Genomic DNA, 72,089 nt, shown 5'->3' with positions numbered 1-72,089 from the left:
GAGAGAGAGAGAGAGAGAGAGAGAGAGAGAGAGAGAGAGAGAGAGAGAGACCCTTTTGGAACTCAAGGGCATTGCCCCTTTATTGAGGATACACTCTTATGATGGATAAATGACATGATACATGGATCAAACCCAAGACAAGTTACTCCTTGGATTGCTTGCTAATTGAGTATGCATCATGTATACTTTGAGCCATTATTATAGCAGAGAATGAATAGAGAATGCATCATGCACATGGTGAGCCATCTATATCCATTTGTAGTAGAGGATGAGTTTTCTTTTTCTAGATATATCATATGAGCTATAGTTTTGTAAAATGCTTCTTTGGATGGATGTTCATGGGGTTATCCTGTAGGCCCAAGGCCACCATGCCCAAAACTGAGCAAGCACAAAGAGTAGGAGGCAAGGCAGGGGGTGCATAGGCCTTGGGCATGGCCCAAATGCGCTCCCTTGTGGCAGGCTTTTTTTTGGCCTCCCAAGCCCTATGCACCCCTGCCACAAGGGAGCGCATTTGGGCCTTCCATAGATCTATGGAAGGCCCAAATGCACTCCCTTGTGGCAGGCTTTTTTTGGGCCTCCCAAGGCCTATGCATCCCTTGCCTTGACTTCTATCTGTGCCAACTTGCTTTGGCATGGTTGACATGGTCCTACAGGATGTTCAAACTTCACTCAACCATGCAATAATAGCTATCTCATACCATGGCGCTTTGCAAGGTCCCCTTTGATTTTCAGGATAGTGCCCCATAGTGTGTATGCTCTAGTTCTCGTCTCTAAAGAAAAAGGGGATTCTTTTCTTGGTTGTACAAGACACTTTTTAGTCTCACAAAGGCCTACTAGTGAAAGAGAGCTGAAGCAAATAGCCATAACATGCACAAAAAGGAGAGATACAGAGAGAGATAATTGATTCTTAAATAATCTACCCATAAAGGAGCCAATATTCTATTAATACAAAACACTACTCTATAAGTTTATGCAAAAAATAATTGATCATACATGGCTAGCTAGCTGAAAGCAAAGAGATATGTGTGTGTGTGTGTGTGTGTGTGTGTGTGTGTGTGTGTGAGAGAGAGAGAGAGAGAGAGAGAGAGAGAGAGAGAGAGAGATAATAAAGGTTTTCTAAACCCATCCCATGCCTCTTTTCCATCCAATGCGTGAATAGGCACCCTTGCCTCCTCTCCTAAACTAACCAACTAGCCCCTACCTTTGAAGCATTGGTTGATATAGTTTTGCAGCCTCAGAAATGCTACCATGATGCAATTACATGGCCCATCTTGATGCAGGCTTATGAGTGATGGGTAATCCTCCCCACTAGCATAATTCTCAACATTGGTTCAACACTTTCTATATTAGTTATGAACCCCTAGTATTCACCAATAATTTATCGTATTCATGTGACACACTTGCATAAGCATCAAACCCCTCAGTAAGAATCAAATCTTCAAAGAAATTTTTACATGGAAACTAATTTGCAAGATCAAAGATTTCATATATTAAAGCCATAGCACTTGTTGTTACAAAACCATGTCCATTGCAGACCACCTCAAACATGATTTTATGAGATTACAAAGTAAAAGCTATGTGGATAGCTTTGGGCATTATGGATACATGATCGGCATGTATAGAGTACAGATCTAAATTCTTCAAATGTTGCCTCAAATACACTCAGGTTTGAAACCAGTGCCCTTGTGTAAATTAACATCGCCATTGCTTGACATACTTGACCTTCTTATGCTTGGGATCCATCTCTGTCTCATGGCTATGGAGTTTCCACCTGTGGTCCAGGGGCACCCTTCTGTGTCCTTCCAACTAGAAATTTTGTGATGTGACTCCACCTTACATGAAAAATAAATATTCCATTCCATAGCTTGCAAGAAGTTGGGTATGCTAGAGTCTTTTCCATAGCTTGTAGAAGTTGGGTATTAGTGTTGTGGGATGCAATAGAGGCAAAGGTGGATGTGCAGACAACTACATTAGTTTGTAATCAGGGTGGGCTTGGTTGATAGGGTAAGTTGAGTGGGAGGGAATGGTTAGGGTCAAGGCCGGGAGGGGATGTTGACATTGAAATGGAAGATTTAGGAGGTAGATGAAGAGGTAGCTGCTGTAGATCTTGGCTTACGGTAGACTTGGTATTTTTGAGGGAGGACAGTGAACAATGGAAGAGGGTACAAGGATAGAAAGAAGAGAGGAGAGACGAATGTGACAGTGAGAGGAAGTGTTTAGCAGCTAGATGAAGAGGCAAATCCAAGAGTGTGTGAGAATGAGAGGGAGGCTTTAGCAGGTAGATGGAGAGGGAGATGCAAAATTCTGTAAGAGTGAGAAGGAGGATTTAGCATTTAGATGAAGAGAGAGATGCAGCAGGTCCTAGCTATGGTGGGCATGGCTACTTTGAGGAAGGGGAGTGAGAGAGACAAAGAGGAGACATGGAGAGAGAGAAAGGGATTTTGGAGGAAAAAAATGATTGTTTGATATTAGAATAGGTTTGGGGTCACTTTTTGGGGGGAAATGACTACTTTTGAAAATTTCAATAAATTTCAAATTTTTAGGGTTTATTTTTGGCCGATTTTTTAGAAAAAAATGAAAGATGGGGTTCTCTTTTTGTACAAGGCTCCCTCTCCCTCTTTATGACACCCCCTTTTCTCTAGGAGATGTTGAAAAGCTAGAGAGAGAAGGTAGCCTCCTAGTCACTACTTACCCCACCTTTTCTAGGCTTGAAGGCTAGAAAATGACCTACCAAAATAGCCCCCATCATTTCCTTTGTCTCCCTTAATCACAACATACTTCCTTAAAATTAGAGATTCTTACAAGGCCCATGGAGAGTCCATATTTTTCTAATGTCTCTTTTATAAAAATATAGAGACTATTTTTTCTTCTTTTTCTAACACTTTTGTCTTCTTCTGATGGCGGGCTGTTGTAGTGATTCTCGCATGCGCCTATGGGACGCGATAGAGAGGCAGTCAAGGCCGGTAGGGGTAGAGGACAAGATGACACAACACATGGCTTGTTTATGTGTGTATGTGAATCACTAATAAAGCGAGCTCTTTGATGGGGTCATAAGGCCGTTACTCAAGGTTTTTTTCAATGAAAATTGTTAGCACTAAAGACAAACAAGCTGCAAGGGGGGCATCTGTGTGTGGGGGGCTACACCAAGCTAGGCAGGAGGGCCCGTGCAGGGTGTATTTTCCAGCAAGGCCATGAACCAAATGTGGCATGTGGAGATCCGACAATTGTGGGTTCGCATCAAAATCGACAGCCAAGGAGGGGGGGGGGGGGAACATATGAGATGTTGTTCTAGGTTGGTGCTGGTGTGAGAGAGAGAACTGGGTCAATGCGAATGCATGCCAAAATGTAGTGGCGGCCAGTGGGTGGGTGGAGTTTGTGTCCCTGAAAAGGCTGAATGTGTGGGTTTATTGATTCATTGGGTTCCTTTTTTTTTGTCAAATCAGTGCGCAATGCGTTCATCAGTGTGTGTGTGTGGAGTGTAGCACTAGCTGCGAGCAACACCAATCTTGTGGGCAGAATCCAGATCACAGTTGACATTTTTGGAAAATAACAAGTGTGTATGTTATGGGAATTAGTGTGTGTGTGATTGGGAGGGCCATGCAAGGCAGCCTTGAAGAATGGGTGTTTTGTTTATTGTGGGCATCACCAACAAGCAATGATTTTTTAAATATATATTTTTTAAAATTCTATTAAGGTCTTATTACCATGGTCAACAAGAGAAAAACATGAAGTATGTATTTATGATATGTGCCTTCAAAGAGCTGTAAATGGCACAATACCAATGCTTGCTAGCATCATGAACGGACATACTTGTTTAGCAATCAATGATGTTCATGGAATTATAATAAAAGTTGAAGCATCAAACATTACCGACTTTCATTGATAAAAAATTGCTTACTTGTGTATTTGAAATTAGAATTGCATGGTTGATGCTTTCAATGATGTACCCAGACATCCCATAATTTGACTTGAATTAGATTAATTTTAAAATCTAGCCCATAATTTAACTTGAGTTCAATTAATTTTAAACTCTAGCCCATCTTGGTTTCTCATGCCATACCATCATGATGATTTTCAATAGTGCACGTGCATGGTGTAAGATTTTGCAAGAGATATTTCTCAATATATCAATCTAATCAAATAACCTTCATACAAATGTGCTCACTTAATCAAGGATACCAATCAAACCATGTATATTTGAAAATTGATCAATTATTATGCACATTATCTCTCAAACCTCATTCATATTGCATCAATTTGATGCATCTTCTTGAACACATGCATTGGAAATCCAAGTGTGTGTTCAAAATTGAATCAATTTACAATTAGATGCTGGAAGATGCACACATGCTTAATGAGTACACAAATCTCCTCATTAACCCAAATCCAGTTTGTAATCCATTGATCATTTTTTCAATATCAAATCATTCAAATCCAATTGGATTTGTTATTTGGTTTTTGGGGCTACACACACTTGATTTTGCCATTGGAATATGAACATATCATTGAAATTCTTACCATTTCCAATCAAATAGACATAAAAGACAATGGTATTACACAAAAACATCACCAATTGCATATTGATTGAGTCATCAATCAATATGCATATTGATTGAGTCATCAAAAATGCACACACCAATCTTTTGTTGGTCTACTAATCATCACAATTGGTGACCGAGACCAATCATTCATCCCCAATTTGGATATCAAATTGCATTGAGTAGGCACACACACCCAAATTTAGGCCAAAATTATATGCAAAACTCCATCAATTCCTCATTTCATAGCTCAAATTTCAAGCTTGGTTAAGCATAAAGATATGCTTGCATGATCAATTTCTCAAAAATTATCCTAATGAAACCTAATCAAGCAATGCACACACTCCATAATTAAGCATAAAAATTCAATTTTGGCTCAATTGGAAGTGCAAATAAGATTACTCCTAATGATTGCACACACTATTGACGCACATTACACAATCAAGAAGAATTTGGGTGTCCCAATTGACCATCAATTATTGAAAATCAAGTTGTCTTGAATGGGCACACACAGCTCACATTTTTGCCCAATTTTTTGGCAATTAGACTAGTCCCATGATTGGACTAGCTTAGAATTCACATTATTTTCATGATTTCACACTCACATATCATCAATTCCATCAATTTATATGCATTCACACTCTCAAGATTAGGTGCACACACACTTGAATTTTATGAAAGTTTTTTTCCCTCTTTGGTGCATTATACACACAATGATTTATATGCACACACATGGATTCTTGTTGCAAATCAAGCTTAATTTGACACACACATCATTCATTAGTCAAATTTGACCATCAATTTCATTCCAAAACAATCAAATTAGGCTCTCAATATATATGTTAACTATTTTCACACCTAATTTTAGCAATAAAATAGCAACACATTGAAATCAAATTAATCACCCAAAAATTGAATGGAGTAGGCCAATGCACTTACAAGTGATTGCATCCAAGCTAACCCTTGCTCCACATGGAGATTCCACCTTGCATACACATGTGTGTGCATCTCCAATTTAGCCCAAACATTGACCATTGTAGGCCAAAAATCAACCACTCAAATCAATAGATTAGGCATGGATTAGCACAAAGAAACCTAATGAAAGTGTTGACTCCACCTCTCATAAGGGTATTGAACATACATTGAAAATCAATGTTAGCGGTTAGTTTATCAAAGTTAGTCAAAAAAGAGTAAAAGTGAGCGTGGAATTAGTAGAACTAACATAGAAATGAAGTGAAGTTAGTAATGGTTAGTAAGAAGCTAGGAAAACTGGAGGTGGAATTGGGGTTGATTAGCCATGAATCACTAACTCTAATCACACCATAATCATCAATCAAGCATCACATACCCACATTAAGCCCACCAAAGTCCAACTTGCCATAGACTTAATCTCAAAGCACTCTCTTGACAAGCACACACTAATTGCATTGGTGTTGTCCTCTCCAATCACCACATACCAATCAAGGTACTTAATCAAAAGCTACATACACAAGGGTGAATGGTGCTTGAATCTCATTACCCATACACACATGAGCAAAAAATAGGACACATATTCTAATCACAAGATTAAGAACCCACTTAATCATCCTAACTAGAGATTTTAAATATCACAAATTGAGTACTCATAGAATGATAGGAGTGGTCAGTAAGCAAGAAGTCATCACCACACACTTAAATCTAGAATAATAAGAAGGCGAAACTACTTCATGACATAATGGAATATAGAAGAATTAAAACTAATGAAGAAAGTAGAGATTAATTCAATCAAGAATTTCTTCTCTAACTACAAGGGTGAAAGCATGTTAACCTGTCATGCTTTTTCATGTCCCAGACAATGCTAACTAGCACAATTTTGGCATATGCTAACTAGTACAATAACTTGAGCTACATCTCCAAGATCTATGACATATGATATATCAGTAGAAAGCACTTGAAACAAGGAATTCAAATGTACAACCTCTGAAATTTTTTGATATTATTTGTAAAAAATTTACCGGACGCCAAACTTTTCGAAGATGTGCTAACTTGAAACTGCTAACTAGCACAAAAAGCGCGACAGGTTAACATGCTTTCACCCACAAAGGACTAGCACTAGCCTTTTAAGCATGGGCATTAAGCTCAAGGTTAAGCCATCCAAGGCCACTCAAGAGAGAGGTCTCAAGAATGACTACTGAAGAATAAAGCCTCTTTGTGTAAAAGGATTTTTTATAAAGGCATGCACCAAAAGCCTTCCTACTATGGGACTAAGTTGAGCCCTCTAGCATATACAATTTGGAACTCCCAATGAGCCCAAGACCTTATACAATGTGAATAGGAAATATTGTGCACATCCATAGTACATCCCTAGCTTGGTGCATAATTGGTGTAGCGTGTGTTAGCCTGTACTAACAATCAAAAAAACATCCAGACAGTCATGCCAACAATTGAAATGAATAGGAATGACTCCATCTCATAACCATTCTTTATAATTAGTCCACAACCAGCAACATTGGCTGCAAGAGGAAGCTATGTCCCAAACGAGAGAGAGAGAGAGAGAGAGAGAGAGAGAGATAGATACTTATCATGTAATCAGCTACCTCCTGATTCAACACCTACGCATTCTCATACATCAAGAAAGTGCTCATTGCCAGAATCCCTTTGAGTGCATCTACTCCCAACAAGCAAGGGTTTCCTCCCTTGAATCATAGGTATCAAAAAAACATGTAGATTATCATGCCAACAACCAAAATGAGAAAAAATGACTCCATCTCATAACCATTCTCCATAATTAGTCCACAACCAATGGCATTGGCTGCAAGAGCCCTTCGTCTCACAACTCATTAACCGTAACCTGTATGCATGCAATCTTGCAAAGTATCTTTAAAGGATGTACATAACTAATTCTGGCCTTGCATGTTTTATGTAGACCATATAGCATGCTAGGATTATGGTGACACTTTGCTTCATAAAGCTCTTACATGTCTTATACTGAATGATGGGCCTCCTCAAATTCATTAGCTGGACAATACATCTATCAAGTTGCAACATGATCGTATTGCCTTAAGGGGGAGTGTTGAGATGTCAAGCTCTATAGCATGAGCTGGCATCGACTACGGGTCTTGGCCTCTTACGACATTTACTCACTGGCGCGTTAGGTGACCGACACAGAGGATCTCTGCCAGGGATTCTACAGCTGGACTACACTTATAGTGCCATCCTAGTATGCTTCTAGCGAGTTTACACTTAGTGACCGCATGTACACATGTGCTACTTTTCAGTTTTAGCACTTAGTCATTTTGTACTCTCTTTTCTGTGAGAAGAATAAGAAGCTTTCCATCTCTGTGTGCTTTGTGCTTGTCTTGTGTAGCTCTCTTGCATCCTCATTATTTACATGGTATCAGAGCCTGGTGCAGGCAAGAGAGGCTAAGAGAGCAAGAGCATCACAATCCCTTCGTTCGCAATCCACGACCAGATGCCGAGTTTTTCGTACAAGTTTCTGAACAGGTGTCCAAAGTGCAATACAGAGAGATTTATTGTACAAGTACAGTGTTTGTATGTACGCTTGATTGTGGACACTCATTGAGAGTAGAAAGTGTTACAGGTACCATGATAGCAGGTTCAACAGATTTGCAGGTTTTTGCAGATTGCAGCTATTTTGTCTTAGTGCTTCAAGATGTCTGATGGTTTCAGTCAGATTGTTACCTGAGAAGCTTGAAAAAAATAACTACCCTACATGGAAGTTCAGAATAAGAAATTTCCTAAAAGGAAAAGGCTATTGGGACTATGTAGAAGGAGACAATGAAAAGGAACCAGAGATTCCTGAGGCAAATGCTACAGTAGAACAAAGGAAAGCTTTGAGGAACTGGCAACAAGGCCAGAGAAAAGTGATGTATTGGCTTTCTATGAGCATCACAGATGGCATGATGGGCTATCTATAGGATACTGAAACCCCCGCCATTGCATGGAAAAACTTAGGCAGAGTGTTCGAGGTGAACACCAACGCCAGGAAGCTTCAACTAAAGTCGGAGCTAAATCAGGTTAAGAGGAACAACCTCTCCATCAATGATTATGCCTTGAAGATCAAGAGTATCATTGAGGCTCTTGGATCTATTAAAGTCTCACTAGAAGACAATGACATTGTCTGTGCATGCTTGGATGGTCTAGGAGATGAGTATGTACATTTCAAGTCTTCCATGAATACAAGAGACGACATCCCCGTGTTCCAAGATTTGATTTCTATGCTTATTCTTGAGCAGAAGAACCTTGACACATCTTCTTCTCATGGTAGAAATAATTCTGAAGAGGACTTCTATTCTAACTTCAACAGAGGTAGAGGTAGAGGTTGTGGTTGAGGCCCAAGGGGTTGCAGGGGCCGATTTCAAGAAGGTCAATCAAATCAAAACAATAAAGGTGGAAGGGGAAACCAATCTCAAGGCAGGGGGAGTCAAAGAGGTCGTGGTGCAGGATCAAGCAGGCAGCAACATACTGCAGATAGCAGAGAATGTTGGACTTGTGGTGAAAGAGGTCACATGTCACGTGATTGTCCAAAGGGAAAAGCGAGTGGAAAGAGAGAACAGGGCAACTATGCATCTACTAGCAGAGATGCAGATGAAAGAAAAAACGAGCGCATGTTTGTTATGCAACATGTAATGAATACAATGACTACAGAGAATTCCACCCAAGATGATGTTTGGTATGTGGATTTAGGTGCCTCTAATCACATGACGTCTCGTGGAGAGTGGTTTAGAGATATGCGCAAACCAGATGTGTCAGGCTATGTGCAGACAGGAGATGACACAGCTCACCCCATTGCTCATGTAGGGGACATACCTCTAAATACGAAGAGTGGGAAATCAAAGTACTTAGCAGATGTACTTCATGTCCCAAACATTACAAAGAATCTTGTTTCTGTTGGACAAATGGTTGAGCAGGGTTTGCAAGTTCTCTTCAATCCAAATGGCTATTATGTAGAAGATTTCCAGAATGGTTGTAAGCTGATCACAGAGGGCAAATGTGTGGGCAGAATATTTACGCTGAATGTAGACATGCTTGAGGTAAAAACTGCATTATTTGCACAGGGCACAAGTGTTGTGGCTGATGTTGACATTTGGCACAAACGCATTGGCCATGTCAATGAGCAGAGATTGCGCAGCATGCAATCAAAAGAGATTGTAAAAGGTTTGCCCAAATTCAAGGTGGATGGTATGCATAAAGTGTGTGCAGCATGCCAGTTTGGAAAACAGTCAAAGGGCTCATTTCCACATGAGCGCAATGTATGTAAAAAGCCACTTGAGGTGGTGCACATAGATGTTTGGGGTCCAACCGATACTGCAAGTATACATGGTTGCAGGTATTATGTCTCTTTCATTGATGACCATACAAGGAAAGTATGGGTCTACTTCATGCGTAACAAAAGTGAAGTGTTTGGTCACTTTCAAGACTTCAAAGTCATTATTGAGAAGGAGACAGATATGCAAATCAAGACATTGAGGTGAGATGGAGGGGGAGAGTACTTCTGCAATGATTTTTTAGATTTTTTGCGAATGCATGGTATACGCAGGCAGTTTACATGCAGATATACTCCACAGCAGAATGGGGTCGCAGAAAGGAAAAACAAGCACATTGCAGAGGTTGCACGTGCATTGATGAATGAGAAAAACATGCCTCATCATTTCTGGGCTGAAGCTATAAATACAGCTGTGTACATTATGAACAGGACACCTATAGCTGCGGTGCATGATGTAACGCCTGAGGAAAATTTTACCGGTACAAAGCCTGATTTGTCACACTTGAAAGTGTTTGGCTGCATAGCTTACGTACATGTACCAGATGAGTTGCATAGGAAATTGGATCCTAAAGCAGAGAAATGTATTCTTATGGGATATTCCCTTGAACAAAAGGGGTACAGGTGCTACAATCCTACTACACGAGAATTATGAGTGAGCGGAGATGTAGTCTTTGATGAGATGAGCAGCTGGTACAGTAATGCACATGAAACTATTGGGGCTGATGTAAAAGAGGATGTGGTTGTATAGAATGTGAGGCCACAGTCACAGGTTTTGAGTGGACCACAAGAGTTCTCTTCTCGTGGATCTGTTGAGAAGCCATGGAATGGTAGACTACGTACGCAGGTTACTCCACCAGCAGGTACAGGGAATGTATCACGAAAAGGAAAGGAAAAGGTTGATGAACCTCCCTTTATGGCTGATGCATCATCAGGTTTTTCACATGTAGACATGGATTCAGATGGTTCTGAACAAAGTCTTGATGAGGAATTTGGAATTCCGGCTGTAAGGACACCTAGTTTAAGGAAAGTACAAGAAGATGCTAGAGGGAAAAGGAGTGACCCAGGACCGCGCAGATCTAACAGAGTCAGAAATCTAGTTCAGAAATTGACTTATGATAGGTATCTAGTGCATCACCAAGCCTACATGGCTAAGGTGATACAGGATGTGGAGCCCACATGTTTTGAGGATGCAATTGGAAATGTGCATTGGGATGATGCAATGAATGAAGAGATGGCTGCATTGGAAGCAAACAACACATGGGAGTTGGTGCCATTGCCAAGTGGCAAGAAAGCTATTGGCTATAAATGGGTGTATAAAACCAAGCATAAGGCTGATGGTAACATTGAGCGTCACAAGGCAAGTCTGGTTGCAAAGGGTTATGCACAGACACATGGCATAGACTATGAGGAGACCTTTGCTCCAGTGGCAAAGATGAAAAATGTGAGAGTTGTCATGGTAGTGGCTGCATCTAGAGGATGGATTATGCATCAAATGGATGTAAAGAATGCCTTATTGAATGGTGAGTTGCAAGAGGAAGTGTATATGGATCAGCCACCTGGTTATGTCGATCCAGGTTACCCAGATTATGTATGCAGGCTTCTCAAAGCTTTGTATGGTTTGAAGCAGGGCTCTAGAGCATGGTATGACAGGATTGCCACGTATCTTGTCAGTATTGGTTTTAGGAGAGCTCATGCTGATCATTCACTCTATGTACGTGAGAGTGATGTGGGAATTGTGGTCATTACCATATATGTAGATGACCTCATTATTGTGGGTGATAATGCTATGGAGATTGACCATGTGAAGGGTCTTCTCAAACAGGAGTTTGAAATGAAAGATTTGGGCGAGTTGCGCTACTTTCTTGGCATTGAGGTGATCAGGACTCCAGAGGGTGTATGGCTGTCACAAAGACACTATGCTTTGGACATGTTGTCAAAGTATGGTATGGCTGATTGTAAGCCAATTTATATTCCCTTGGATGTGAATGCAAAGCTGAGTGCAGAGGAGTGTCAATTTTTTGAAAGCTTTTCATTTGGAGCTTTCTCACATAGTTTAGGTCTTCCTAAGTTGCATGCTCAAACTAGAGTGTTCACTTACATGTTTCTAAGTTTTATCTATCTTTGTAAGTTTAATACATGTACAATCCCTTCAGAACAAGAGCATTAGTGTATAAAAAAAAAGTACAACCCAACAAGAACTTCTATGTATGTCATTCTTGTAGAGAAACCTACAAGGCTACAACCAAAATAGTACTCTTTTTGCACATGTCAAAGTTAAATACTCAAAACAATTTTGCACATGCTACAAGCACTACCATCATTTCAAATAAAGATTCTCCAAAAGCAATAATATTTAGGGTCCCAAATAGAACAAGGCAAAAAGCATGCCATCGAGGAGATTGTTTTACTGGGAAATTCCAAAATGGAGCGTCACAAAGTGTACGATCTCCCACCAAAATGTCAAAACAAATTGTGCAAACTACTGGGCATTTCTATCTTCTCTACTTCTTTGAAGGCGTATACCGTCGGGGCTGATTCAAGATGAAAGTGAGATCTCTTTCACGTAGTGTTGGTTGATGTATAATCATATGTTGCTTACCATCCAACCCAAGAATCTGTGTGTAGACAAAGTATAAATTCTTACAAGCTATGTAAGATTTTTTTGCTTTCTCTCGTCCTTGAAAATCAGGGCATGTACAATAGGGCTCCATAGCCACATGCACATCATATACATCTTGCGTTAATATCTTGAACACGGCATGACGATAAGGCACCATAATTATCTCTTGTACAAAACAAGCTTCCATACATGCTCCTATTTCCATGCGCTTATTTGCCTCCTTAGAGACACCGGACCTCCATTTTTTACTGCGCTTGCTAGAGCTTCCCATTGTCTCCCCTTTCTTGAAAACCTTTGGAGAAGGAGCTCTAATAAAAAAACCTGCCCCTAGCAAACCAGCATACTCCTCCTTTGATACACTTGTTCCACTCTCTACTAGCCAAGTTGTTGGCCTTTCCGGTGGTGACAATACTTGTTTGGCCACAACTTCAGTGTGCTGCACATCATGGCCACAAAACCACATCCATTGGTGTTGCCTCTAGTCTTTGTAAGTTCTCTCTCCCCAAAAGCATGGGGCCACAAGTCCTGGAGACCTAGTTTGCATGACATTCTCACATCTTCTCCCTTCAAGCACACCAAAGCACTTACGAGAGACATTTTGAGGCATTCGTGTGATTGCCCAATGACCCCTTGTCACAGCAATCTCAAAATCACATATAGCATATTCACTAATAGAGGGTGCGGTGTCATCTCTTATGTCATTATCTGCATGAATCTCCTCATCTGTGGAATCTGCATTCACATCAAATTTATGTCCCTCTTTCTTCATGTCCGTATCAAACAAAATCTTTCGTGGTCGTCCGTGCTCTTTTCGTTGTCTAGACTCCATCACATAACCAGCTTATGAGAAGCTGTTTCTGCAAACCCTCTTGCCTTCTTTCTTTGCACGGTTTCCCTATCTCCATGCAATAAAGGTTGCCCATAAAATGGTGTGCCTGCAACTGCTCCTTGGAGAGCATGTGCCAGTGCAAGTGGGCTGAGAGTTTTCTCTTTATTTCTTGATCTCTCTAGATACGTTTGCATATCCGAACCAAGCCCTATGTATCTACCAGTCACATAGCCGTGTTGCTTTGTGCATTGAATGTAAGCATTGATGACATGAGTGACACATGCATCATACAAGGAAATTTTTTTGCTACCCCCTTCACCAGCAAGCCAAGATGCATGAATGGTCTCTGACAAATTGGTACTAGGAATTTGAGCTTTTTCCCAAGGACTCATAGATATCTGCATTCCACCAACACAAAACTTTGAATCAGTGAAACAAAAAATAGAGAAGGTCAAAGTTAGGCTCATCATTGTATCATACTTCATTGTGTAGGCTACCCCAATGAGATATCCTTGTCTCCCACCACTTGAACCATTTCTCCAGTGACTTGATATTCTCACTTGCAACATTATTTGACCACCATCTTCTAATTGCTTCTGCTTGCTTCATTGCCAGACCCATTGTCCTTGATTTGCGCCACGTCTCACACATGCCTTTGTGGATACTAAACTTTTCTTTGGCTATATATTTTTTAGTATGTTTCTGTAGACTTTTCTCCCAATGGAAGAGACAGGACCTTTCCCTTCCAATCATGATGTTATTTGGCCCTCCATTGTAAATTGTACGCACGGCAGCTCAATTTGCTCCAGCCTCATCAGCCATAAAGCCTGCAAAGTCTGTTGATGGATAACCTTCTTGAGCCAAAACATCATTAAGAGATCTCCAAAACAAGACTTGTGTTTCTGTATCCTCCTCTTTGGTGTCACAAACCGCTATAACCATCAATACCTTCAAACTAAAGAAAATAACAAATCAGAGCCACAACAAGTATGCAAATGATGCAATGACAAAATGCTGCAAACCATTAAAAAATTACCTTGCATCATAGACAGAGCATGACATAGTTGCCCATCCATCTATTATGTGTGTGTGATCAAAATGCACCCAAGAAGCACTCAAATCTCCATTTTCTCCTCGACGCATGCGATTGACAAGGTCTATACTAGACCTTGGACCTTTTGTTGACATCTTAAAGATGTAGCACTTATCATTTGGGCCACCTTGTCCAGGGAAATGACTCCCATGAAAGTAAGGAAAGTGACATTTTTTCTTCAAAACCATGATGTGGTCAAACCCATCCCCAACAATCGAGTATTGTTGTCTTTTCTCAGTAGCTACCATTACCTTAAATCTATACAAAACAAGTCAAAAATTGAAATAACCTTATTGCACTGAAAAATCTAAATGTCAAATGTTTTACCTTTGATTCTGAACCAGTGGGATCATTTCTTCCAATATATTTGAGAGCTCTGACTCCCCCATTTTTAGTTCATCTGAACCAACAATAGCGTCAACCAATAATTGTCTGGAGACAATCATCTGAACTCTTCTTGGTCCACTGCTTCTATCCACCTTCAAGACACTTCCAACCATCTTCCGTATTCTCTCTATTGTGGCTCTTGACGTACCTGCTTGAACTTCTTGCAAGTGATGACCTATGTGAATCATCATTCTTGTAAGCTTTGGATATGAGGGGAAAATGTAGTACACTTTACAAGAACAAGGACTCTCACAGAAAACAACCTTTTTGCAATAATGACAAGTGATACGTAGGTTTTCATCTTCACATAGAAGCCCTTTGCTTACTTGCTTATCCAAGTAACCATCAAAGAAGGATACATTGAACTTGGTGTTGTTCAAATAATACGGGCAAAGAACTCTATGACAAACTAATGAGCCCAAGAAATAACTAAGCCTAACAGTACAATTTATGGACATGTTAGTTTTATGCGGCCTAGTCCAAAGATGATCAATCCCTTCCATCCTCTTACAACCTTCTTTAACGCGGGGTAGCTCAAAGGAAATGTCACCATCATAAACTTGTGGAAGTTCAGTCACCTGTTTGATTTGCTTACTATTGTTTATCAGATGTTGTAGTCTGAAACATGTTTTGCTACCTAAAATCCAAGGGATAATGGAGTTTTTTGTCAAATCATGCACGTCATCATCACTGGGGTCCAGTCTTTGTTTTTTATGAACAGGCTTTGTTTCCTCTTGCATTGGTGGATTGTTTATCTCAAAACAATCTTCTTTTGCACATGGACTGTTGTTGATGCTTGTTATGCCTGGCTTAGCACCAAAATCACTCTCGCCACTATCTGTAATATAGAGCATATCACTAGAATGTTCAATATCCCACTCTGAAGGGGTTTCGATATACATTTTTTCCAACCCGATGTAAACTATTGCTTTCAAACAGGTAAATTTGTAGGTTGGAGGAAGAAGACACTGAAGATAATATTTGCTAAGCAAGAGTTTGTTGTGTCGAAGCTCTACTTCTCTAGTGTGAGTCTCTTTTCCAAGTGTCCAAGAGATAGTTACTCTGTCCATCTCCATAGCAAGACAAAGGAAGCAGCTGCTTGTCTAGACCTAATACAAATTTCTTACCAAAATATAAAACATAATGTTAAAAGAGAATGCATATATTTTTACTAATGTAATATTCTTCACAGAATCAGTGACTGCCGCGTCATAAATGACGATGGCTACAATCATAATTTAATATTCTCTCATGGTTGATTTTTAAATCATACCGACGGCTACAATCATAATTTAATATCCTCTCTCCAATCATAACGTTAGGTAAAAATCATATATTTACGAGGTAAAAGAGACTCGCAATCATTAGACATGCAGATCATTCCACAAAATACACCTATTTTCAAGAATATAAACACAAAAACCAAGAGGTTTTTTTTGGATAAGTTTCGTAGGTATTACGAAAAAAATCCACTAAATTTCACAAAAACCAAGGTTTTTTTGACCAAATTTGATAATAAAATTAATGAGAAATTACCAAAATACCTCTCTAATTTATGGAATATCCAAAAATATCCTTCAAATTTTTCATAATTCTCAAAATACCCCTGTTTGTGAGAGTAAATTTATCCAAAGATTAAAAAAATTGTAGCTTTTCATAAGAAGACTGATTGTACAAAACTAAAATTCAAGCTGGTTATTTACGCTTTGGAGATGAATTGAGTCATTATGTTTAGACATAATTCTTTTTTTTGGGAGGTGAGCACTAAAAATCGGATCTCGATTGTCAAAAATTAATAAAGATAGAAAATCGTGAGCAAGCGTATTTTGGGAAATTTTGAAATTTGAGAGGTATTTTTGGAATTTGCACAAATTAGAAGGGTATTTTGGTAATTTTTTCTCAAATTAAGAAGATCCTCAAGTTTTAAAACCCTAAAATTATTAATAACCCTTAACTTTACAAAGCTTCTTATCTGTGGAAAAAATGGCAAAGCAGAGCAACGAGCAGACCAAGTACATCCCATTTTTACTCTCTTCCTCCATCTCTCCCTCCACGCCTTCTCCCCACTCATTGAGCACGCTATCCATCTACGCGCGCGCAGACGGATAGCGTGCTCAATGAGTGGGGAGAAGGCGTGGAGGGAGAGATGGAGGAAGAGAGGTAAGAAGCATTTTGACTGTGTTCTGCCCAAGCTCTGCTTGGTTTGTGAAACTTCACCCTCTTCGGTGCGAGCTCGCTGTGCGTCTGCGCGTGCGCGGACAGATAGCGTGCTTGTACACCTGCGTCGTCATCATCAGACCTGCATCGTACGTGCATCGGACCTGCATCTGGGTCGTCATCATCAGACCTGCATCATCAGACTCTGCATCGTCTGCGTCGTCATCGTCAGACCCTGCGTCGTCGTCGTCGGGCCCATAGCCAGAGGTTCAGTATCATGCAGGAGAACGCTGCTGCAGTTTACGCGAGCTCAAGTGAACGTTGTAGGTTCCGTTTATCGTTTCCATTCGCTGCACTGTTCTGGCTTTGAAGACGGCAGATGCTGGAGATTCCCTGGCGTGGCGTGGCGTGCCTTGTACATGGTGAACTGGTTTTAGAATACCTAGGTGCAGGTGGGAGTAGTTTGGGATGTATCATCCGCCAAGCACCGTCCGCAGGTGGGAGTAGCTTTTAGACACCACTGAAATGCACCATAGTTTGCGATGGGGCAAAGTTGAGGCTATAGGTCTTCGGATCAGGAAAACATTATCTGCACATGTGGCCGCCTTGCACCCAAAAAAACACAGCAAACATAATGAATTCAGATCCCAGACCTCATAGAAGCTCATGATGTTGAGGTAAGCCACAATGTGTGAATTATTGTGATAATTTGTTCAAAACTTCTTGTGCTGGTTTCCTTTCAAGCGAGCTTAATCCTTCAATAATGAGCACAAGTTATGCTATAAGTTGGCTTTGTCTCCATCCATTCTGGTCATTCATGGCTTATCTCTTGCTTACTATCAAGTGAAGGTCGCCATGCAAGACTTGTAGCTACTCGTGTGACCGATCCTTTGGCTTAGCATTTGCCACAACCTCCACTCCGCCTCCCACATATTGTCCTTATTGCCCCGACAGACCAACTGCAAAAAGCTGCTCCCAATGTGGATGGTTGCACTTACGAACTCTATGAAGGAGATAACTTTCCAATTTGCATAACTCACAAAGTTTCCAACATGCAATTAATTATTCACGAGAGCACAGAGGTAAGTGTTTTGACAATAAGCGCTACACACATGTAGCAAGCCATTTCTTTTGATGTAGATGTGCTACACAATTGAGTATTGCACATGCAGACACATTCATGGATGGTCTCTCTTGTTTCTTTGAGCTTGTGTTGCCTCTTAGCGTTGTAATCAGTAGTGCCGAATTTACGAGGGATAAAAGATCCACTAGTGTGTACCATGTACCATCGGACTTATCACCGCATGTGCCAGTGCGCCCTCCACTCTCAACAGCGAGTAGCTACTTCACCAGGCCAGCAGCAACACCATCTTGTTGCACTTTCAAACCTAAATATATTTACAACCTTGATGCCTCCTCCTTACCCTTTGGAATATTGCAAAGGAAAACCAAAAAGAACCTCCCACCCGGCCTACCCACTACACCAACTTATGGTTGGGATTCTAACTTGCACTTTATGTTCTAATAATCCAAACCCATTTAGCCTAAAGTTAAGTCCTATTATGAAGCTATTTATAACTTCCATATACACTCGGCCCTTAGAAATACAGTAACTTTTAATAGTAATCCATCTCAAGAACCACATAGTACCATGCAAGCTCCACTCTCTACCACCCTGCTGCTCTCTAATTTTCTTGGATTTCCGCAATCTAGGTATATATTTGTCATCAAAAAACTCAAATTTCTCTCAACTTTGGCCGTCCATTTGTCACCTGTAAGCTTTGAGCGTTGGTTATAGGACGTATGCCCCCTCTACTTTGCTTAAAATAAAAATGTCAAGGAAAATTTACTCTGGAAGTGCAATGCCGTTTGAGCACAAGCTTTGATTAAGGGTTCAAATCATGCCATTGCCATGGCCAATGTATGCTTAATCATTAAGCCACAGGAGCACTCCAAGCCACTTAATCCATATTTAAGAGGTGATTAACAAAGTCGTTCCATTACTCAAAATCATGGCATGCTTAGTTGCAAGTTATTGGAGGCCAAAACAAATTAGTGTCTTTTGATGTTTCTCAAGGTATGTATATGAGTATACGGTACCTCAAGTCCACTTCAAAATCTTAATGGAGAATTGTTCCACTGAGAAAATTTTGGTGCTAGTTATTGGTTTTGACAGGTTTTGACGTGCAATTTTTATGACTTGAAAACATCTTGAAGGATCATTTTTATCAGGTATTTATCTTATGTTCATTTTTTAGCAGAAGGTCAAGCTTTTCTTCTTCTTCTTTGTCCTTTGGTATTTATATATTTGTTATGGTTTTTTTGCACTTGCAGTATTTTAAGAGAGAGTTAGTAATTGTAAACAAAGTTTTGATTATGTTATTTATTTTCTTTATAGAGATTTAATATATTTACCATGGCTCCTAAACGCTCCATGAGAAAACGAGAAGCGAAATTTTCAGGGGGTATGACTCTACGGTCCGGGACTGTTCAAGGAAGGCAAGTTACACTTGAGGATGGTTCCTCAAGGATTCTACCAATGAGTCCGCCAAAAAAGTCTCTGAAAAGCAGAAATAAATGTGTGTATGTTGATGATGAAGCGTGGTCCTTGGACAGGTCTATAGATGGAGCTTCTAACAGCATTGCTATCACTCCAAATACTGTCGGTCCATCTTTTGCTCCCACTCCACAAACTACTCACACAAAGAACAATAACCAGGATGGAGAAGATGACTTTTCAAAGCATGACAGGGTTTTTGGGGAGAATGTGTCTCTAGGGTTGATGAATGAAGTCATAAGTCAATTTCATATCAAAAGAAAGTCAGAACCTCCTTTTGTTCCCTTATGTAGATTAATAGCTACAGATGCTGTTCGATGTGCAATTTCGGATGCACCTTGGTTGACATCCACGTTTGATAGGGTTGGCTATGTCTCTTCAATGGGTTCTTTTATTGTTTCACTTAAAGGACGACATGGAGAAACAAAACATTTGACAGAGGACACGATTGAGAAGTGGGATCCAATATGGCAAAGACTCAATGTAGAATTTGAAAAGAATCTTGTGGGTGATTGGGTAGATCTTCGAGGCAAACTGTTTTTTGTGTGGGATGGTAACCACAGGTTAAAAACTTGGATGCGACGAATTGAAGAAGGCAAGTGCTTCTTTTCTCTTGTGTTTGAGTTTGAATATACATTGTTGCACTTGAAATTTTATTTTGGATGATGTTTCTTTTGTAGAGCACTCTGAGGATGAAAAATATCATGTGCAAGTTCGTTGTGAATTTATTGAGATAGATAAAAAGAAGGAAGCAGATTTGATTTTGAGTCTTGATACAACAAACGAGTAAGAATTATATGGATTATTGTTGTTCAATTCTCTGGTTGTAATGTGATTTTTCATTTGATTATCCTTCAACTCTTGCTTTTAGAATCTCGCGGGCTACAGCTCCACCCAACTTGGCACATGAAGTATTTATGTTTCAGAAGTTTGGTATAGCAAATAAGTCGAGCATAATGGAATATCTCACTCTTGAGTAGAGATCTTGGATGGAGGTTGAGCTTAAATTGGAGGCAAGACATAACCAAGGGATTGTGCCATGGTACTCAACGCCATGCATTTTGATTGCTCAGCTTGTTTGGAAGGTATGTCATGATGCTCAACTTGTTTGGGATAATAAATACATTTCTTTAAAAAAATTAAATTGCAAGTACTTTGAGAATGAGTATGTCTTCAACTACTTTACTTTGAAGGTGCCTTAGTTGAAGGTTACAAGATATGCATGACTCCATGTTTTCAAATAAGCCTTTAATTTTCATGTGGGAAGTCTATTCAAATTATGGATTGGGTTACGATTTGTATAATGCCCTAAATTCCCACGTGGGAAGCCTTTGCAGAGGTGGCAAGTTATGTATGGAATTTTGGCTTGAAATATGCTTTGAATTCCCATGTGGGAAGCCTTTGCAGAGGTAGCAAGTTATGGATGGCATTTTGGCTTGAAATATGCCTTGAATTCCCATGTGGGAAGCCTTTGCAGAGGTGGCCAATTATGGGTGAATTTTGGCTTGAAATATGCCTTGAATTCCCATGTGGGAAGCCTTTGCAGAGGTGGCAAGTTATGGGTGAATTTTGGCTTGAAATATGCCTTGAATTCCCATGTGGGAAGCCTTTGCAAAGGTGGCAAGTTATGGGTGAATTTTGGCTTGAAATATTCCTTGATTTCTCATGTGGGAAGCCTTTGCATAGGTGGCAAGTTATGGATGAATTTTGACTTGAAATATGCCTTGAATTCCCATGTGGGAAGCTTTTGCGGCGGTGGCAAGATATGGAGGGAGTGATGGTTTGAAATATACCTTGAATTCTTGCATGGGAAGCTTATGTGCAGTCATGGATTTGTTTGTGTTGTGTTGCTAATGGCTCATGAAAACATTGCCAAATAATTGTTTTGCTTTGAAGGGGAGATGGGAGTCCTTTTTGGCTGATGAAAAGAGAAGGCTTAGAACTTTAGGTCTTCTTGGGGAGGATTTAAAAAAGAAGATGAATGAAGCTTTAAAGAAGGAAGAAGAAAAAATGAGGGTTAGCGGATATAAGTACCTTTCTATTGCAAATCCTGCACATGGTGAAGAGTTTTTTACTATGCTATTTGACAAGGATTGGCATGACAAAACAATGGTAGGGATCACTGGTGATAAATTATACAGCTTGTGCGCCGCAAAGATCACAATAGAGAGGTATGTTTTATTTCATCTTAAACTTTGATTTATTATTTTTATGTGCAATGTTATTAGTAACATTAATTTTTGGATCAATGATTGTAATTCAATAGACGCAAAGAACTTCTTCACATGATGATTTTGACCAAAGTTAAGGACTCCAAAGGAGACCATTTTGCAGACTATAAGAAACTTAGAGCTTACATGAGGCATGAGACCTATTGGCAGGGAATGTTTGGTGAAGCTACAATTATTATTGCTAAGTTTGAGGTGGAGGGTCCTTTTTTGCCAAAAAAATTTGAGGCCTTCTTTAAGGCATCTAGGAAGACACATGTTTCATTGGCTTATACTCATGTTATGGCAAACATGAAGAGTGCTTCAGATTATGTCTCCTTACCCGAAGTGATGCATGCAAGCAAACATCTTGTGTATAGGTATTGGATTTCTTGAATACTAATTTCGTTTCATGATGATGTATTTTATTGTCTCATTTTTATATTGAATTTTCATTTAGATGGCTATTGAATTGTATGCGGCTAAAGATGATAGAGTCTATGCCGGAGGATGTACAAGAATGGTTAGATAAAGAGGACGAGAATACTATGTTCTCGTCAACACTCTTGGAAAAGGGTATTACACCTTGGGAGTGCTCTCACTGTCCATGGTGGTTGGAGTATCCCCTAGGTGTTATCCCAACGAGCAAGCAAGAGATTCATGCTCATAAGTGAACTACAATCTCTTGTATGAAGTACTATATTTTAGTTAAAATAGAATTTCGTTGATCTTTTTTTTTGTGAACTTTTGTATGGAAAGGTTTTTTGGAAGAGAGTCCCATCTCTAATGACGGTGTAATCTCACCCCAAGCTACATACATTGAGCCATCCACCAAGCCACCCTTACGTGCAGGAAAAGGTAAAAAAAGTATAGAAAAAACCCCCCAATGTGTGCGTGTAGATGTTGATGTTGAGGAGGAGAGCTTTCCAACTTCTCTTCTACCAAAACGATCCACCTTAGCATCAAAGTCTTGCTTCTCCGAGACTATTATGAGTCGTTCTCTAAATGAGCGGATGCCAAAAAAACGTACCACAGGTAGACGTTCTTTGCTTGTTTATTTGCTTTTTATTACTCTAATTAATTATTACTTGCGTTAACCATTGACATGTCCTATGGTTTTCTAAGCATTCTTTGAGATTCTAAGCAATTGAAAATTGCATTTTCATGTTTAGGAGAGGAGTTTATTACATGTGTGGATGCTTTGTTATTGGATGTGGAAGCAATTGATGACCTAGCATGGCATAGGTAAGACTTACATATTTCTCTAAAACGTTATATTACCATAATGTACTCTTATCATAATCATTTGTTTTGTGTTAGTATTGAAATGTGGTTCAAGAAAACACCAATCTATGATGGGCATGAGTATGCATTGAAGGGGAAAAACTCCCAATATGTGGCAAGATTGATCTTTGAAGACTTCCCTATGTCCATGTTAGTTGATGGTATTCACAATCACACTATAGGTGAACTTTTTTTATGTCATTTGGGAGGCTTCGTGCTCGTTATAGAATTCATATATGTTATGATGTAATTTTTCATTTTAACTTGCTTGTGTAGGTAATGTAAAAGTTGTTCCTGAGTGGAACCACTTTTCCACTGCCTTGGCAACTGGTGTCATGGAGATTGCTGATGTTCACTTGGCAGACAAGGGTTTCTTGGTGACTTTGTCTCTTGCACAACATTTGCGAGATCTTGTCATGCAAGCTAATAGATTTAGTTTGCAGCTCCATCGCTCGTGGACTTTGATGTGTGATGGGGGATATTTACACCCAGAGACTGGTGAGCAGGTGAGGTTGCCTTCTCTATCTAAAGCTTGCGTATGAATTTAGAGTTCTTCTTATTAAGTGATTTGTTCTCTCCTTTCACAGGTGATGGATCTCACTCTTGGTCTATTTTATCGTAAGAATGCTCAAAGCATTACACCTCATTATGATAGAAAGGCTGGGGAGGATGTTTCTCCTGAGTTCTTTCCGGCCTCAAGAAGCTACCTCACAGAGTCTCCTCCTCGTTCATGTAATGATTATACAAGTTTAGCTGGAGATTTGATTCGAGGGGGAGCAGAGTGTACTGAGACTTTTTACAGGTAACTTTCTAGCCATGAACTCTTGTGAATCAGGACACACATCTTGATAGTTCTATGCAATCTCTTGTCGTTAAACTTTGATTATTATGTTTAACACAGTTGGCTGCTAGAAACATTCACATATGAGGACGACCATGTTATGGACATCTTTGCCGGGTGTGGTGGTTTGGGGCTTGCTTGCACAAAGGAGATACGTCACTGTCTAATGTTAGAGGGTGATTTCTTTGTCTTCTCTGAGTGTTTAGAGAAGAAAGTTTGTGGTCCTCCTCCTGAGGAGGAAAACTAGTAGATTAGCTACTTCCATTGGTGGACAATTATTTTTGTGGGTTGACTCTATGTATTGTTTGAGATAGTATTTTTTTGATGCAACAACGAGCAACATATGGAGATTGTGGGTTTTTCCCTTGTCCCCACAAGGGTTTTTTCATCCACAATCATGGTGCCTTGACTTGAAAATCGAGGCTCAATCTATATGTTGTTCAATTATGGGAAAAATGTTGTGTTTCTCATGTCATTATCTTGTTCTTGTTGTTCTTATTGGGGTTAGGGTAATGCAAGCAAATGCCTACTCAATAATCATCATGTGTATGTGTGTGTGTGTGGGGGGGGGGGGGGGGGGGTGGGGGGGGGTCTCTCTTATTCTCTCTAATTGCTTATAGCATGAACAAGATAAAGACTCATTACTAGAGTAGACTTCAATTTTCCTCATACCAAAAATTCAAATATTTCACTTTGTTCTCTCTCTCTCTCTCTCTCTCTCTCATATTCTCTCTAATTGCTTGTAGAGAAAACAAGTTAGAGACTTGTTGCCAGGGTAGACTTCAACTTATCTCATGCAAGAAATTTAAATATTTCACTTTGCTCTCTCTCTCTCTCTCTCTCTCTCTACTTGACTTATAATGCGAACAAGATAAAGACTCGTTGTGCTAGAGTAGACTTTAACTTACCTCATACCAAAAATTCAAATATTTTACTTTGTACTAAAATTCTTGTGGATCATAAACATAGACTTTGTGACGATCTTTCTTATAAATACTATGTATATGACATTGTAGTATCAATATATTGACATTGATATGGTTATTTTTTTAAAAATCAAATCTATGTTGTATTACGATGGCCCTTAATTGTGTCACAAACATGTAGAGCACAAATTTTTTACTATGCACTTTATCGACCTAGTTCAAAAGCTATATACCTTAGTATGTGCAAAAGGTTACATCTGATTTTTCTACCCACAAAAAGCTCTAACTTTGTAGAGAAATCTCTAAATGAAAAGCTCCTATATTTAATATCCCCAGTGCAGAGAAGGGTGATGTTGTTGAGGATGTCAAGATGTACAGGAAGATTGTGGGTAGTCTAATCTACTTGACTATCATGAGACAAGACTTGAGCTACACAATAGGCTTGGAGAGTCAGTTCATGCAGATTCCAAGGAAGCCACATTTGGATGGAGTACGATGCACACTTCGGTATGTGCAAGGGACTCTTGACTACGCATTGTTCTACGCAGCAGATGTGCCATTAGAATTGTATGGGTATATAGATGCAGATTGGGCAGGTAGCATTGTTGATAGGAGATCTACGAGTGGCTTCATGTTATCTTTTGGGAGTGTTGTTGTTACTTGGAGCAGCAAAAAGTAGCCTACGGTTGCTTTATCGAGCACAGAGGCCGAGTACAGAGGTGCAACAGTTGCGGCATGTGAGGTAGCTTGGCTACGCACATTACTTGAGGACTTGGGAGTACAAGTGGACCACCAAATTTTCATCCATTGTGACAACCTCAGCAGCATGCAGTTGTCTAGGAACCCAGTGTTCCATGCCAGGACCAAGCACATAGAGGTCCATTACCACTATGTTCGAGAGCGAGTGTTGGCGGGCGACATCGACTTGGTCTACGTCAGCACAGAGGAGTAGATATCGGATATCTTTACCAAGGCCCTCGGAGCTGAGAAGCTTCGACGTTTCCAAACTATGCTTGGACTCTGTGACATGCAGAGCTCGAGGAGGAGTGTTGAGATTTTGAGCTCTACAGCATGAGTTGGCATCCAGTACGGGTCTTGGCCGCTTACGACATTTACTCACTGGCGCGTTAGGTGACCAACACGAAGAATCTCTTTCAGTGATTCTACAGCTGGACTACACTTATAGTGCCAGCCTAGTACGCTTCTAGTGAGTTCACACTTAGTGACCGCATGTACATATGTGCTACTTTTCAGTTTTAGCACTTAGTCATTTTGTACTCTCTTTTTTGTGAGAAGAAGAAGAAGCTTTCCATCTCTGTGTGCTTTGTGCTTGTCTTGTGTAGCTCTCTTGCATCCTCATTATTTACATGATACACCAAGCTGTATGAGGGCCTTGTGAACTTTCTTAAAGGCTCTTGTATGTAAGGTGTATCTGGTTTTCAAGAACTTCTTAGTATCTAGGATTACTACAACAAAATGCTTAGCAAGTTCACTACACTAACAAGATCCTAAAATCTAGGACATGATGGCCTAGCACGTATATAATGGAAATGTTAGAAAGGTGTATCTGGATTGCAAGCACTCGTTAGTATTCAGGATTACTACAACACAATGCTTAGCAAGTTCACTAACAAGATCCTAAAATCTAGGACATGATGATCTAGCACATATATAATGGAAATCTTAGCAACCCATCAGCAAACCCAGTAAAACTTACAGTTCCAAAGAAAATACAAGACAATGCACAAAAACAAAGGGACATGTCACAATCACAAAGAAAGCGTCATATGCAAGTTAAGAGAGACTATCTACAAGTTAAGATGTGATTTCTAAATTAACAATAGAGCTTTAGAACAAGTATAATACCTTAATTAGCCTTCGCTCGACACTGGGAAAGAAAAAAAAGTTGCCTTTTCCCATTGGTTGCAAATAAAGGTTTTGGTGAACCACTCCTAAAAAGAAACCTAGGTGTAGTGTAATCCCACCTACACAACTCCAGGTCTACTTCTAAATTTTGAATTTGAAGGCAAAAAAGACTACATTATTTATAGAATTTTAGTGTAAAAACCTTCAAATACATCCAATTTACCTTGATTTTTTTCTAGTTGTAGGTTTTCTAAGTTTTAGTTTTTTTCGAGCACTATGGTCAACAAACACTGCTTAAAGAAGATGAAATAGTGGGTGAATAATGGCAGAATTACTGTTGACAAGAAAATAGAGACTTGCAAGCGTGACCTCCAACAACAGGTTGGACTTGGCAGGTCACTCAATAGTCATCAATAGTAGAAAGTGCAGCAATAGGTCAAGAACGATATAATGATGGAGTTGGAATGAAATCAAACGCCCTCCTTTAAGGATACTTCCCCCCGTTGGTTTTGTTGTAGTGGTGACGACACTAATGGAAGAGCCTTTATGAGATCCAACTAGGGTGATTGAGCAGGTCATGGGTAGCGAATTTGAGCATCGAGCGATCTCGTGCGAGCGTGTCACTGCTCAGAGCTCCAAGAGAAGAGCCTTCTTACTACTCAACACTACTTGAAAAAAAGTGAGGTTTAGTGTAATTCGAGGTGAGTCCCACCCAAAAAATTCTAAAAAGAAAATTACCAAAATACCCCTCTAATTTGTGGAAATTCCCAAAACACCCCTCAAATTTCAAAATTCCTAGTATACCCCCAATATTTTTTCATAAATTTCCAAAATGTCCTTCAAATTTTCCAAAATTCCACAAAATACCCTTGGTTGTGAGATTAAATGTCTCCAAAGATTTATTTATTTTTAGCTTTTCATAAGAAGACCAATTGTCTATCAATACAAGATGCTAAAACTAGAATTTGTCATAAATTCTCAAAATGCCCTTCAAACTTTCCAAAACTCCCAAAATACCCTTAGTTGTGAGATTAAATTTCTCCAAAGATACAAAAATTTGTAGCTTTTCATAAGAAGACTGATTGTCTATCAATACAAGATGCTAAAACTAGAATTTGAGTTGGTTATGTAGGCTTTAGAGATGAATTGCTTTCATTATTTTTAGACAAAATTACCTTTTTTACGAGGTAATTTGCTACAAATTACATGCTAAGCACTCTTAAATGTATCTCAATTGTTAAAAAGAAATAAAGATTAGAAAATCTTGAACAATCTAATCAAAATAGTACAAAGGTTTTTTTAAAATTTTTAAAAAATGAGGGGTATTTTGGTAATTTTCCCAATTTTAATTTTGAATGTGAGAAAATCTACAAAATTTAGAGGAATTTCAAACCTCATGGGCAGCATGAAAATAATACAAAACCTACAAAATCTGAAGCCGTCACCATGGACAAAGTTCAAACCTTAACACTAGGTTGATAACCTAACAGGACATAAAAGTGTCCTTTCACGGTTTTGAAAAAAACCTCCAAAACCATAGTAGATCCACTCATTTTGTAAAATCCTTTCATGAGGTTATAGTTCAAGGCCTACTACACATGGAAAAAATAAGAGAATTGTAAAATTTCTCATCTTTTGGTCACACCAAGCCTCCAAAGTTGATGGACCAGTACATTTTCATCAAAACAGTCATTTCTTACGTTTTTTTGTATAAAAATAAGATTAGAGATTTTTGTAGGACTTGAGATAAATTCCCTTGTTAGCTTCAATGGGTTGGTGATCAGAACATATGATTGCTTCTCACTCACTATTTTTTATTTTGCCAAAAGAAATAGGTACAAAAAAGTTGAATTTTTACCATTCTGCAAACCTATCATCAATGTTTCTATAGCCACGCTGAATACAAATAATATATGCATGTTTTCTTAGTTCCCTATTGTCCTTTAGGTTCATAAGGAGCCATGGAGCATGTCAAAAGAATAATACATCTCTTACCAAGGGGAATCTTGGGGACAAAGATGAAGTGCTAAATACAGCAAACATGAAAGAACTGGGTTCAACATTATGAGTTGTAGAATCCCATAGAAACTATTGAATATCTAGACAAATTTGATCCTTATGAATAGATATGGTTACTACCTACAAAATGCATATAGTTGTCACAAGAAACTAGCAATATTGAAAAAGATATACTTGATATACTAGAATGTTTTGTTTTCTTCTATAATAGAAAAAACCAACCATCGTTGTGTACTATGCAAAATAGGGTATTAGGTGCCCAAAAACTCAAGGAATATTAGCTTTATGTTACAATATGGGACATAAGAAATCAAAACTACATTTGGATATCATGAAAGCCACCAAAAAACTAATAGAAGAGCTAAAATTGGCTAAAAAACAGGATTTGACAATTTTTGTAATTTGGTCATAACTTACAACTTTAACATTTATTTCTCCCTAGACACTACAAGAGGCTCTTCATATTAGCGACGCTCAAAAAAAAAATTCCCGGTGTCGCTATGAGCGTCGCAAATTTCTTTGTAAATTTGCGACGCTCATAGCGACGCCGGCTGGGTTAAAAAAATAACCGAGCGCGCCCAAAAACTCAGATCTGAGATCTGAGTTTTTCGGCGCCCTCAAGCAAGGAGCAGGTAACGCTCTCCCTCACTCTCTCTCTCTCTCTCTCTCTCTCTCTTTTTCTTCTCCACACACACACACACACACACACGAGGAGAGGAAGGAGAGCCAGGTATGCTCCTTCCCTCTCCTCATTCTCATGTTCCCTTCCCCTCTTTCTCTCTCCCTCTCTCTCTCTCTCACACACACACACATACACACACACACATAGTGTTTTTGAGAGAGAGACAGAGAGAGAGAGAGAGAGAGAGAGAGAGAGAGAGAGTACAAACAAAAACAAAAACGCACACACACATACATAAACAAAGAATGCACACACACATTGAGAGAGAAAAAGAGAGAGAGAGCATGCATAAACAAAAAACGCACGCATTGAGAGAGGAAAAGAGAGAGAGAACATGCATAAATAAAAAACGCACACATTGAGAGAGGAAAAGAGAGAGAAAACATGCATACGATCCAAAAAAACGCACACACATTGAGAGAGAAAGAGAGAGAAACTAATTTAACGTCGTAGGAAACTAATTAAAATTAAAAGACCTAAAGATCTAGCCGACGAGGAGTTGAACTCAAGACCTATTATTCAAGAGGGAAATGGCATAATCAATCTATCATACTTGGCATGGGTGATAGAAAGGTTATACCATTTATCTCTTTTTATTGGCACACACATCCACACACGCGCACACACACAAGAAGAAGAGAGTTATAACGTCGTAGGAAACTATCTTAAAAGACGTTAAAGATTAGGTTATATGTAGACTTACATTAAATTAGATTTAGGTTTATTTTTAACTAGATTTATGTTTATTTAAGCTAGATTTAGATTTACGTTATATTAGATTAGATTTAGGTCTCCATAGACTACGATGCCTGCATGAAGCGGGTGAAGAAATCCCTCAATGGAATATAGGGTATTGCTGCCTTCACTCATGGTGGGCTCCGTCGATCCAAAAGTACTGGTGAAATGTCTTCAGAAGATAGGGAAGAAGGTGGATCTTCAAGGCGGCAAGAGTCACTACATCCCCGACACAATGACCATCTAGACAACCTCTAGTCATTAGACTTATGTTAAATTAGATTTAGCTTTATTTTTAGTTAGATTTACGTTTATTTAGATTTACGCTTATTTACGTTAGATCAAGTCCACGCAAGAATTACTTATGGTTTAGGGTTTAGAGTTAGACGAACAGTGAAAAGATCTACTGTGAAAAGATGTTAAGATGAAGTGAAGTGCTACAGCTAGAGAAGAGGCAAAGGGGTTTTGTCCACTACATGCAGTATCATGTAGATGTGGGTGTGTAGATTTCTTGTACCCACAAATATAGGTATTGACCAATAAAGACGAGATTATAACCCGATGGTTCTGATCTCCGTGCACCTCTAGACCGAGGTGTGCGGGGATTGGACATGACTAGAGAATGTGAGGTAAAGAGAGAGAGAGAGAGAGAGAGAGAGAGAGAGAGAGAGAGAGAGAGAGAGAGAGAGAGAGAGAGATAAGACGAAGAATGCCAATAGAATATTAAATTTGTTGTCCAGGTTATAAGTTTTTTATCCTCATTATGAGTAGCGACGAGGATGTGGGACCGTCCAACCGAAACACCTATCTCTCAACGAGGGTCTTATGTCCTTGTAATCAATGCAAGCATGTTGTGCGACGGACAAGACGTGTTTCTTTGCAGCACGTTCGCGAATTTGGCGAGTTCGATCCATCTATTATAGATCGAGTTGTTGCCAATTATAACTCGTCGGACTCTGACGCTGGCCAACAAGCAGCAATCTTGCAACCCAATAGACGTGTTCGCATGCGCTTTGGTCAAGAAGCATATGTGAGGCCACAAGATGTAGCCTCTGACAGCTCGGGGGATGATCATGCAGAGCACATTCCCAACGAGGCAATGTTTGAGCCCGAGATTGATGAAATGATCGAGACGATCATGGATTCAGAAAGGCTTATCTATGATGATATGAAAAGTGAAGCCGATACGCCATTGTATAATGGAGCACGTATGTCTAGATTGAAAGCACTCCTGGTTCTTCTCAACATGCAGGCAAAGTTTGGATGGAGTGACACTAGCGTCACGGCGCTTTTCAGGTGATCTATTACAATTAGTTTACTTTAATAGAACTCTAAATGTATAATGATCTGATAGATTTTTACACGACTGTATCATATTTTTATGTTGTGTAGATTGATGAAAGAGCACATACTACCAGCTGACAATGTGATGCCAGATTCCCGAGATGAAGCAAGAAAGATTTTGCGAAACTTGGGGATGGATTACAATTCTATCCATGCTTGTCCTAATGACTGCATTCTTTTCAGAGGGGAATACATAGACATGGAGAAGTGTCCGAAATGTGATTTTGAAAGATATCGAGTAGATCTCCACGTGACAAAAATTCCACAAAAGGTTTTGCGACATTTCCCTCTGCTTCCTCGCATCAAGCATTTCTTCGAATGTAAGTCCATGGACGCCCTAGCATCATGGCATGAGGAGAATAAATCTTCGGATGGTGTGCTACGAATTCCTGCAGATTGCGTAGCGTGGAAACATATAGATGGAACATGGTCGGATTTTGCCAGGGAAGCTCGAAATTTGCGCTTAGGCCTGGCTATGGATGGCGTAAATCCATTTGGTCAAAGATCAACATCTTACAGTGTATGGCCCGTTGTCATCGTCAACTACAACATTCCCCCGTGGTTGACTACGAAGAAGGGGCACCTATGGCTAAGCTTGATTGTGCCAAGGCGATATAAAGTGGGGAATATGGATGTGTATCTTCGTCCACTATTGGAAGAGCTACAACAATTGTGGATTGGCATAGAGGTGGTGGATATGAGCCGACACACAGGACGACGGAATGCTTTGATCAGAGGCATTCTAATGTGGACCATGCATGACTATCCCGGGCTAACAGAATTCTCAGGTGATCTATTGACACTCCTCACTCAGACACTGTAAATCTTGTTTTTTCCCATAGTTGATCTATTATCATGTGTATACATGCAGGGCTTCAAACAAGCGGATACAGAGCATGTGTCACATGTGGACCTAGACTGAATGCACGTAGGGCACCCTCACTGAAGAAGCAAATCTACGAAGGTCATCAAGCGTATCTTCCAGAGAATCATGTGTTACGCGACGGCTTTTTGGGAAGAGAGCCACCAAGGATGTCTGCACAAGCATGGTTAGAGCAGAAGGAGATGTGCGATGACGGATTGCCTCCAGGGATGAAGAGACTATCTCTATGGTACGAGTTACCATACTGGCCCGGACTCATGATCAATCACTTGCTCGATCCAATGCACATATTCAAGAATGTGGGTAATCTACTATGGGACCATCTGACCGGCAAGAAAGATACTTTGGGAGCCAGAGTTGACCTTAGAAATGTGGATCGTATGGAGCAATATTGGCCGCAAACAGCGTCTGATGGATCGATAAAACTCCCTAAAGCACCATGGATTTTCACAGGAGCCCAAGAACGCAAAGTAAAAGAGACCATTCGATCTTTGCGGACCCCCACTGGCGTAATGCACTCGCTCCGAACGTGTTTTACTAAAGAAGGAAAGCTTACCGGTTTGAAGTCACACGATTGGCATAAAATGTGTCAGGTACGTTCATAGTGGACTTTAATATCATTGCATAAAATGTGGACTTTAATATCATTGCTGCACATACTTTACAGTTTATTTTACCGGTTGCCATTGAGGGATGTTTGTCTCTCGACATCCGTAACACAATCTACAAACTTGCAAAGCTGGTGCAATGGATCTCACAAAAGGAGATCAACGTAGACTCCATACCATTCGCCAAACTAAATGCTGCGGAGCTTGTGTGCATGTTTGAGAAACATTTTCCTACTACAATGCTAACCATTCAGGTGCATCTTCTTGTTCACATAGTTGATGAGGTGGAAATAGCTGGCACAGTTCATTCCAGATGGATGTTCTTCTTAGAGCGTTTCATGAAAACGCTTAAGGGATATGTGCGTCAAAAGGCACATCCGGAGGGTAGCATGGCAGAAGGTTGGTTGGTATCAGAGTCCCTAGTGTACATTGGAGAGTGGCTAGACGGATTTGATAAATCCCGGGACACGCTATGGCGAACCATAGATGATGAGCGCATATCTGGGATTGTCATGTGCAATCTCGGTGTTGAGAAGAAGATGACGGAAGATCTAGAGGCTAAAATCAACCGATTTTGCATGCTTCACAATCCAGTGATGCAAAAGTGGATTTCACAATATGAGGATGCAAAGCAAGAGCAACAAAGGGCACGAATCGAGTGGAGATGGGGAAGACGACCACCGATGCACTATCCAGCGGTTCTGGAGAGCCTACCAACCTTCATGAGCTTAAGATGGTTGCACAACCAATTGAAAAGCGCACAACAATGCGGTGACAAGTGACTGAAGAAGAGTGGGAGTACTCTCGGGGTTGCGCGACCAAGGTAAGTTTGCAATGTACGACTAGCAAGTGACTTTATTTATAAACGTTTGAACGGCCACTCATAATCTTTGTTCGTTGTAGTATAAGTCATACACAGCAGCATGGTGTAAAGGTCGACATTTTAGGGTGGAATGAATCGACAAAAAGCGTTTTACTCAAGATTGTGGAATCATGGAAAAATTTGAACAGTCTAGTCGACAACGTTCCTCTGATGCAGATCCTGTGGTGGCGGAACTCACTTACTTCGGCACGCTGCAAGAGATTTTGAGGATCGATTACAGAGGATTTTTTGTTGACTTGTTCGACGTGCAATGGTTCAAGATAATCATGGAGGGTCGCAACGCTACTGTGCGTAGAGGAGAGTCTGGTTTTCTTGAGGTGGATTCTACTAAGAAATGGACTGACCTAAGAGACACTTTCGTACTACCCGAGCATTGTGAACAAGTAAGTATGTAAATAGTTAACATCCCCCTTTTACAAGTTATGTGCTTGAAAGCTCTCATGTAAGTTATGTGGCTCTGGCAGGTAATATTTCATCCTACAAAGTCTACATCAAACTGGTTGTACGTCATAGAGGTAGCCCCTCGTAGTGCAAGGACGTATGAAGGCTACCATGTGCCAATCACAACGGCATCAATGGAGGAGATCAGAGAAGATGCTCAATCAAAAGCCGCTGCGGTGGTGCCAGACGAGCATCAAGATGCTACTACTCTATATGGGGTGCATGTAGAGGAGCTACAAAATGAAACAGAGGATATGTGTTTAAACGGAGGCTCTATATAGATATAGGAAGTTATGCTGAGTTATGCGAGGATGAGAGAGAGATCTATGAAAGCCACAAATATTGTATTTGAACAATTTTGCTCCGTGTTGTAAAAGCTCTGGCTCTCTAAGTACCTTCCATGGTGTATAACGCTCTTTTCTACTCGCGCTCACATCTTTTGATTGAAAATTCTGAGTTTTCGACTTGCCTCTTCTATCACTCAATTCATTGCGTCATTGTATTTATATGCGTCATTACGTCATTGTATTTAATGGTCTTTGCGTCATTGTCTACCTTATTCATTCAATATTAAGTTTAAATATTCGTGTGTTTAATGCAGGTATGGATGATGAGGAGTTTCTTTCTTCTTTGTCACCGCAGCAAAGACAGTGGTACGTGGAGCGTCATCGCTCTGGCGCATCATCGCGCGTTCCTACTCCATCCGCATCTCCCTCTCTTTCGGAGCATTCGGCGCGCTCCGAAGCTTCGGCGTCGACGAGACGAGCTTCACACTCGTCTAGACACCGACGCTCTAGTGGTGGCGGTGGCGGTTGTTGTGGGGATTCTGCCACCGATGCATCCACACCGCCTCGTGTTCGACGAGGCTCTTTACCCTCCCCTTCTTTGCCCGCCCCCACACCAGCCACAGCATCGCCATCTACACCAGGTTTTGCACGGCTGACTGTTCCTAGAAGCTACACACCTCTACCTACTCCGCCAGGAGCCACCCCACTCGACACTCCTCGCTTCGGGGCCCAGACGCCGGTGGAGACACCTGACGTCCGTACCCCCATCGACACGCTGCTAGAGACCCCTGCCGGGACACCCAGGTTCACGCGTCACCGGCCAGAGGGCTTGCCTTACTCTGTCGACATCAGCGGCGGCATCATCATGGATGATGACGGCAAGAAGGTGATCTTGCGCATGCGTGGTCTTTGCTCTCAGCTGTTTAGACACTACATACTAAAAAAATGGAGTGAAGTACCAAGTGATTTAAAAAATAGAGTCATCAGCATACTTCATGATGAGTTTCCCGTTCCAACACGGGATCAGCGCTTCAATGAAGACCTGATGAAGATTCGAATGCGCGAATACTGCAAACACAAGCGTTCCGAAGTGCAAAAAGCAATCAAGAATGGGTGGAACAGGCCAGATTGGCTGGCCAAAGAAGATTGGAAGAATGCGAAGAAAGCAGCGTGCGAGAATCCCGACAAGTGGAAGCAACAAAAGGATGCAGCCAGAGCGCGAGTAATGGCAGGGAGCTCGCACCACTTGGGGAGCGGTGGATGGGCATCATTTGAGGCCGATTTGTAAGTGTTTTCGCATTGCTCTTTATGTTCGATAGTTTAGGGTTTATGAGTTTTTTAATTCTAACATAATGAAATCTTTGTATGTTTTGACAGTGGTCGATGACAGGACGTGATCCCACACCGTACGAGCGCGAGTACGCAGGCAGGAAGGGCTTAAACGCCGTGATGGACATTCTCAGTTCTCGCGGCGGCATGGTTAGTATTAGGGTTTACTCTTTTTTATTTTTTGTATTGTTTTATAAATGTCGTTATATGTTTATACTTACTGAAAGCTGTCTTATTGTCTTTTTTTGCAGAATCCGATAGATACGCCACTTGGACGCGATGAGACGTCTGACTAAACGACGTCAGTTTAGCCGTAGCTAGATAGCATTAGTTTAGGGTTTCTCATAGCTTATGTATCATGAGACGGATTTTATATGTCTTTTTGAACCATGTATATTATTACATTTGTCACCGCAGTTCCTTTTGCCAATCAATTCTTTATGCCTATGATGTTGTACAATTGTCATTATTACATTTGCCAATCAATTCATTTTGCCTATGATGTGTACAATTGTCAATTTTGCAAACAATGCGTCTTGTGTGTGACTATTTTGGGTCTATTATCTATCCTTGCACTTTTTTTAAAAAGTGAATCAAGTACAATATGGTTGATGGGTGGCAGGGCATTCAATGTCCTGCCACCAAAAAAAAAATCTCTCGGGCGTCGCTATAAGCGTCGCTATTTATGGCTCTGTAGCGTCGCTATGAGCGTCGCTATAGTCTTCTGTGTAACCGTCGCTATATGCGTCGCTATGAGCGTCTCTATGAACGTCGCTATATAGCGACACATATAGCGACGCAGATAGCGACGCTCTCGTAGCGACGCTCGTAGCGACGGTTTTAGCGACGCCGGGGGTTATAAAAACCCAGTGTATTTCCGTCGCTAACAGCGTCACAAGAGCACACAACCTCTTGTAGTGAGAAGCATCAGGACATGTTGAGGACTACTAAAGATAGTTCTCTAACATTATAGACCTCACAAACATGAATTCTAGAGTGGTATAGTTGTAAAAAGTTGAAAAAAGCCAAAAACAGGACCCATTTTTTCACACAGTTTAGGTTGTGAAATGTTGTGCAAGGACAAGGTTAAAGATGGAATTGATATTCCAAAAAAATGTCAAGTTTTTTTCAGCTCATGAGACAACTTTCTAGATAGATAGCACCTCAAAATCCATTTTGAAACTCTTGACATAATTCAAGGAAAATGGTCACTTAACAGGACATAAAAGTGTCCCATTACTAACCTAGTGTTAAGGGTAGCAAGAAAATAATACATATCAAACAATATAAAAATGTCAATCATTACCAAAGCCTAATGGTCCTTATAAACGTCGACTTCTATTTTTGAAGGGAAATGGTTAGCCCTTCAAATGACGGATCAAATAAAGTCTCCTCCTTCACAATTGAAGGGCAACTTTAGATTCATCCCTTCAAGTACAAGGATCTTCATGAGTCAACTCTTCTCTCTCTCTCTCTCTCTCTCTCTCTCTCTCTCTCTCTCTCTCTCTCTGTAGAAGACTGAAGCACTGCACGGGTCACAAGGGTCAAAGACTCATTGGCTATTGTCGACAAATTGTGTGGGGAGGAGGGGGAGGTTGCACACAAGGTGGAGATCAAGGGAAGTAGGGGGAATCACGGGGAGCTGCAACAAATTCCCATGAATCTTCCCACAATTTTTTTTAACCTAGGTTTTTTTAGCATTAAGAAGAGAGAGAGAGAGAGGTATATTGGCTATATTTAAAGGTTTTTTATTATATTTTTCACCTATATAATTCAAAATTTGTAAGTGGACTAAACCTCCATTTTGAAGCACTAGATGTGTATGTGTGTGTGTGTGTGTGTGTGTGAGAGAGAGAGAGAGAGAGAGAGAGACATAGATAGAGAGATAGAGAGAGAGAGAGAGAGAGCTCAAAGAAAACCATTTTCTCGGTCACATATTTTGAGGAAAAAGTAGTAAGAAGTTTGAGATTTATGCCAAAATCTAGGGTATTTATCAAGATATACAACTAAAATATCTTGAAATTCAAGCCTCAACCAATTTACAACCGGATTTTTTATTTCAAACAATGAGATTTACACGACAAATAGGAATAGGTGAGCACTAAGTTGGGTACTTATGTCCATTGAGAGAGAGAGAGAGAGAGAGAGAGAGACAGAGAGAGAGAGAGAGAGAGAGAGAGAGAGAGAGAGAGAGAGAGAGAGAGAGAGAGAGAGAGAGATAATAATCACTGAATAGACTCAAAAAGGATAGTACTTGCATTTCCTAAAGTGCTCTCTATCTCATTCCTTCCTCCCTCTCCCCCTCCCATCTTAAATGTACGGTATGTGTCTGCAAGTTTGGAGGGCTACCCCTATTGTATACACTTATGCACACATGCTAAAAATCCCCCTATTGTAGAGTCATGTGGTACCATACAGAATAGACTAGTGCATCCCCCATGTCAGCGTCAAACATCACCATCAATATTCAAATAGGAGCATCAAGGTGCTCCTCAATGGGGGCACCAGAAGATGGAGAGGAGGAAAGGGGAACACACCTGGAACACAACACAATGCCTCATTATGGCCCAGGGTACACACAACACCCCAATCCACTAGAGTTCACCTTCAAAACTTGACACTTATCACAAGAAAACCACCGATTGCACATAATCATACACACACATGCATTGCAACACCATTCCACATGCACACAACCTCTCTCTATCTTTGCACAACAGATCTTGAGAGGTGGGGTGTAAGGACACGGATCCTACAAGCAAGGCCACCGGCATGGCCGGACAATGTGTATGCTAGGGGGAGGCTATAAGATAGCATGGTTGGGTGGAGACTATCACACAACATTACTCCCCTCCTTTAAATGGTATCAGAGCTATTTTGAGAAAGGGGAAAAGTAGGACGCATGTGCATGCAACACACATCTCCTCTCCCACGATCCGCAGGCAATAGGCTAGGAAGATAACAGCCCACAACACATGAAATAGAAGATAGGCACAAAATTATGTCTGCAGCACAAGCCGCCACCCACGATAGCCGTCTAAGGTGGGTAACCAAGGAAAACTTGACTGACAACTCTACGACACTGAGGTGTTGTTGGCACTGGCGGCTTCGTGCATAGGATGGCCCTCTAAACCCTTGCATGAAGGAGGGTTGAGCCCACCCCATGAGGGTAAGAGGCCAACACCCTATCATCCAAGCTATTGAAACTTGTTGTATACAACAATGGGAGAGTATCTCTATGGATTTTGTAGTAGGACTACCTAGTACAAAATTGCGGCCATGATGCCATATAGGTAATTGTAGACCGTCTAACAAAAATGTGTCAATTCATTCCCACTAAGACTAAGCTAGTATCATTGGTAGACAAAGATCATAGATTTTATAATCACTTTTGGAGAGCTGTGTTCCAAAAGTTGGAAATGACACTTAATCTTAGTACGGCTGATCATCCACAAACAGATGGTCAAACCAAAATGGTTAATCAAGTGCTAGAGAATATTCTACAAGAGTACATTAGCAAGAAGAAAACCAATTGGGAAGACTAGTTGCCTATATAGTAATTTTCACATAACAGTTCAAAGCATATGACTAACGGGTTTAGTCCATTTATGCTTATATATGGTTTTCAACCTAGATCACCCGTTATGGTGGGGTTGGCTACGGAGAAGATACAAAAAGTGAAGGATTTTCTCCAAGACCATTTTGATATGGTTCACGTTGCTCGACAAAATGTTAAGCAAGCTCAAGATCAATATTAAAAGTATGCAAATGAGCATTGTCGTCTTGCTACTTTCCAAGATTGAGACAAGGTTTTCCTCAAGGTTCTAGAGCATTCAGAAATTTTAAAGACGGGAAAATTTGCTAAACTTTCACCATGATATTGTGGACCGTTTACCATTCTCAAACTTATAGGTCAAGTGGCATATAAGTTAGCTCTTCCTGAGCACTCACGAGTTCATCCTATTTTTTATGTTAGTTGTTTACAAAAATAGCTAGGATAGAATTCCAATGTAATTGACACAGGTGTGTTAGTTCACAATATAGAACCCCAAGCATCCCTAATGAACCCACAAAGATTCTAGATTCTAATGAGATCTGCACCAAACATCATGTCATACGACAGGTGTTGGTAAAATGGATAGATAGACACTAAAGACAGTTCTACATGGGAGAATGTCTCCGTACTTAAGAAACATTTTCCTATGTTTATTTTGAGGATGAAAATAATTCTCCAAGGGAGGGGGGGGATGTAAGGGACACAAGCCCTACGGGCAAGGCCAAACAGTGTGTATGCTAGGGGGAGGCTATAAGAAGCATGGTTGGGTGGAGACTAGCACACGATATTACTCCCCTCCTTTCACGGAGGGGAGGGCATGCCCAAAAATACACGCTGACAAGCAAGAAAGAGAATAGAGAAGGGGGTATCAATGCAAGAAGACAACAATGATGGCCTTACTAGCATCAACAAAAAAATTTACAACAAACTCCTTGCCGACACAACCCGTGAAAACATACTCTGGCTCCAATGATCACGTCAGCCAAAAAGCCTCTACAAATTTGTATGCATCTCCTTTTATAGGAGTGATAAAAATTTTAAAAAGAAAAAAATTTGGTTTTTATTGGCTCATGCAAGCAGTTGAAGCACTTTTTGGCATTTTTGCATGCTATACACCCACTACTTAACTCACCCATTTTTAGCATTTCAAAGCATGTACCACCACCTTGGCACTTTCCTTCACTGCACATGTGAAGCTCTCCCTAGCTGGCCTCAGGCTTGCCCCCCCCCTCTCTCTCTCTCTCTCTCTCTCTCTCTCTCTCTCTCTCTCTCTCTCTCTCTCTCTCTCTCTCTCTCTCTCTCTCTCTCTCTCCTCCCCCCCCCTCCCCCCCCCCCCCTCATTTCAGCACGGTGGGGACTCCCCCTTGCACTAGTGCTAGTGCTAGAAAGACCACCCCTTTACTCTTCAAAAGTTTTGTGCCTATAAGGGACATGTGCTACCGCCCTGTGCTAGCTCCACATCATTACTAGGAGTCACCAACGGCCATGGCCAACACCAAAAACACCCCCACCACGGGCTACTGCCCTACGCCAGCTCCCTCAAAAACACCATCGTAACAACGAGACGTAGTATCGATTGCACCAAACACCATATCCAACATTTCCACAAAGCCTTACTTTTTGAGAGTTATGAAATGCTGTGAATTATGGTCAAAAACATCATTTGTAATGAGTCATTAAACTAGTTGTAGAAAGCCGGGGTGCAATGCCACTTCCAGATTGTACATATAGGTCCATTCCAGCCCTGGAACTCTATTTTAGGTTTAACCTATGGTAGCCTTAGTACATAAGGTACCTAGGTCGTTTTGTAAAGAAGAACTTTTTATCATAATCAAGTTTTAAGTTGTCGTCGATTGTGCGTGAGAGAGAAAAAGAGAGGGTGTGACTTTGACACAACTCCCCACTTGTTCAACACATTGGAGATCCGACAACACCATCGTGCTAGGCCTCGCAAGAGCTATGCAACAACGCCAAGCATTTGTCGCAGAACGGAGCGAATGCACTCGCACATCTACGAGCCATTGGTGGTCGTAAGTGTATCAAACAATGTTTGTTTTCTGCTTGCAAGTAGTCATCAAGATTGTAGCAACATAAGCTACACACAGGTACTCATAGATTTCAGTTTTGTGCACTTTTAAAATCCAGCTCTATCCTCATTCACATTTTTTGCATATGGGTTTAGAGTGAGGATTTTGAGTGTAGAGGCTTGGGACACGTGTATCCTAGTGAGGGGGTGGTGTTCCTTAAGTTTTGTACGATTCTGATATGGTTTGGTGAGTTTCCTTCTGGTTGTGTGTATGCGACTTGGGTGGTGTAGTTAAGAGCAGTGGGAGTCTAGATTGTGGTTTAGTTACCCTTCTAGAGTTTTGTATGTGTGGGATGGTCTTAGATTGCTAACAAGCTAAAGAGATTGCCTTTGTGCACCTATCGTGTCATTTTTGTCCTCGATAGACATTATGTTGATCTCGGTTGTGTTGCATGCACTTTATAGGTGTTGTGATTTGCTCCCGCAACATTAGCACCGCTGTCGAGGACACAAGGACTTGAGTAGGTAATCCTACTAACACTCATGTGATGGTTGCTTGCTTTAGTTTTGGCTAAAGAAAGCATTTTTCTTAAGTGGATCCGAAAGAGGTTATTCCGAGATCAAGTGGATAGCCAGGACATGTGTGTTCTGCGACTAGGTAGACTTAGTTAGGATTTATAGTATTAGTTGTGGATTAGAGTAGTTGTTGGTGGTCGAGTGATTTGTGAGGTGATAAAAGCGTTTGCTAGTCCGTGTGTGGTTTTTCTACTCATACATGCAAAACCCCATATGATGTGTAGGAGTAGATTTAGGTAAGTGATCTTATTCTGATCTAGAGCTATTCATCATTGATTTATTTGCTGAAGTCCTTGTTTGCATTTAGAATCTCTAAAAAGTCTTCTTTTGAGGAAGAAATACAATAGACAGCTTTCTGTTGATATTTTTGCATGACTGATTGGTGATGAGCATATAAGAGGGCATGTGCAAGGGTTTTGTGTATAAAAACTGCAATTTTGTAAACTTGAACATCATACGCAAATGATGTCTCAAGAGGCATCTGAAGACCAAATCTAAAAAATTTGACTACACCAGAGTGTTCACAAGGGGGATTTTACCCTAAGTGCACTTTGAGACTAAAGTTTTGGCCAACTCTTGATACCCAAAAGACAAAATATGGAGTGTCAAAAATGGAAAATAGAAAAACTTGTGATTCTAAGCACATTTTTGCATGGAAATTGGTAAAAGCGCTTGAAAACCAACACTAGAGACTTGGGGATGCTTGTGAATGAATTAAGTCTAAAAATTCATCAGCAAACTTCATACGCTATCGGGAGTTTTTTGGAGCAAGGGATTGTGCATACGTACATACCCATGCATGGTGCATCAAATAAAGGATTTCCCATTTTCCAGAGCCAGGTGGTTACGTGAGCCCCACATGTGTACAGGTAGGACAACATGTACATAGTGCATTGATTTTCACTATTACCAGTATCAATGTGTTTTTTCTATAATAATGAGGAGTTGGTAGCACGTAAAACTTCTCGAGGAAGCTATCCGCGGGCCAACGACATGAGGTAAGAAGGTGCGTCAGATGGCATCTAGTGGCGTCAGAAGGTCGAATGGGGTCAATACTTGCACGTGGAGAAGTACGAGCACAATGTGGATGTTTTCTTGTAATAATTATGCAGAAAGATCATCATGAGTACCATATTTTGGGGCCACTTCACGTGGTGGTGGGATGCATTATTGGAAAAAAGATGAGTGCCAAGTGTGCAGATGATGCAAAAAGGTGACAACTATGCACTGCGAGGTCAGTTTTTGGCATGTTCGGGGTCCGTTTGAGGTCATCTAAAAGGCCAAGGGTGCCCAACTAATAAATCTAAGTGTGGAAACTGAAAAAATAGAGAGAAGACCAGAAAAAACGTGGAGAAGAGAGGAGTAACAGCCGCAACTGTGTTTTTGGGGTTTTTGGAGCCTGTTTTGGCTGTAAACTACTCATCCGAGGTCGGATTTGAGCACTTTGACATTGTAGACTGGGGTTTTGGGCCATTCCAGACGCGATGGCGCTGTCCATTTTTCCAAATTTCTCATTGTTTTTCTGCTATTTTGGCTTTGTAAGTTTCTCCTATGAGCGAAGCTTCTGCTCCAATTTGTGATTGTATCTGGCACATTTTACCCATATTGTGTGAGATATTTTCCCCATTGGTGCTGGCCCAAGATCAACTGTATCTAAATATTAGAAATTCTCCTCTTTTGAGTTGAGTTTTTTGGGTGTGTGTGTGTGTGTGTGTCTCTCTCTCTGTGTGTGGAGTGGGTAAATGGGTAGTCTCTCTCCTCCCACTCCATAGGTGTGTTCCCTGGCTCGGTCAAGTCGGTTGTGTAAGCCGAGTGGTGCCCCATAGTGTATGTGTGTATCCTTCCAAGAGTGTGTGTCGGGTTGTTATAGAGGCGTTCTGTGTGTTTCCATCCCACTCACATTCTTTTGGCGCCCCCACTGAGGATCTTCTTCGAGTACCTTCTGCTTCGAGTTTCAATCTTCGAGATTCGGGATTACAGGTTGCAGACTACAGGTTACAAGTTACAGGGACAGGTACAGGTACAGGTGATTCACACAGGTACAGGTAGCTGGAGTACAGTGATATACTAGCAGTGGTGTCACTTGCAGTTGTTGTGGGTATGCATCATTTGGCGCCTGTTTTAGCACATTGTCTGCTGGATTCTAAGTTACTTGTGGAAACTGCCATTGTACGCCTTTGTGGAGCCATACTTGGTTTTATTTGGCAGTCCCAACCATTTCTGAGACTTGGTCTGGAAGATAGTCATTTCTGAGACTTGACTATACGCGATTTGCATTAGCCTTCGTGTGAGGGTCGATAGCGTGAGGTTTTATTGAGCTGGGGGATTCTCAAATGTGGAGATCCTTTCCGTGATACAGGTAGCTGGAGCACCCTTTTTGTGACCTCTCCATAGGCTATGTACTAGTGATTCCTAATTGATGCTCGGGTTCTATTGTTGGAAAATTATGCATACATATACAGTCTATATTTTGGGTTTTTACTGCTCTACTTCTGGGGAAACTCTGTCAAAATGTTTCCAAGTTATGATGGCTGGTTTTTTGGTCTTTTGAGCCATTTATGCTGTTATGCTGCTGAAATTTTGGCAAAATCAGAGGATTAGTTAAGTGTGCTTCCTTGGAATCTACATGGATGGCTTTTAATGGATAATCACGACGGACCTCAGTTCATTACTTTTCATTTAACTCAGAGATTACAGATAAATGTTCACGTGTCTAGGAAGATTTTTTTCCAGCAACGCATAGTCTTTATGTTCGGGCCAATAAAATTAAGAGAGACTGTTGTAATTCCGATGATTAACTATGAAAACTCATTTGATGTGCATGTGTTTGTCCTTATCTAAAACTGAGCTCCATTGAAGTTTCTGGGGATTGGGTAGTGAAAAGTTTTGGGTTCTTGCACGTGTGTTCGAAGGGGTTCTCAAAGCATCGTAACTTGGGTAGCCATGGCTTTCTCTTATCCGGAGTTTCATGGAAGAAGTGATGAAGATGTGGAAGACTTCTTGGAAAAGATGGAGGTTGCATGCATTAGCAACCAGATCCATGACCCAGCGTAGATGTTACGTCTTCTTCAAATCTGTTTGAAGAGTGATGCACGAGTCTGGTCCAAAGCATTTGAAGAGGAGTTGTGTGCAGTGGATCCACCTGTAAGATTGAGTTGGGACAATCTAAGGCATGGTTTGGAAGTGGAGTTTGTGAAGATAGAAGATCCTGACAAAGTGTGGCAAGAAGTATAGGCTTTAGTGCAAAAGGAAGGTGAGCCAGTAGATGCGTACATAGGTAAGTTCTCATTGGCATAGGAGTGAATGTGCAAGGCCTTAGCACCACAGGTACCCCCGCCTGACATGATGAAGAAGGACAGGTTCTTGGCAGGTCTTTGGGATAATATACATTGGAGTGTGGAGCTAAAGAAGCCTAGGACATATGAAGATGCATTGGAGGTGGCAAGAAGTAAAACTGAACAATTGCATCATTTAAGATTATGTTTTGAGAAATGCAAGGAGACCAGAATGTCACTCAACCCTGCAAAATGTGCATTTACAGTGAAAAGGGGTATTTTGTTGGGACACATCATCTGTAAAGAGGGCATTGCCATTGATCCCAAGAAAGTGAAAGCTATTCGAAAGCACATGCTCCTAAAATTGTTAAGCAACTGATGAGGTTCATTGGACAGGTTAAATGGCACACCAGGTTTCCCAGATATCTGGCGCATGTGTGTTTACCCTTGATATACTTAACAAAAAAGAATGTGGAGTTTTCATGGAAAGAAGAGCAGGAAAGGGCTTTTACATTGTGGAAGAAAATGCTAGTAATTGCCCCTATCTTGATTCCTCCTGACTGGAAAAAACCATTCCACTTGTTTTTGGATGCCTCTCATTCATCTATTGGTGCACTCTTGATGCAAGAAGCTGCAAAGGGTTGGTTCAAATCAATCTATTATGCAAGCAGGGTTTTATCTTCTGTAGCGAGGAACTATTCAGTAACTGAAAGGGAATGCCTCGGGATGATCTTTGGACTTCAGAAGTTCATGCATTATTTGTTAGCTAATCAGGTGACAATTCATGTAGATCATCAAGCTTTGGTCTACTTGGTAAATAAACCTCATTTGTCAGGGAGACTGGCTAGATGGGTATTGTTAATATAGGAGTTTGATTATTCAGTCATTCATGAACCAAGGCCAAGAACAGGTTATTGCAGATTACCTAAGCAGATTGGCTACATGTGAAGTTCCCAATCAGGAAATTGATGAATTACTTGATGCAAAACTGTTTCCAGTTCAGGTCATTCAAGACAAAGATTCATGGTATGTACATATATTATACTTTCTTCTTGATGGTGTTTTACCCGGAGGAAGAAACTTGCATGGCAAAGCAGGTCCTTCATAGTAATATGGGAGTCTTGTACAAAAAGGGAATTGATCAGATACTCAAAAGATGGGTTGAGCAGTTTGAACAACATGCAGCTTTAAATGAAGCCCACTTAGGTGATGCAGGTGGTCACTTTTCAAGAGAGATTATTGCAAATAAAATATTACAAGCAGGATTGTGGTCGCCATCAATTTTTAAGGATTCCCATGAGATGGTGAAGTCCTATTTAACTTGTAAGAGGGATGATAGACCTGTCAATGCTAATAGAATGCCTTTACAGCATATTCTACCACTTGAAGCTTTTCAGAAGTGGGGACTAGACTTTGTGGGCCCTATGAAGCCAACATCAAAATTTACAGGTAATAAGTATATTCTTGTGGCAACAGATTACTATACCAAGTGGGTAGAAGCACAGGAAATGAAGGATAACAAGGCAAAGTGTAGAAAAGTTCCTTTATAGAAACATAATGACCAGGTTTGGATGTCTAGTTGAATTAGTTTCAGATCAGGGTGGACATTTCATCAATAAAGTAATCAGGAATCTTACTGAATATCACCTGATTATCCACAAGAAGTCCATAGTTTACTGTCTACAAGCTAATGGTCAGGCAGAGTCTACCAACAAAACTCTAATGAGGATCCTGAGGAGAATTGTTTCAAAACACACGAAGGATTGGGGTACCAAACTAGATTCAGCATTGTGGGCATTCAGGACAGCATTTACAGTTAGCACATGGATGACACCATTTAAGATGGTGTATGGTCTGGAATCCATAGTCCCTATGGAATTTGCAGTTCCAAGTTTGAGGATTGCACTCCAGTATAGATTGTCAAGAGATGAGTCTTCGGTTTTGCAGGCAGGAACAATTATTGAAATTAGAGGAGAGCAGAATTCAGGCATCATATATCACTGAAGCAATTCAGAGAAGAAGACAAGCTTGGGTGGACAAGAACATTACGTACAAATCCTTTGCAGAAGGTGATTGGGTGCTTATGTACAACAACAGACTTGGCAGAAGACCTGATAAACTCAAGTTAAGGTACTTAGGGCCTTTTCAGATAGCAGAAGAAATAGGAGATTCAACATTTTTGATGGCAGATGAGTAGGGCATAATTTTCCCAAAGGCAATTAATGGCTCTAGGCTAAAACCCTTTGTGGGTGTGAATCATCTCGTAGAGAGTAAAAATAATCATGGTTTAGCACATGGAATATTTTCGTAGAGATTGGTGACGTGGATGTTGGAATGTCTTGTCGGGTGAGTTCCAAGTTTACATTTAAATTATACTTGGCAACACACCAACTCTTTCTCCTACGAGCGTTTTTTGCACCTCTTCTTCTACGGTTTCTTACACTTCCTAGCCATGTTGAAGAAGCCACTAACTATTGATATCTCCTTTGCTATTCCTACTCAAGAATTTGAAGATCACACTCGTCCAGGGACATGGCGGTCAACAAGGAAAGCTTTGCATAGAGCTCAGGCTATTGCGGCCATAGAGCTCAGGCTATTGCGGCTGAGGATGTTGTAATTGATGAAGAACTTTCAACTACTTTGGAAGCATCTCCATTGGCAGTGGACACTGATCCAGTTAAATACACCTTCTTACAGACGAGACAAGAGCTTGACTTGTCTGTGTTGGCACATCAGGAGTGGTTATAAAAGATTAACCTTCTTTAGTTTGCAAGACTTCCATGGAAACACTGGAGGAACAATGATTCTCTTATGACCTTGCTCAGTCATGTACAGGACACAAAGGGGAATATCTTTGAGAATTACTGGCTGAGTTTTGAATTGATCTCTATAGTTTTTTATCTTCATTTGGAGGAAGACAATTCAGTTGGCAGAGCTTCTACGGCCCTGATGAACAAAGAATTTGGTCCGGATCAGGGTGAGAGAGGATATTATCCCATCAGCAAACTTCAAAATCCTTTCAGATTTCAACAACTAAAATGGTTTTTAGAGAAAGTATGTGATCTTGTAAAGCTGGAATATATCTCAAAGGAGAATTTTGCACTCTTGCATGCTGCAGAGTGTGGCAAAACAATTGGTTGGGCAAATTTACTTTTTCAAAGGCTTAGTTCAGAAGAAAAAGAGGAAGGATAGGTCTACCAAGATTGGAGCATTCTTGATTTCTTTACAAATCCATGCAATGAGTATGACAACCTTAGGTACAATATCCCCAAAAGTTTCAGTATATGGAGGTCATCATGTGGGAAACAAAGACAATGAAGCAGGTAGTTCTCAGGAAGAGAACAGAAATAAGAAGGTAGCAGATCCTCATGATCAGGACAAGAAATCTACCCCAATAGAACAAGAGGAGTAAGATCTATGGAGAAATTTGGGTGATCCGTTTGAAACTGATCTGTATTCTTTCATTGACACTTCCAAGTTTGCATTAAAAGCTAATGCTACTACAATTTTTTCCCCTAAGTCTTCTTTGAAACTTAAAAGAAAGAAGTTCAGTAGCCTAGTAGCAGAGGTCAAAATAGAATTGCAAGAGGGAGTACAATTTGGTAAATTCGGTGAACAAATTGCAATTTTGGATGTTTATAAAGCTCTTGATTTGGTGAGAAACTTTGCATCCCACTTACAACTCAATAGTTCAGTACTGCAGAGGGAAAAATTTCAGTTGCAAACTCAGGTGGTTTAGTTACAAAATTTTTCAAAGAGAAGTGAATAAGATAGCACGTTGATTGAGGAATAAGAGGGAATCATTCATGAACTCAGAGATGATTTAGCTGTTGCTTAAAACTCTGTTGACTTCTACAGATCACAATTGGAGAGAAAGGAGAAATCTTCAGAAAAGATTCAGATTTGGAAAGAGCAGTGGATGTCTTGTTTGAATATTCAATTAGAAGTCTTAGCTCAGGCTTATTCCAAACTGCAGTTCGAGAATACTGTACTCTTGAGTAGAGTCCATGGTTGTCAAGAGCTAGAAGCAAAGATGAGGGATATGTCTGAGGAGGACCTCGAATTGAATGGTTGGTACCTCTTACCACGATGTAGAAATTTGAAGAATGAAGTCAAAAATCAGGGTGACCAACTGTGGTTAGAATTGAGAAGAAAAATGTTTTCCCTGGTGAATATTCTGTATCAAAGTTATGCAAAGGAGGAGCAGAATGAAGATTATGTTTTTTTTGCAGAAGCAATTTGATGACTTGAAGGAGGATTTTGAGCAATTGAAGATGCAACAAAGTTCAAAATTTACTCAGGGATGTAAAACTGAACAAGGCAATAAAGGAAAGATGGTCACAGGTTCTTTGTTTGTTTGGTCAAGGTTTCTTACTGAGATTTCATCCACTATCCATCGGCGATCGGCAACCCTCTCCTCATTAGGGACTTCCAATTCTAATTTTGGATCTATACTGACACCCAATATCTGCAATGGAATGATATCATATCCTTCCTCATTGCAGAATTTGGTGAGGGTCACCTCATTTACACAAACATCAAGAGTGGCTAGTATCTACTGCCATCCAAAAGATTCGAACATCTTCGTTGGAAAAGACTCTGGTACAAATGCCTCGTCTTGTGTAGTCCTATCAAGAATGCAATCTTCCTTTTTTTAAATACCACCCTCGAAAGCTTCTCATGTTCAATGGTGAGATTTGTTCTGCAGCCAAGCCGGTGTTTCCCCTTCTTAGTCAGTTGTGGAGTTTAGTTCGTAGGGACTTCCTTGTTCCTTTGATAGATATAGTCATATCCCCAATCTTGTACCATTTTGAGCTGACGCATGAATGGTTTGCCGGATATGATATCAAAATTGTTGCTCTCATTGAAATTCATAATTGCAAACGTGTGTTCATATGCAATTCCACAAGAGGTTACCACAATCTCCTCCAGGATGCCAATTGGTATTTCCAGATACCCATCTGCTAATTGAAGTTTCATTCTAGTCTTTTGGAGAGCTGGTTTCCACCATTTTTTCCTCCTTGATTTGGTGGCTATGGCTATTACGGCTCCACTATCCAATATCGCTATCGACTTAACCTCGTTGTACTCCACTGGTAGGGTAGTATTTCCTTCTTCTCCTTCACAATAATCTCCTACCTTGTTCACTGGTACTGGCTCATATTTAGTTTGTTTCAAAGGTTGTGTCTTCAGTGTTTTTGGAGAAGCATTGGGTGGCAGAATTACCAGCCCTAGTTTCAAAATGTTTCTCGACCTCCTCCCAAAGATGCGGTCTTATCTATAGCAGCTCTCACAGAGTTAGCGTACAACGGATAGGGGATGAAATCTACTCGTGAAGAGTTTTTATATCCATTATCTTAGGATTGGCCTTCCAATGAAATGGTACTTTCTTCACCTCCGATCGGGTTTCATGGTTACCAATAAATGAAGGTAAGATCTTCAATGATTGTGGTTTGCTGTCTTCTAATATCGTTGTATCTACATCACCATATAGTGATCGGATATCATTTGGATATAGCTCATGTTCTAGGTTGATCACCGTGATAAGGGATGACAAAAGTGTAGCACTTTCATCTTTTCTATTCTTGATCTGCTCCCATAGCTAATGAGGCCAATGTTCTTCCACTTCCGGAATTGGCAGAGGTGCTTGCAAATACATTCCATCTATCATATTGGCTGCCACCCTCATATCCAATGGTGTTTCATTTACAAAATCTGGTTGGTCTTCCTTTTCAATTCCCAACTCCTCTAACTCTTGAATTTTTCCACGCATTAATATCTCAAATTTTGGAGCAACCAAAATTGGTGGTTCCATAAGCAATTGAGTGTCTTAGATAAGCTCCTTGCACATCTTTAGCCTCTCTTTTCTATAGTTTGGATGAGGGTACATTAAACACCTATCCTCTTGGGTTTGGTTAGGCTTTAGCCTTGCATCGTAAGCTTTCAAAATCGCGTTCAAAGGCTCAAAAACCTTGTCCACCAAGATAGATCCTCCCAATGGTATAGACGATGATTTTTCTACCTCGATCTATTCCTTAAGGTTTCATTCCTTATCAATTGTTCCTATGTTAACATTAATTTGGTTTCCAAAGCTGTTTTTTCTTTCTCTCTTTTGGCTTTTATCTTGTCTCGTTTTGCCTTCCAAGATTTCCTAGGGGTTTGGACATACAAATCTTCTATCGTTTGACTGGCTGGTGCATTCCTTACAGCCTCATGTGCTTGGGCTCTTGTTACCGTGTTTATTGGAATGGTTGGTTCTATTTTTTATCCACTTAAGCTTGGCACAATCCCAATCTTGTTCATGGTTGCTTTCCCTTTTTCGTCCAGGTTTTTTGGACAGTGTGGAATGAGATGGTCAGCTGTACATCCTTAACAGAACCCAGAAAGTTTAATCCGTTCTCTTTTGTTTGGACAAACCTTTTTCCCGATGATCAGCGCCGCATTCATAGCTTGGTCGTACTCCCTAGGTTTGTAGTTCTGGTTTTCCATGAACATAAGCATATTTTCATCGACCAAGTAATGGTTTTTAGTTGGTTATGCTATGTATGAAGGATCGGGCATCTCTTCAAGAATTTCCATGGAATTTTTACTTCTGCAGCATATGCATTCCCATCAAATCCCCTCTTATAGGTATTGTCTAAATCTTCCTGATATGAGACTACCTAGACCATACTCTGGTCAGAAGGTGTTTCTATAGGTTGAGAAATCCTTACCATGGCCCTAATTTCTTGGGGTAAAGGAGGTTGATGCCCCAATAGAGGTTGAGGTTTTTCTTGCCCTTGGATTGCGTTATTCGGTCCTACTTGGTATCTTGGAGGGGGTGGAAATTGTTGCCCTCCATGTGGTCCGTATTGTCTCTCTCTAACATCTAGTCCCAATTATAGAAACATTTGTGGGTTTCATGGTTTGTTTATTTTTGTTCGCTAGCACACCATTTCAGTACTTGCAGTGCATTTACTCCTGGCCTTTATTGAAGGTTGCACCATTAGGTTGGATGATCTCCTCCACAAGTGTCACATTTTTGGGCTGGTTGTTGTCGTGTGTTTGGATTTGTCCCGTTCTCTTGGTTTATCCTTCTGATCACTGCCACCCAATTTTATCATGGACTCATTAGTGGTTGAAGAGGTATTACTCATTTCCTAATCTGTGTCTTTAGTCACCTATCCATATGCCTTGCAATTATCTACCAGATACAACGTCTCTTTTGTGACTTGCTCAAAAGTTACACATGCCTTGAAGTGCAAGTCCTTTTTGAGCATGTCATTTTGCAATCTTTCTATGAAAAGGACTGATAGTCTCTCATCCTGAGGTAGTTCTCAAGTAGGGAATCTTTCTATATATTGCTTGAAACAAAGGGCTTCCTTCACCTTCTTTCTCCTTTTGTCTAAATGCATAGATCTGGGAGACACTGTTATGCTTTATTCCTCTCTTTGAGAACTCCTCATCCAACTCTCGGAGACGTTGCTCAATACTTGGTAATTCCAAGTTGTTTAATGGTTGGAACCAGGTCAAAGCAGTCCCTTCTAGCGTCAACCCAAATCCTTCATATTGAGTATGGAAATTAGTTACCTCTTCCGCTCTCAACACTTGTTTGAAGATTGAAACATGAGCATACGGATCTCTTGATCCAGTATATTTTTTGGGTACACATTTTGCCACTTGAGATGGTCATATACATCTAACCTTCGCAACCATTCTTACAACACCTAGTCCTCTGCTATGGTTTCTCTAGGTTCATAATCTCCTCTTGGCACTACCAGTGTTATCCTATCCACTATTCCTTCATCAAGTCGATCTTGTAATAGTCGGAGAGATTCTAGTGGTGTAAGTCATGTCAGGAGAAATATTGCCCCTATGTGTGTTCATGTAATCCCTAGACCCCGTTGATCCTAATGGCCCTGTGTTTGGGACTCGTTCATGTCCAAAAGAATCTTCCCTGGTTCTCACTAGACTCACATGTGCAGTCTCCGGTCTTGTGTGAGTAGTCGTGGTTTTTACCTCTTTAGAATTTACATAGTATTGGCGGAGTGGTCCCCACAAATATGTATATCTCTAACTCCTTACAATCCATAGGAGAATACTTTTGGCCATACTTGTCTATTATGACCATGTGAATACTTCTCCCTTCCGTGTACGTAAAAACATATAGTTTTTTTTGGTCGATCAATTCCTTGATGCGGGGTTTATCACATCTATAATAGAGTGTTTGCTCTCCATTATTTAACTTATATAGCCCCACATACGTGTTGTCTGTATTAGTAAGCTCTGTCTCATTGGTGCATCTTAGCACTACATTTTGCTTATCCATCTTGGGTGGCTCATCTGCCAACTCGTGATCTACCTTGTCCTTGGTGCCAGTCATCCCCCATTTATCCACAATAAAGGGGTTATGGACCACTAGGTACATCATTTCCTCTCTATCAAAATATATATCCCCGTCATAATCAACATTTACAAGGTCTCTAAACTCATTTGGCATATTTTCCAACTTACCACAGTAGCAGTCCATTCCATCCTTATGGATTTTGGCCTTCAGCACATTGTTAATTGAGTCAACGTCAGCTAACAGAAGCTGCTAAAGACCAAATATGTACGGATGCAAATCAAGGATGAATACAAAGAAGCAATAAAGATTGGAATTACACATTTTCCACGTTTTCCCAAAATGGTCATGTATTATAATTTCCCGATTTATTTCAAGCCATTGTAATATGTTAATGTGTTGCGGGCTCAATGGGAGTTCCAAGTTGTAAAGAATAGGTCACTTAATGTGCCTAGGTTGAAGATTCAGCAAGTGGTGAGCCCTAAAGGCCTTGGGTTCCCCAACATTGCATATTTTTAACCTAGGTATATAAGGCAGTGTGTATGAGAGGGCCATATCCAGACTCAACCCTACTCACCTCCCTCAGTCTTCCAGACCGTCCCACGGAATGACGTAGTTCTATCTGCAAGTATCCCTCCCACGTGGGATCAACACTCAGACAGGACTCCGGCCTATCTCGAATGCCAACCCAAGGGGGTACATCATTCTATGATTCTATCCGATTCTCATAATCAATCTGTCCTTGACAGCTTTCCGCACCCAAAGTCGTGGTCCTTAGTCTTGATTCTCTTGATCTTTAATTTGAGGATCTGCTCTTGCTTTCTTGTTCTCCCTTGGTTCATGGCGATAACCCCTTTTCCCTGACAAGCAGGCACGACAGTTATCACTTTCCCCTAAGAATAGGGATCTTGCAATCCTACCTGGTCTCGCTCGTCCCCGACTACGCATTTTTATCCCACGTAGTCCTAGCGTTTAGCATAAAATTTTTAAATCAGCATCCGGCCATCTGACCCCTCCGGATCCGCCCACCCACCGAACCACTTCATGAAAATCCCTTCCTGAGGTAGTACTTAACTACTACAAAATCAGGAAGACAGTAGTCTATCAGACATCATCAAACAACAAGCAACATGCAATCTGTTGCATACCCTCGTTCAGGGAAATTCATCTGGTTGTTCCCACCAGATCTTTATTTAGAAACTTTTAATTCATTTTCTTTCCTTTATCTGCTATAATTAGCTTGTTACTAGTCTCCTAACTAATCATGCAACACATTTAGTTTCAACCAATTCATCTTACCTCCCCATTCAGGCCAAGATAATCTACTACAAGCCATCAAAATGGCATCACCTTCACAATATTTCCTAGAATTAAGTGTTTGGGAAAGGCTCATCAAGTAATTTAATCATTCCTTCCTAAGAATTTTATTTTGAGAGGTATAGCACCATCTGGTGATAGATACATAGGATAGCCCCTATATTCCTAGCCTTTCCATATCCTTTTTAAGCAACCATGTCGAAAAAATTTCCTTAATTAAATTCACATCATCCTCCCTGATTATAACCTTCTCATCCAACCATTGGCATCAGGCCATACCCGGATTATGGCCGATTTCCAATAAGATACCGCGGGTACTTTACCCGGCCGGGCAAAAATTAAACAAACCCATTCATCCCTTATCCCTTGGGCATGAATGACCTAGGTATAACAACTTGCCAGTTACACTACCCTTGCCGAAAAGGGCCAATCTTCGACAAGTTCCCCAAGAGAATCCTCTCAATGGGCTGGCCTTTCAATCAAATTGACCCCAAGAAGATCCATCTTGGTTTCCGATCATTTCCATACAATATTGAAAACTCCTAGTTAAATCTATGTTTTGCAATGGGCTATCCCTATCACCTCTCGAGATTCCTTTTTAACTCCTAGTTGGTAATTTCGAGGTTCATTCATTTATCAATCTTAAAAGTTACTACTTTCATTAATTATCTACCAACCAAGTTTATTTAGAAAATACAAGCGAGTTTTTGCCATAGGCATTTGATGGTTAATGTCTCTTTGGAAATGCCAACTTTTTAAGTTCAATCCCCGTTTTGTCGATTCCCAGGTTTTTACAATCCTTTGCCATCCATGGGGCATCTCCATGGAAGCTTGTAGAGTTTTCGGTTCAAACAACACTGAGATCAATTCCGCGAAGTTATCCCCTATCTCCCCCATCCCGTATGTGCAAACAAACTTGAAATTGAAAACTTTAGAAATACTCTTCAATACCAAAAATTGAACTACTTATATTGAGCTTAAACAACTACTCTTTTCTTATGGTGCCTAGCTTTCCATTTTTAGGAAGCTAGAAGGTTGTCCTTTAATTTATGAGTCTTCGAGCTTTCCATTAAAGCTTAAACCTAAAATACCATGTAGTCACTAAAGCTTACACCTAAGTGCAACGTTACCATTAAAGCTTAGCTTACGAGTGTAAATCTACCCTTAAATCTTAACTTTATGATGCATAGATACTCTTATAACTTGACTCTAATTGCAAGGTTTCCATTAAAGCTTAGAACCTAAAAATGCAAGGTAATCACTAAAGCTTACATCTAAGTGCAAAGTTACCATTAAATCTTAGCTTACGAGTGTAGATATACCTTTGAAGCTTAACATTATGATGCGTAGATACTCTTATCACTTAACCCTAATTGCAAGGTTTCCATTAAAGCTTAAAATCTAAAAATGCAAGTTAATCACTAAAGCTTACATCTAAGTGCAAGGTTACCATTAAAGCTTAGCTTACGAGTGCAAATCTACCTTTTAAGCTTAACTTTATGATGCGTAGATACTCTTATCACTTAACCCTAATTGCAAGGTTTCCATTAAAGCTTCAAACCTAAAAATGAAAGGTAATCACTAAAGCTTACATCTAAGTGCAAACTTACCAATAAAGCTTAGCTTACAAGTGCAAATCTACCTTTGAAGCTTAAATTTATGATTGTTACGGCATTAGTCGCACATACGGTCCTGCGGAGGTCTGGACATTGCGGATCAGGAGTCATGCGGTATGCGGCAACCGTGGCGGCAATTCTTCACAAGATATCATGGGACAGGAGTGTGTGCACCGTTATAGATCTGCGCTGGAGTAGCGGTTGTATATGGGGGGGCATGCCTGTCTTTTGATGTAACCAACCAACCTGTATGTTATTCATTACATCTGCTATTGTAACTCTGTGTCCGGATTACATATGAATGAAGCAGGAGGTGTTCTGTGCCTGTGTACTGTGTGTTGTCTTCTATCCTATTTCTATGTGTTTAATGTTCGCATAATGTAGTTTGCGGGTAATCATTCCCGTAATACCTATTGCTTCTATGCAGGCAATAGCCATTACATCTGGCCACCACGATGCGTGATGGACGACCTCCGATGAATATGCATGCACACTAGGTCATAGGGTCGACCTGACCCTGTGGTTCCAATTGTAGGAAGACGTCGGAGGAGAGGTAGTTTGGATGAATTTGTTTTTTCTTCACCGCAGGTTGAGGAATCTATATCTCCATCACCAAGCTTGGTGCGTGGTAGGCGATTGCGGCGGGCGAGGCATACTCCATGCAGTCAGTATGTCCTCCTGTCGCACGTTCACCCTCACCCACACAGGTTGCTCCACTACCGTCTCCGGTAAGCAGTCCGGGGGTGTCTCCGCCACTGTCCCCACCTCCTAGTGCTCGTCAGCTTTTTTCGGGAGGAGATACAGTTGGGCAAGGGGTGATGACACATCCACAGATTAAGTATAGTTGGTTTCGAGGTCTTTCGAGAGAAGAACTGGATGCACATTTGTGCCACTTCAATAAATTTTATGGATTGAATCATCATGGGGTGGTGATTCCTCTCCTTCAACAATCAGTGTTTGAATCTACACTCTCGGGGAAAGCTGCGAAATGGTTGTCCGAATATCTTGATGATCATTTTCAGACATATGTCGAAGGATCCAGAGCGTTTCTACAAAGGTTTCGAACGGAAAAGATAGTCCCTCAACATTTGGACAAGCTTCGAACGCTGCGGTAGAAGTCATTGCTAGTGGAGGATTACGCTGCAAAATTTCGGTTTCTTTAACACTAGGTTGGTAACCTAACAGGACATAAAAGTGTCCTTTCAGGGTTTTGAAAAAAACCTCCAAAACCATATTAGATCCACTCATTTTGTAAAATCCTTTCATGAGGTTATAGTTCAAGGCCTACTACACATGGAAAAAATAAGAAACTTGTAAAATTTCTCATCTTTTGGTCACACCAAGCCTCCAAAGTTGATGGACCAGTACATTTTCATCAAAACAGTCATTTCTTACGTTTTTTTGCATAAAAATAAGATTAGGGATTTTTGTAGGACTTGAGATAAATTCCCTAGTTAACTTCAATGGGTTGGTGATCAGAACATATGATTGCTTCTCACTCACTATTTTTTGTTTTGCCAAAAGAATTAGGTACAAAAAAGTTGAATTTTTACCATTCTGCAAACCTATCATCAAAGTTTCTATAGCCACACTCAATACAAATAATATATGCATGTTTTCTTAGTTCCCTATTGTCCTTTAGGTTCATAAGGAGCCATGGAGCATGTCAAAAGAATAATACATCTCTTAACAAGGGGAATCTTGGGGACAAAGATGAAGTGCTAAATACAGCAAACATGAAAAAACTGGGTTCAACATTAAGAGTTGTAGAATCCCATAGAAACTATTCAATATCTAGCCAAATTTGATCCTTATGACTAGATATGGTTACTACCTACAAAATGCATGTAGTTGTCACAAGAAACTAACAATATTAAAAAAGCTATACTTGATATACTAGAATGTTTCGTTTTCTTCTATAATTGAAAAAATCAACCATCGTTGTCTACTATGCAAAATAGGGTATTAGGTGCCCCAAAACTCAAGGAATATTAGCTTTAAGTTACAATATGCGACATAGAGAATCAAAACTGCATTTGGATATCATGAAAGCCACCAAAAAAATCATAGAAGAGCTAAAATTGGCTAAAAAACAGGATTTGACAATTTTTGTAATTTGGTCATAACTTACAACTTTAACATTTATTTCTCCCTAGAAGCATCAGGACATGTTGAGGACTACTAAAGATAGTTCTCTAGCATTATAGACCTCATAAAAATGAATTCTAGAGTGGTATAGTTGCAAAAAGTTGAAAAAAGCCAAAAACAGGACCCGTTTTTTCACACAGTTTAGGTTGTGAAATGTTGTGCAAGGACAAGGTTAAAGATGGAATTGATATTCCAAAAAAATGTCAAGTTTTTTTCAGCTCATGAGACAACTTTCTAGGCAGATAGCACTTCCAAATCCATTTTGAAACTCTTGACATAATTCAAGGAAAATGGTCACTTCACAGGACATAAAAGTGTCCCATTACCAACCTAGTGTTAATTAAGGGTACCTCAGGCACAAAGAATGGAAGCAGAAGTGCTGAATGATTATTTTTTGCGGGGGCTCAACAAGGATCTCAGAGCTGCTATGGCAACAATGAACAAGGTAACTACCCCACTGGATAATGTAATTGCTAGGGCTGTAGTAGCAGGAGAAGCTTTAGCGGATACAGAATTCCCAAAGAAATCAAAGAAAAAAGACAGGAAGAAATCTCATCCTAAGTCGCAAGACAGCGGGAGTAATAGTTCGGAGTGGGAGTCCGCAGTTTCAGATTCCTCAGACTCGGGCAATAGAGATTCGGGGAAAGAATGGAAAGAGACACCTCGGAAAAAATCCCAGCATCACGGGAAAGGTGTTTCATCCGGATCGTCGGAATCGGCTGCAGTGGCTAAAAGTCTGAAGGAACTATGGTGTACCCAGTGTCGGAATCCGGGCCATGCTGCTCACGACTCCGCAATGAATCAGAAGTGGTGTGCAATTTGCATGACCAATACTCATAATACAGTGGAATTTTATTTCAATGGTCGGGGTCGTCGGAGTCGAGGAGACTCTTCTAGAGGGCAACAACCACAGATAGGGCAGGGACAAGAGCCTGCTGTGGCAATGGCTCATGCTCATACATCAGAGGCGCCTTTGCAAGGTCAAGCAGGAGGACGGGGTCAAGGGGGAGGACGAGGTCGTGGAAGAGGTGGCCGGGATCCTAATCGCCCCAAGACATGCCTTTTCTGTTTGGATGGGCACTGGCGATCTGAGTGTACTTAAGCTATGAAATATGATCAGAAGAAGTAGGAACGCACTGCAAGGAAACAACCTAGTGTGGCTATGGTTCAGATTGAAGGATTGGAGGAGTCTAATCCAGTGGTTTCATTAATCACGTGATCGGGTAAAAATGTGGTTCCAACACCCGATGTAAAGATTCCGTATTGGATGGCTCAAGAAAAAGTGCGAAAAAAGACTGTGTCCTGGTTGCCACAATCCGCACCAACAGTGAAGTCATCAGGACCATCGACTATGGGCCTGGAAATAAAGTAAGGAAAAGCTAGAAATAAGGATGATACTAGAGAAAAGGAGGATTGGAATTCAGTTTGGAAAGAGTTCCTCACGTTGCCAATACAAGTACCTCTAGGTTCATTGTTGAAATTGGTCCCAAGTTTTCATAATGCATTGCTGCGACAAACGTCCATAGAGCTAAGGGAAGTCGCCATCGAGAAAGTTGAAAGCGAGGAGGATGATTCAGATCCGTTGCTGGAAAATAGGATCACGGATACCCTCATTCCGGAGCTTTCAGTTAGATACCATGGAACATACATTGACAAGGTACTATTGGATGGAGGAGCGGGAGTAAACATTATTACTCAAGCAGCTTGTGAGCGTTTTGGACTCAGTGATTGGGAGCCTCCACCCTTTGTAGTCCGCATGGCAGATCAAAGAAGAGTGCAAACAGTGGGGTTACTTTGGGGCATTGTCTTGGATGTGGCGAGCTTATCTTTTTTCATTTCCTTAGTAGTCTTGAATATTGAGGATCATAATCAGGATTATCACATTATCTTGGGGAGACCCTGGTTACGACAAGCGAGGGTAAAGCATAATTGGGAAGCAAATATGCTTACAGTAAAGAAGGGTAGAAGGAAAGTGCGGGTGATGTTGGGAACATGCAGACAACCAATTTAGGCAGTATGACCGGTGATAGCAAAAATAGTAAACATGGTGGAAGGATTAGAAGAGGTTGAAGAGGAGAAATTTCTGAAAGCTAATCAGGATTTGGTCTCTTTATATTTGGTGGGTATTTCTGTGGTTCCGAAGGGGAACTCGGTGGGGGCTTCCGGAACTCCAGCAGGAATAGGCAAGCAACAACAGGTGTTTCCAAGTCCTGAATCATTGGAGGACGTTATTGAGCAAGAACGTGTGTTTGAGGTGCAGATGGAGAAAATTACAAGGGTTAAAGAAGATGAATTAGACAAGGTCTTTCTTGGGAAGCAAGCAGAGTTGCAGCCCATATACATTAATAAGGAGCTTGAGGCAAGTTTTAGAGGTGATTTGATTAAGTTACTGGCAGAATTTAAGGATGTTTTTGCATGGGAATATGCGGATATGCAGGGATTGGATCCTAAGTTTTATCAGCATCATACGATAAATCTGAAACCTGATGCGGTGCGAGTGAAGCAGCACTCATATAGGATGAATCCGAATGTGGAAAAGCAAGTCAAGATGCAAATTGATCGTCTTTTGGAAGTGGGTTTTATTACCCCTATTGATAATCCGGAGTGGATTTCTCCAATTGCGGTTGTACCAAAGAAAAACAAGAAAATCCGAATTTGTGTGGATTATCGAAAATTGAATGCGGCTACTGTTCCATATTCTTTTTCTCTTCCATTCTTGGATTCCATTTTGTATGATGTAGCAGGACAAAGATGTATACTTTTCTGGATGGGTTTAGTGGATATAACCAAATACGAATGGCATTGCGGGATCAGCCAAAAACAACTTTTATTACCGCATGGGGTGTGTTTGCCTCCACAGTGATGTGGTTCGGATTGTGGAATGCGCCTTCAAATTTTCAAAGGGATATGTTCCAAACTTTGGGTCCTTATTTGACGAATTTTATGAGAATTTTTTTGGATGATCTCAGTGTTTTTGGAGCGCAATTAGAGCACTTGAAGCAATTACAGTTATGCTTTATGAAATGCAGAGAGGTAAAATTCAGTTTGAATCCTTTAAGTGTGCATTTGATGTTCGCAGTGGCTAGATATTGGGGCATATAATTTTTGAAGATGGTATTTCCGTGGATCCGGATAAAATAGCCGCAATTATGGAAGCACCTCCACCGCGGAACCAGAAACGGTGTTAGATTTTCCTGGGTCAAGCCCGTTGGCATGGGAGGCATTTGCGGTTTGTCGCGCATTTGGCAATCCCGATTATTCAGGCAGCGCATATTATAGATTTTGAATGGACACAGGAATGTGATCTGGCTTTTCGGAGATTAAAACTTCAGCTATCCAAATCTTCGATTATGCTTCCTTCGAATTGGGGTCAAGATTTTCATGTGTTTGTGGATGCTTCGGATCGAGCTATTGACAGTGTGCTGATGCAGGAACAAATTCAAGGATGCTTTTGACCTGTCTATTATGCCAGCAAACGATTATCATCTGCCAAAAGATATTAGTCAGTAACCGAAAGGGAATGTTTAGGGATGATTTATTCAGTGAAGAAATTCCGGCACTATCTGTTGGGCCGACGTTTTTTCTTCCATGTGGACCATTCCGCTCTTTTATACTTGGTACGTCAACAGAATTTGACGGGAAGATTGGCTAGATGGGTGCTTTTGCTGCAGGAATTTGACTTTGAGGTCATACATCGTCCAGGGGCTCAGCATGCGGGGGCTGATTACCTATCCAGGTTAGATTCCGGTGAGCCGCCGACGGGTGTAGCTGATGAATTTCCGGATGCATCTTTGTTTCTAACTGGTGTAGTTGCAGAGGATACAACAGTTCCGCAACAGGCAAGGGTCATCCCTAGCATCCCATGGACATGGTATGAGGAGATGTTTCATTTTCTCGATATTGGCGGAATGCCTTCCTTCTTGTCCAGCCAATCAGAGGAAACGTATGGCTATCAGAAGCAGGAATTTTCAGATTATTATCGGGAATCTCTATTATCGTACGATGGAGGATGTATTACTGAGATGTGTGCTACCACAGGAGCAGGAAGCAATTTTGGAGGAAGTCCATACCCGTATTACGGGAGGTCACTTTGCAACATTAATCATGGATCGAAAGGTTCTCCAATCCGGATTATGGTGGCCCACATTGTTTCAGGATGTGAGAAATTATGTGCAACAGTGCGATGTGTGTCAGTGGTTGGGGCAACCTACCAAACGGTCCAAAATGCCTTTTCAGCCGGTTTTGCCCTTGGAACCTTTTCAAAAGTGGGGTTTGGATTTTGTTGGACCTTTTAAACCAGTTGCAGCTCACACGGATAATAAGTATATTTTGATAGCCACGGATTATGCTACCAAATGGGTGGAGGCATGGCCCTTGAGAGATAATACTACAGTTTCTGTGGCTGGATGCTTATATAAGGATAACTTTTCTAGATATGGCTACCCTATTGAGCTGGTTAGTGACAGGGGAAGTCATTTTTTGAATAAGATGATGGAGAGAATGCTACTGTTTTATTTTGTATTGCACAGGAAATCTTCTCCATATTATCCTCAGGTGAATGGGCAAGCAGAATCAACTAATAAGCAATTGATTCTAATATTAACAAAGTTAGTGAATATGCATCGAATAGATTGGGATGTGAAACTTCCTTCCGCCTTATGGACCTATCGGACAGCTTATAAAGTGGCAACAAGATTGACTCCTTTTAAGTTGACATTTGGCATGGAGGCAATCACCCTCGTGGAGCATGTGATTCCGAGTCTGTGGATGTTGATTGCGGATCGGCTTCTTCCGGAAGATTCTGTTATTTATCGCTTGGATGTTTTGCAGGAACTAAACGAAGAGTGGTTGCATAGCTTTGAGGTGCTACACGATCTGCAGTCTAGGGGGAAAAAATGGCTGGATCGCCCGAAAGCACGGCAATTTGTTCGGGGACAGCTGGGAAGATGGCTGGGAAGCTTAAATTACGGTGGTCAGGACCGTTCTGGATTTTTCAAGCATGCGGGCCCATCGCTTTTTATTTGGCGGATTTGCGGGGGGAGGTAATTTCTGTACCAGTCAATGGTTTCAGACTGTGCCATTATGTTTCAGCTACCCCGATTCAGTGCCCCTTTGCTGTGGTACAAGAGCCGAAAGACGCCCTAATAATGATTGGGGATTCTTTTGTATGCAATCTTGGAAAGCGGGAAAGGAGCTATGATGGTTGAGACACCGTGGATATCCGATTTTGGGAACTCATTGTGAGAGGGTTACTGCATGCAGACGATTATTGTTGTGCTTCTCGTGTTTTGTGTATCGCGCGTCCTTAGCTCAATATTCTCTGCTCTTGCATCTCATCATCGCCATGACGGCTTCTCTCCTGCAATGCATCCCCTTTACTCCAGTGCAGTAGTTAGCGCTTCGCCGAGCCGATTCCTGGCTGCAAGATTTGCGTCTACACGTGTTCGCCAACTTGGATTGGCAAGGAATACCTGTTCACCCGCAGGAAGAAGGTTTGATTGAGAAACTAGCTGTTGGAGATATGGTGGAGCTGAATAACCAATAGATTCAGCTGACAGCAAAAAGAATTTCTAGGTGTTTTTGTTTGCCCAATGATGGAGTGGTGCGAGCATCTCATGTGATTCCTGTTGCAGATGTCGAGCAGGATTTTGGATTGAAAGTGAAAGGTGAATATAAGCTTTCAGGGTTCTCAGATGTAGCAACCAGGGATGCGTATAGATGGTTTCTCGAGGCAATTTGGCTACAAGCCAAAACCTATACCATCTCGACCAAAGAGGAATGTTTTCCATTCGGCCAAATTTGGGTCAGTGGCTTGGGCAGCAGTTGCCAGAGAGAGACTGCTGGCAGAATGCCAAAGAGTGATGGCACAGTTTGGGCGAAATACCCCAACCAACACAAAAGTCGGCCTGCTGCTGACACTGATCTTTCCCTTAAGGGAAGTTTTTCCTCTCGCCCTGCGTCCTCTATGCCATTTTGAAGATGACACATTGGTGGTCCAAGGGACTGTTGTACCTCTATCACAAAGGCAGAGTTTGGCAATTACTGTTGGGCGAGAGACACAGCAGCAGAATGTTGGCACTGAGGATTTTTCAGGTCCATCCACGGCAGTGGTACCCTCTGGAGCCCAAGAGATGGCCATTGTAGGACCAACAACCCACAAGCGCGGCCGAGAGGAACAACAGTTCTCTACACCACCTCCTACGACTACATCTCCTATGTCGGAGGATTTTGCGTAGGTGTGCTGGCGCCGCTGAATGCAGGAGAGAGTGGCAATTTCTACTCCTCCTAGGACGGGCTCTTCGGATGCGGAAATTTCTGTGAGGTCCCCACCCCACCGTATCCAATGGCGGATCTGATGGTGAACCTGGTGGCCACTAGATCTATTGCGGAAGCAAACAAAATGGTTCAGGGTCGACTAGCGGACGATCTCTCATCACAAAGTGAATCGAGTTCGAACCTACTAGCAGGGAGATCTAGCTCCACCTCGCAGGGAAAGCGTACTTAAACTATCTAGCGATCCTAATATCCACCTTCCAAGAGGAGAGAAAAACCGAGTGCCTTTTTCCCCATGTTTCAGAGGCACCTACCCTCGAGATTTCTCCGCTCTAGGGACAATGAGCATTACTAATATCGAGTAAGCACTATGGGGACAGAGAGTTCCCGACCAATCAGGACCACCCATCTCGTAGGCATTGGCAACCCGAGCCAAGTCCCACTTTCCACCCCCACACTCACACTTGCTTGTGTGACCTAATTACTACCACAAAGGTTGTTCAACATAGATATTCCTTGTTTAATTTCGAATCACATTGTTCGTTAAGACAGCCCTTCAACCAGTATTGCAAACAACACCAAGACAAAATTCTAGTGAAAATTCTACTCAAACTTATACATAAAAGTTCCAATGTTCTGGAGGTACAACATCCCCCCTCGAGCGAGATTTCACTCCTCCCGTTGTCGCCTAGCTGCCCATACAACTAGGTATGTCCACCGCACAGAAAGCACGTCATAGACACTCCCACCGCATAGAAAGCAAGACGTGGGTTCCTACCGCATAGAAACCAAGTGGTGGGTATCCACCGCATAGAAAGCAAGTCGTGGATTTAAGAGCCCTAACGAGAACCTCTGCCCCCTTTGATCAGGAGGGGGGGTCAGGACTGATTCAACATTGGAAATAAAATGAACATGCCGAGGTAAATTTTCCCTAGCAGACATTCTTTCCTATTGCAAACAGCATACCCATCAAGCATTACCTTCCTACTTTAGAACTTAATGTACTATGAATTCAATGCCGAGGTTTTCGTCGGACCGTGGTTACCGTGATTAAGAGATGATAATCTTCTCGATTCTCTAATCTAATTGAGCTTCTTGAGGCGAGAATTCGGCAGCACCTCCCTCCTTGCTTCTCCTTCAAAAGGTGTGTGAATCGGTAGCACCTTCTCAGTGTGTGTAGTTGTGTGTGTATGCCCTGTGTGTGTGTGTGCGCATAATTGTGTGTGTGTGTGTGTGTGTGTGTGAAGGTCTTTAAATAGGCTCCTATAGGCTGAAAATCGACCTGGGTTGCCAAATGCATCTGGGAGCTTCTCCAGTTAAGGATGGCAAGTCCAGTTCCCTACCCACCAAGTGTCAGGTTGGCTTGGTTAACTGGTTTTGAGACTAAGTTACTGGCTTGGTAGCTTTCCTAGGACTCCCACAAGGCAAGAGGGCGCCCCCTAGCTGTTAAAGCTGGTCTGGAGTGGGCTGGAACCTGTTCCCACACAGCCTCGGGCCCCTAATACCTCCCCGGATAATTTTTAGTAAATTTGGTTCTAGGCTAAAACGAGTCATACGAGTTGGATTTTGATGCCAAAAATTTCTATACAAAGCTCTAACTAAGACCTACTATCTCGAGTACCTGCCATATTTAGCAGCCCTCGGGGTCCAAAAATGCATTTTTTTCAAATTTGGGTACGGGTGCAGTTTTTCGAGACGATCAAAACTGGATGGGTCGGGTGACCAAAAACTTACTATTTTTAGGATTTTTTTTCAAAAATTATTTTAATTCACATGTTAAAGCTTTAAAACATCCTAAACATCATGGCACTAACAGAATTTGGAAAACTGCTAAAAATAGTAACTTTTCCCATTATGTTCATTTCAAGGTACAATGGTGTTCTGTTTTATCGGGGTTAGAGACCTTACAACCTCCCCAACGTGAAAAGTTTGAGATATCCTCATCTCAAGAATGTATTTGGGTAGTCTTTTATGAGCGTTAGTTCGTCCTTCCAAGTTGCATCTTCTTTAGGGTAATCCTTCCACTTTACTAAATGCTCCGTGATAGTTCTATTGCATAACTTCCTTTCCCTTGTTTCCAATACGTAGCCAGGCTGGAGCTCGAGTACTCCTTGTGCTGGCATGACTATCTAGTCTGAGTCCAAGAATTGATCAGGGTTAGGAATATAGGGTTTGAGTAAGCTGACATGGAACACATCATGAACCTTCAAGTTTGCAAGTAACTTTAGCTTGTAGGCTTGGTCACTCACAACCTTGACGATCTCGAATGGTCCATAGTACCTTGGGCTAAGCTTCTTGTATCTGCCTAGTGATAAGTTGATTTTCTTTGGTCCGACTCGCAGGAAAACTTTATCCCCTTCCTTGAAAGTTCTTTCTAAACGGTTCTTATCTGCATAGTGCTTTTGTCTATCCTGAGCGGCCTGAATATCATGGCGAATAGCTCTAGTCTGTGCTTCCATATCTTCTATCATCTTTCTAGAGGCTTCTACTGTGATGGTTGGATTTGAGAAGTTCAGTGGTGCTAAGCAGTCCTGTCCATAAAGAGCTTTGAAAGGTGATATTCCAATGCTTCTGTGTTCGGAAGAATTATAAGCATACTCCACCAAAGGTAGATATTGTAACCACTTCTTTGGATCTTGTGAACAATAGGCTCTGAGAATGTCCTCGATGATTTGATTAACTCTCTCTCAGTTTTCCCATTTATCTGCGGATGATACGCTGTACTGAAGGCTAATTGTGACCCAATAGATTGGAAAAGAGAAGTCCAAAATTTTGATGTAAACTTGGCATCTCTATCACTGACGATACGCTTGGGCAGATCATGTAACCTAAAAATTTCCTTGATGAATACCCGACTAACATCTGAAGCAATAAAGGTTGTCTTTACGAGTATTAGATGAGCCACTTTTGTGAGCATATTAACAACCACGAAAATAGAATCATAACCTCCTATAGAAGGTAATCCTATAACAAAATCCATACTGTTGCATTCCCATTTCATCTGGGGTATGTCAAGAGGTTGAAGTTGCCCTGGTAACTTGATTCTTTCGGCCTTTATCCGCTGACAAGAAATACATTGCCTCACATAGCGAAGTATGTCCCCTTTCATTCCAGACCAAAAATAACTCCTCCTCATAGCATGAAGAGTCTTAGCATAGCCTCGATGTTCGGATGTAGGGCTATCATGTGCTTCATACAGAATAGCCTTCTTTAGAGCTGGGTCTCTAGGTACACAGAGTCTATGTCTGTAGTAAAGACATCCTCCCATAAGAGAGTAATCTTTAGCTTCAGGCATCTTATTCTGCTGAACTAGTGATACAATACGTTGGTACTCTGGATCTACCAAGGATGCTTCTTTGATTCTATCCCATATAGGGTTATTTGGAATAGAGGTAGCTCCGAGAAAGGATTTTTGGCTAAGACCATCTGCAACTGCATTTTCCTTCCTTGGTCTATACTTTATGTCAAGGTAATATTCCTGTAATAGCTCTATCCATCGTCGTTGTCGCATATTGAGAATAGGTTGAGTAAAAATCCATTTTAAGCTCTTGTGGTCCGTAACCAGCTGAAACTTGCTTCCGAGAAGATAATGTCTCCATAAATTCAGCGCATGAATAACTGCTAAAAGTTCCAAATCATGAGTAGGATAATTCTTCTCATGATCCCTCAGCTTTCGCGAAGAACCAGCTTTCGCCACTGGTCTTCCTTCTTGAGTAAGAACTCCACCTAGAGCGGATTTGCTAGCGTGGGTCGCTACTTCAAATTCCTTACTGAAACCTGGAAGCTTTAAAATAGGAGCTGAGACCAAGAATTCTTTTAGCTTAGTAAAGCTAGACTCGTGCTCGGTCTTCCACTCGATCCTCATTCCTTTCTTCAGGAGTTCCGTCAAAGGTGCAGCAATACGTGCATAGTCCTTGACAAAAATCCTATAAACACCATATTAGTCAACTTGGGAATTTCCGAATTCCCACTTTCAAAAAGAGATTAAGATCTGACTACATGGTCAAATATTATCCAAAATTTTGAGAGCATGGCTCGAAAGATCTTTTCAAGTGCTACCTTGCCGAAGGCTTTGGTCTTAAAAAATAGTTTGAGATTTGTCCATAGGGGAAAATCTTCAAGACATTGATGATTCCCAAATTGGCTCCAATGTCTCAAACTCTCTAATATGGTGTTTATACCATCCCGTTATTCCAAGAAATCCTCTTACTTCACTGACAGTGGATGGTTGAGGCCAATCAACGATATCCTTGACTTTGTCTGGGTCTACTGAAATCCCCTCAGCCGATATGACAAATCCAAGATAGTTGACTTTTGGTGAGCAAAAAGTGCACTTGCTCTCTTTAGCGTAAAGTTGGTGTTCTCGAAGAAGATCAAGTACTTTGCGAACATGTTCTTCGTGATCTGCCTCGTTATTAGAGCAGATCAGAATGTCATCAAAGAAAACCAAGACAAAATCATCCAGGTAAGGTCTGAAAATATCCTGCATAAGTTGATTGAAGCTTGCAGGAGCATTTGTTATACCAAAAGACATTACTGTGAACTCGTAGTGCCCATACCTAGTATTGAAAGCCGTCTTTGGAATATCCGATTCCTTGATCCTGATTTGGTAATATCCTGACCTTAGATCTATCTTTGTAAATATTTTGGCGCCGTGGAGTCTGTCCAAGAGTTCGTCAATCCTTAGAATTGGATACTTGTTCTTGACAGTTACCTGGTTCAGTCCCCGATAGTCTATGCATAGTCTTAAGGTCCCATCCTTCTTCTTCTGAAAAATAAATGGTGCACCCCAAGGAGAAGTACTGGGTCGAATGAATCCTTGCTCAATGAGTTGCCTAAGTTGTTCCTTGAGTTCGATGGCTTCCGAAAGTGACATTTTATAAGGTCTTTTTGAGATAGGTTCACACCCAAGGATAGTCTCAATCTCATGATCTACCTCTCTGTGTGGTGGAAGATTCGTAAGGTCTTCAGGGAATACATCATCATACTCCCTCAACCAGTTTGGTCGAAGTGAGGTATCTGATTGGTCCACCTTGTTGAATTTAACCGCATATATTTGCTGACCCTTCCTTAGTCCCTTCAAAAGTCTGCTGGCCTTAACTAGAGTAGCCTTAGGTCTCCCATTTTCCCCCTAGATTAAGGCTTCATTACCCAAGTTATCTGTAAAGGTAAAATTACCTTGTACACAATGTATGTGGGCCCTATTTTGCTTTAGCCAGTCCATCCCTAGTATCCCATCAAAGAATCCTAAGGGTAGGGTTCGAAATTGGGCAGAAGTGGGGTGTCCCCCTAAATCAAAGTCAATTTTTTCTGCAGAGTGTTGAGATACTACTTCCTTGCCGTTTGCTAATTCTACAACTAGCTTGCTTGTTGGATACTTATATAGCTTTAGATTTCTCATGCATCTGGGTGAAAGGAATGAAAGAGTACTACCACAATCTATAAGGAAGTGAAATTGTTCACCTCTGAGAGATCTTGGAGTATGAATGACTGCATATTGCTCGCAACCATTGGGATTGTCAATTGCAGCATGTAGGGTTGCTCTCTCTACTGCTTCGTCGCCCATAGTTGGTTGTACCACTGCGGCATTCACTCTGGCGCTAGCTCCACGTCCTCGCCCTCTGTTCATCCTTCCACGTCCTCCTCTTCCATTAGCTTGGCCACGTCCACGGGCATTCAAGGGTATGGTATTGGCATTGGTTGCCTGAATGTTCCTGGGGCAATTGTATCTGTAATGTCCATGCTCGCCGCAGCCATAGCATCAGACATCAGGAAACTCCATGGTTGTGGTGGTAGCCACAAAGGGCAGTGGTTATATGCTTGGTTGGCTGGTCTGTTATCCCAAGCAGTGGTCCTTGCCCTCTTTGCCCAATGATTCCTCCTGTTATGATTAGCCTTTTGTACTTCGAGAGCTAGAGGTTTGGCCCTCAACAAGGCATCCTGTAGTGTTGATGTCCTGAGAGCTTCCAACCGAGTATTCAGGGGATCGATTAGTCCTTGGTAGAACCTTGCCACCTGTTGTTCCAAGGTCATCTTAGGAGCATATCTCAGAAGAGTGACAAACTTTGCATAGTATTCTTCGACAGATGAATTCAGCTGCCGAAGTGAAAAGAATTCATTCATCCTCAAGGTTCTATAGGCAGGCAGTAAATATCGCCCCATTCTTCAACTTTGATGTCTTTCCAGGACTGGGAAGATCCCTTAATATCCATGTCCCTCCAATGTTGTTTCCACCATATCTTGGCATCGCCATTCAAGCGGAACATCACAAGCATGGTTTGATTTATGGGTTGGGTCCCCGCAACTTCAAAGTAATCGTCCATGGATTCCATCCATACTTCCGCATCTCTCTCCACATTTGCCCCATCGCCCTTAAAGATCGGAGGTTGGGCTTGCTTAAGGAGGAGCTTCTTCTCTTGCGCTGCCGATGTTGACCACTGGGTCAACAACACAACATAACTCAAGTTTTGTACCAAAGTCTTATCTTTTGCAAGTTATGAAATGTTGTGGATTATGGCTATAAACGTCATTTGTAATGAGTAGTTATTCTAGTTTCAGAAGCCGGGGTGAAATGGCACTTCCAGATTGTAAATACAAAGCCATTTGACCCTTTCAACCCCATTTTTGGTTAAACCTAAGTTAGCCTTAGTATATAAGGTACCTAGGTCATTTTGTAAGGAGACTTTAATCATAATCAAACTTTAGCGCTGCCGTCTACTGTGTGTGAGAGAGAAAGAGAGTGAGTGTGAGATTCATCCTCTTGCTACGCCCTGCTCGCTCAATGCATTGGAGATCCGACTGCACCATTGTTGTAGGCTCAAGGAGAGCTACGCGACAACGCCAAGCATTCCACGCGAGACAAAGCGCACACGCCGACGCATCTACGAGCTATTTGTGGCCGTAAGTGTATCAAACGATGTCTGTTATCTGAATGCTAGTAGTGTATAGAATCGTGGCAACATAAGCTACGCATAGGTACTCATAAATTTCAGTTTCGGGCACTTTCAAAATTCTGCTCTGTCATCCTACGCGTTTTCCGCAGATGGGTTTAGAGTGAGGGTTTTGAGTGTAGAAGCTTAGGGACAGGTGTATCCTAGTGAGGGGATAGTGTTACTTAAGTTTCGTACGAATCTGGCATGATTAGGTGAGTTACCTTCAGTATGTGTGTATGTGGCAAGGTGGTGTAGTTGAGAGCAG

The sequence above is a fragment of the Adiantum capillus-veneris genome, chromosome 27 (genome assembly GCF_014529385.1).
Source record: "Adiantum capillus-veneris isolate H3 chromosome 27, ASM1452938v2, whole genome shotgun sequence".
Taxonomy (NCBI): domain Eukaryota; kingdom Viridiplantae; phylum Streptophyta; class Polypodiopsida; order Polypodiales; family Pteridaceae; genus Adiantum; species Adiantum capillus-veneris.
Note: the sequence above shows the minus strand (reverse complement) of the source record.